The sequence below is a fragment of the Hydra viridissima genome, unplaced genomic scaffold, assembly GCF_058129835.1.
Source record: "Hydra viridissima isolate aposymbiotic clone 2 unplaced genomic scaffold, HvirCarnegie_v1 scaffold_3, whole genome shotgun sequence".
Classification (NCBI taxonomy): Eukaryota; Metazoa; Cnidaria; class Hydrozoa; order Anthoathecata; family Hydridae; genus Hydra; species Hydra viridissima.
The window spans coordinates 4,025,454-4,097,243 of NW_028324302.1; the positions used below are offsets into that span (position 1 = coordinate 4,025,454).

General features: G+C 30.8%; 7 protein-coding genes across 9 annotated transcripts in view; 1 reads left to right on the plus strand and 6 right to left on the minus strand.

Moving 5' to 3' along the window:
* Positions 1–1,383: 1,383 nt before the first annotated feature.
* On the minus strand, positions 1,384–7,127 carry LOC145180560 (uncharacterized). The gene is made up of 8 exons (XM_090083612.1): positions 6,621–7,127; positions 6,488–6,539; positions 6,294–6,392; positions 6,147–6,189; positions 5,501–5,589; positions 2,373–2,437; positions 2,172–2,285; positions 1,384–2,037 (listed from the first exon to the last, which is right to left on the minus strand). The coding sequence occupies exons 1-8, from the start codon at positions 7,017–7,019 to the stop codon at positions 1,888–1,890; spliced, it is 1,011 nt and encodes a 336-aa protein (XP_089939738.1). The 5' UTR covers positions 7,020–7,127; the 3' UTR covers positions 1,384–1,887.
* A 687-nt stretch (positions 7,128–7,814) lies between these two features.
* On the minus strand, positions 7,815–17,648 carry LOC145202470 (ubiquitin-like domain-containing CTD phosphatase 1). 3 transcript variants are annotated; one of them, XM_090083614.1, is made up of 10 exons: positions 17,038–17,648; positions 16,837–16,928; positions 13,152–13,243; positions 12,828–12,943; positions 10,429–10,527; positions 10,305–10,342; positions 10,133–10,231; positions 9,854–9,967; positions 9,567–9,694; positions 7,815–8,035 (listed from the first exon to the last, which is right to left on the minus strand). In XM_090083614.1, exons 1-10 carry the CDS (start codon positions 17,183–17,185, stop codon positions 8,020–8,022), a joined length of 942 nt encoding a protein of 313 aa, XP_089939740.1. In that variant the 5' UTR covers positions 17,186–17,648; the 3' UTR covers positions 7,815–8,019. The 3 variants fall into 3 exon arrangements, with proteins under 3 accessions (XP_089939740.1, XP_089939739.1, XP_089939741.1); XM_090083613.1 differs by lacking the exon at positions 7,815–8,035 and having other exon boundaries at positions 9,420–9,694; XM_090083615.1 differs by lacking the exons at positions 7,815–8,035; positions 9,567–9,694; positions 9,854–9,967 and having other exon boundaries at positions 10,449–10,527.
* A 7,397-nt stretch (positions 17,649–25,045) lies between these two features.
* On the plus strand, positions 25,046–26,443 carry LOC149890649 (uncharacterized). Its single transcript, XM_090081943.1, has one exon. The coding sequence runs from the start codon at positions 25,046–25,048 to the stop codon at positions 26,441–26,443; it is 1,398 nt and encodes a 465-aa protein (XP_089938069.1).
* Positions 26,444–30,848: 4,405 nt separating this feature from the next.
* On the minus strand, positions 30,849–35,185 carry LOC145180375 (gelsolin-like protein 2). The gene is made up of 8 exons (XM_080055255.2): positions 34,909–35,185; positions 34,215–34,304; positions 32,656–32,745; positions 32,360–32,525; positions 32,023–32,213; positions 31,741–31,908; positions 31,408–31,573; positions 30,849–31,307 (listed from the first exon to the last, which is right to left on the minus strand). The coding sequence occupies exons 1-8, from the start codon at positions 34,978–34,980 to the stop codon at positions 31,174–31,176; spliced, it is 1,077 nt and encodes a 358-aa protein (XP_079911381.2). The 5' UTR covers positions 34,981–35,185; the 3' UTR covers positions 30,849–31,173.
* Positions 35,186–56,531: 21,346 nt separating this feature from the next.
* Positions 56,532–62,462, minus strand: LOC145200322 (uncharacterized protein KIAA2013 homolog). The gene is made up of 4 exons (XM_080074478.2): positions 61,790–62,462; positions 61,421–61,614; positions 60,822–61,316; positions 56,532–57,621 (listed from the first exon to the last, which is right to left on the minus strand). The coding sequence occupies exons 1-4, from the start codon at positions 62,106–62,108 to the stop codon at positions 56,779–56,781; spliced, it is 1,851 nt and encodes a 616-aa protein (XP_079930604.2). The 5' UTR covers positions 62,109–62,462; the 3' UTR covers positions 56,532–56,778.
* Positions 62,463–62,555: 93 nt separating this feature from the next.
* Positions 62,556–67,327, minus strand: LOC145200338 (replication termination factor 2-like). Its single transcript, XM_090081797.1, has 4 exons — positions 67,202–67,327; positions 66,875–67,055; positions 63,482–63,666; positions 62,556–63,315 (listed from the first exon to the last, which is right to left on the minus strand). The coding sequence occupies exons 2-4, from the start codon at positions 67,045–67,047 to the stop codon at positions 62,780–62,782; spliced, it is 894 nt and encodes a 297-aa protein (XP_089937923.1). The 5' UTR covers positions 67,048–67,055; positions 67,202–67,327; the 3' UTR covers positions 62,556–62,779.
* Positions 67,328–71,627: 4,300 nt separating this feature from the next.
* Positions 71,628–71,790, minus strand: part of LOC149890650 (uncharacterized) — a 1,809-nt gene continuing 1,646 nt past the window's right edge. Inside the window, exon 2 of the mRNA XM_090082466.1 lies at positions 71,628–71,790. This exon is cut by the window's right edge and continues 1,331 nt beyond it. The gene's annotated coding sequence lies outside the window, so the exon portion shown is untranslated.

Genomic DNA, 71,790 nt, shown 5'->3' on the forward strand with positions numbered 1-71,790 from the left:
CGAGGGAAAAAAGATTGTAGATAAAGATTTTTTAAATGAGTTTTAAAACCGATACTTGAGTTTAGTTTTAAGAACACCTCAATCAAAGTCTTATGAAAACAGTTCATTTTAACCAGCGTTTTAACCATTTATAAAATGGATCGTTTTTTTACTATACTAACATAGCTGAATCAAAAACTTAATTTTCCAACATCAAGGAAATACAATTTTGATGAAACTGATGAAATACAATTTTGATGAAATTGATGTATTATGCATTCACAAAAACCATAAGGTATTGCCTGTAAAAGGAGAACGACAAGTCGGAAAATTAGCATCCGAGAAGACCGAGAGAAAGAGGCAGAAATCAAATATTAATGTTTTACAAAATTCATTCCTTTATTCTTTGTTGCTGCTACACGGAATTGCAATACTGTAGGTGCCCCTATCATCAAGCATCGTAAGTGTCATTCATTCTGAGTGACTAGATGAGTAGAGACATTTTTTTTTGTGGTTTGAGCATTTCCAAACACTTTCAAGCATCTTAATGTAATCCTGCTCTATTGATTTTGGATGGGATGTATCACATAAAGAGTTATCAGTAATTAAATTGCTAGAAAGCATTACATTCATATGCTAGGTTGTCCTCCCTACACTACCCATAAATTGTAATTAGTAAACAGATTATTTGTGAAACCCTTGAAGGCTGCTTTTAGTGAAGCATCAGTTAAATAAATGCCGATGAATCCTGGAGCCAAAATAACTGATTAAGATATTGCAGACCTAGTGTTCAGTGCATTTTAAAAAAGCTGCATAAAATTGCAAAAGCGAATTTAAATGCACTGGCATATTTCTATTAGATCGAAATAATGTTCTGTATATTCTTGATTTTTAAATTCCTGCAACCTTGAATCTGAATATAATCCCAAAATCCTAAGGGATTAGGACACAAAGATTGTGCTGAGATTAACCCTAACTAGATGATGATAATTGGGATATCTGTGTGGCATAATATAAGTTAAATCATGAATGAATTATAGAGGCCATTGGTTAAAAAGCAAATTGAAATCATGTGTAAAAGCTGTTTCCAGGGTTACCCCTCAGTTTTGAAAGTTGTTGATTTTATTTCTTCGTTTTTTATTCAATAAATAAGAGTTTCAATTTGATTAAAATGTTTTGCCATTTTATTCTTCATTTATATTTAAGTAATAGTTAATAGACCTTATTCAAAATTTAAAAAATATTATTCATAAGTATCCGGAGCTAGCCGCCTCCCTTCCCCCTCCCTTAAACTTTAAATTTTAAGAAAGTGAAAAATAATCAAATGGACCTTCTTTAAAATTTCTTAATGAATACGTATGAATACGCAGACTCGTGTTAAATCAAGTTATTAAATTAAAACTGTTAAAGAAAAAAATTTATTATGTTTTAAGTGAAACATTTTTTTGCTTTATAGACGCAACACATCTTTACAATGCAACTTTAAACTTTCTCAACCATTAATAAAAGGTCTTCACATTTAACACAACAGAGAGTAAAACTCGTATAAAAGTAACATAATAACAACAAAATATGCGCATTAAAGAAATCTCCAATAGAAAAAGTTTGTTTTAAAGGATTGAAAGACTTTTTCGCTTTTTATTATTGCCGTTACAAAGCTTACTTAAAAAATCGGTTTTTCTATGTGCAATAATCAAGACCTTTTTTAAAGGCTTGATTTTAAGAATGCGATTTAAACGGGTGAAGATTTAAAAATGCGCAAGTTCTCTTTACGTCCTCTAAAAAGTGTTCCTATTGAAGAGTACAATCCAGTTCATTCTATGCATATGGTGTACTAGAACATAACAACTCTAGAGTTTAATCAAGCAAAACCTTAGTATTTTGCAATACGTCTGTCAACCTCACCAATTACTTCAATGGCAAATAAGTCCAATCGATTTCTTGTTTCCCTTTTTCTTTAAGATACTGATTTGCCTTTGAGAAATGTTGGCATCCAAAGAATCCACGATGAGCAGAGAGGGGAGAAGGATGCATACCGTTCAATACTAAGTGCGAAGACTAAAACAAAAAATACTTAATTTTTTTTTTTTTTTTTTTGCAGATCACACAATTAAATTTGTTCCTTCTTGCGAAAGCATTGTTCAAATAAGCCTAACTATTTGATTTGGTCATCTTTTCATTTAAAAACTTACCTTATTAATGAAGCTTCCTTTTTTCTGCGCATAACTTCCCCATAATAAAAACACTATTCCTTTAAGATTTTCATTGATCCAATGAATTGTAGCATCCGTAAACTTCTCCCAACCCTATACAAAAAGTTTATTCAATTTTGCACTCTTTCTTCAAAATCTAAGCTTGCTACTTCACAACTAGCGCATTACCATTAATATTACCTTATCTTTATGTGAATTAGCAACACCCTTTTGCACAGTCAGCACTGCATTTAACAGAAGTACACCTAAACCAACCAAGTTTCATACGGCTTATTTAGATATAAAGTAATTCGTACATTTAAAAGGAGCACAGCAGTATTTATTACTAGAGCTATGGAATAATTTAAGCGACTCTTGCATTTGCAAACAAATAACATTAAAGTAGAAAGAGAAGGGTTCCAGTTGAGAACAGAAACAGAAGCTGTTTAATCGCTTTTTTGCGGCAGTGATTCGCATTCACTGTAGCAAAAAACACGGTATTTTCTTCGACATCTTTTAAACTATATACATACATAATACATACATACATACATACATACATACATACATACATACATACATACATACATACATACATACATACATACATACATACATACATTCATACATACATACATACACACACACATACATACATACATACACATACATACATACATACATACATACATACATACATACATACATACATACATACATACATACATACATACATACATACATACATACATACATACATACATACATACATACATACATACAGTATCGGACAAAACATGGTGGACAAATTTAAATTTAGAACAAAAGTTGATCAAAAACTAAAAAGAACTGGTAAAACAATTGAACATATTATATTTTATGTAGTTTATTATGTTATTAACAAAACTTAAAACTTTTGAATTATACTAAAAATCACTAAAAAAGTTTTAAAACACATTTTCCATAACAAATTACATTTTTCTTTGAACAAAACAAGATTGGCATTCAAAAAATCGACTGAAAATTCAAAAGATATTCAAAAATTAACTTATTATTTTTCAAAAAACTTTAAAAATCAACTTAAAAGTTGGTAGGACCTCATTTACTTTTATTTACTGCTTTCATTCTTCGAGGCATAGACTCAATTAATGAGTCAACAATTCTCATATCAATCTCTCGCCAGGCCTTCTCAATTTGTTCAAACAATTCCTCGCTGGTCTCCACATTTGCACGCTCAATCTTATTGTCAATTATTTCCCACAAATTTTCTGAGGGATTCAAGTCAGGGCTTTGTGCAGGTCACTCTATTATGCTGATATTCTTGTCCTTGAACCATTGTTTTACAATTTTTGACGTATGTTTGGGATCATTGTCCTGTTTAGAAATTCATTTTAGGGGCATCACCCATTCAGCATGTGGTAACATAACATCTTCCATTATATCTTTGTAAACAAAACGGTCCATAATTCCATTAATTTTGTGAATTAGACCAGTTCCTAGTGCTGAGAAACATCCCTAGACCATAGCAGACGTTCCATGCTTAACACTCTTCTTGGTATATTTAGTATTGAATCTGGTGTTCTTTTGTCTCCAAACTCGCTTCTTGCCGTCGCTTCCAAAAAGGTTATATTTTGATTCATCACTAAAAAGTATGTTTTTCCAATGGTCTACAGTCCAACTTTGGTGTGCTTTGGCAAACGCAAGTCTTAGCGTTCTATTTTTAAAAGAAGTTAGTGGTTTCTTGGCAGGCATTCGAGAAAACAATTTTGCTTCGTTAGCTCTTCGTCGCACAGTGCGAATAGAGATTTGTAGTTCAAGTTTTTTGGTTAATTTTGTGGATGACAAAAATGGATCTTTTTTAAGCTCTTTAACAAAGATCTAGTTTTTGTGATGTTTTTCTTGGACGTCCGCCCCGATGGTTTGTTTTATAGCAGTCACGAGATCCAAATGATTTGACAGTTTTGCTTACAGTTGATTTAGCTATATTATATTTTCTACAAATTTCAGCTTGACGTTTTCCGCTTTAAAAATCTTTAATAATATTTTCACGTAAAACACTTCCTAATTTGTCGTAAGCCATTTTAAGTTGCAATTTACGCCATATATCACGAGTTAAATCTATTATTAGTTTAATTGAAAAAATAATTGGCCAGACGTTCCAAAATCTATTTTATTATTTTAGAGTAATGTTATTGTAAAAGTGAAAACAAAAGAATACGGTAAATTGAATAAAGACAATCAAAAAAAGCTTCGTTTTGATTTGTCTACCTTGTTTTGTCCAAGGGAAAGTTTATTGAGAAAAATGTGTTATAAATTTTTTTTGTGATTCTTAGTATGATTCAAACGTTTTAAATTTTGTGAAGAACATAATAAACTATTTAAAAATTACTATGTACAATTAATTTACTAATTCTTTTTAGTTTTTGATCAACTTTAGTTCTAAATTTGATTTTGTCCACCATGTTTTGTCCGATACTGTACATATGGGGATTAGAGCATCCCGCCATCGAAAATTGCGTAAATGCGTAAATTCCGATGTGAGAAATAGTTTATAAAGGTGACTCCGATGTGATTTAATCTTTTTATTTTCCGATATTTTCCGATGGTTTGTGGTGGCTTGCAAAATTTTGCTGTAATTTTGCGAAAACTTCGTAATTATAGATAAATACATGGGAAATACCACAATATTACGAGTTTACACTTTAAATACGATTTATTGTGAAATTACGCGAAAATGTCGCACGATAATGCGTAAATCTTGAAATATATCGGAGAGTGCGTGAAATTCTCCTCATCGGCCTCGGATTACATCGCACCTCCGATGTGATACCATTCCTCACCATCGCATCACTTCGGAGTCACGTTTATAAACTATTTCTCACATCGGAATTTACGCATTAAAGCAATTTCCGATGGCGGGATGCTCTAATGGGGATTGTGGTTAATGTTGGTTGACTAGGTTTAAAAACCGCTTTCCTATATTAGTGCTAATATTTTTCCTGAAAGTAGAATTAAACCAGATGATTTTTCGTTTGCGACTTTTGATATTACGGTATGTGAGTTAGGATTGTATTTAAGATTTTGGTTATAACCAGATTTTTTTGCTTTTTGATTCTTTCCATTTGAGGACCGCTGGTGTTTTTAAATACAGCTTAACCGTCGTCTCGATATAATCTCGATAATCCAAAATCAACTTTGTTATAATGTTGCGATTGTTAGAAAAGTAGGAAAATACCAACAAGTTCACAAACCTGTTATTAGATAGTCAATAAATGAGAGTACAACTTTATATTAATGCATTAAATTTGTAATAACAAGTTTATAGGTACCTTGTTTAGCCCAACCAAGAAGAAAACCGTGATCTGGAGCTTTAAATCCAGGTATATCGGTCGATAGCTCTTTATACATGTTCACTAAACTTAATTAAAAAGAGACAAATGTTAATGCATAACAATATTTTGCATTTATCAACATATCATAAAACGTATAATTGGCCATTTGATATTTACTATAAAACCTAGAACAAATGTCATAAGACTTATGACGATTGCTTTAGTTATTTATCAAATTTAATATAGTTGTTGAAACTTTAGGAAAATTTTAATTTTGAACCAGATGGCAAAGAATGGCTAAATATTGTTCAAACAAAAATCCAAACGCAAGCAAGATGAGCTAAAGACAAACATCATAATAAGATGAGCAAATATTCTTAACTGCAGAAATTACTCAAAAATAATATTCACTCATATTTAATTATATGTTTAGAACACTAAAATATTATAACAATTAATCTAATTTCCTAATTCAATTATTTATTTTTTAATTCAAGACTTTTTTAAGTTAAGAACATATGCTATTATTATTATTAGCTAGAGAAGGTTTTAACGTTATGTTTATATTATATTTATAACTTTAAAATAACTATTATAGCTGAACATTTAAAGAGATATAGATAAATGCAAAATTAACAACTACCTAGGTGGTGGTGGAACTCCTGGCTTGACACTGAAACATAACCCTAAAAAATATAAGTATAAATATAGATATAGTTAAAAGTGTTTGTTTAATTTTTGAGTGTAAAAAGAGTTTTTAAAAACAAAAGCAATTTTTAGAGTTAAATACCATGAGCTTGCCCATGCCCATGATATGGATCTTGTCCTAATATGACAACTTTTGTCTCATGAATGTCAAAATATTTAGTCCAACTGAAAACTTCATTTTCTAAACCAAATAATGTTTTTGTTATTTATAAGATATAAATTATGAAGATAAATAAACAGCTGAAACAATTGTAAAATAAAATATTGAATTTAAACCTGGGGGGTATATAACATTTGCTTTCCTTTGCGCAACAATAAACTGCTGTAGCTAAAAGACAAGTATAATTTCCTTTAGTGAAAAAATTAAAACTTTCATCTTTTCAAAAGTTCCTGTAAAATGAAAACATACATTTTTAAAATAAGCCTTTTCAAACTCAGATCTAAGTGCATTTTTCCAGCTTTCTCCTATTTCATTTCCTTGAAAAAGCTTGAGTTTTAACTTTTCTTCTGCTTCCTTTCTCCGAGATTCCATTCTTTCTTTTTGTTCAGGTGATAGAGAAGTCTTTAATTGAAGTAACTGTTCGGGTGTATAAGAATCTTTAATAGAAAGAGATTCTTCATTTGGCTGTTTGTTGTTTTCTTCCAGCTTTGGTTTTTTGTTCTCTTTCAGATTATCAGAATGAAACCCTGATTGAGGTAAACCTCGCTTAGCATTAATGAAGAAACTTGTTATTGAGGGTTGCTTACTATAGAGAGCTTTTTTCGTAGCCATGTTGCAAAGGTTGTGTAATAAAGTTGGATAAAGCATTAACTAATCAAAATTACAGACTCAAAACTACAGAACTAAATTACAGACTAAACAAATACAGAAGTGAATACTATAAAATAATACAGAGGATATTTGTTAAGACTTATATTGCAAGTAATAATCAGCAGAAGTTAAAAACTGACAGCAACACAACAAGAAAAACCCAGATTGTTCTATTGTTGTTGATCTTCAGATAAATTCTATTACTCCATGCGAGTGTCCCTTTTCATCCTTTCAAAGATCAATAACTGATCTCTAGAAGATAGCTTAAACTTTCCCAAACCTTTTTAGCATCAATAAATACAAGGTAATAATAACAATAATAATAATAACAATAACAATAATAATAAATATTAATAATTATAACAATAATAATGATGATGATGATGATGATGATGATGATGATGATGATGATGATGATGATGATGATGATGATAATAATAATAATAATAATAATAATAATAATAACAATAATAACAAGAATTATTTACAAACCAATTTTTTAGTAACCATAAATTGGAAAATAATTTGTATAATTCTTACTATGAGTTTACCATAATGCTTCTAATATTATAATAACAATTTTACCAATAAACTAGTTTTGATGAAAGTGAAAAAGGAGAAGTCTTACTTTATTTAGATAAAAATTAATTATTCTCTGATAAAATATGCTCCTTTTTTTAGAAACTATTATATTATTAATTGGAAATCCAATAAAAATAAAACTTGTGAGAATGTAAGGATAGAATTTAAAATCCGAAGAAATTAAAATTCATACAAAACTTTGAATATGGAGTAAAATTTTAAACTAAGTCATCATTCTGAAGTTAAAAACAAAATATTTTGTTTTAACAAAAAAAATATTTTCTTATAAATACATAATGAAAGTAAAATAACATGTTTATATGTACACAGTTAAGCTTGGCGCTGTTCTCAAAATCAGTTTATTCTTCAAGATACCTGAAATACTAGTTACAAGCTGGGGTTTCAAGATACCAGTTTATTCTTCAAGATACCTATAACATAGAATAAGATAACAAAACTTTGCCAGAACTCTTTTTTAAAATAATTTTTTGTAATAATTTCACTTAAGTAAAACATTTGTGTTATGATAGAAGAGTACACTGAGAAGAAGAAAATAAACAGAAGTTTAACATTTTGGAGGACTTTTATAATTGTACTGAAAACTGAATATGTGTATTTAAACATACCTCATGTAATTTTAGAAACAAAGGTATTTATTTTATACTATTAGTTATTATATATTAAGTGAATTTTAAATCAGTTACATGTAGTAATGCATTTATCTTAAGTATTTAAGATCATATTATTCATTTAAAACTTTTTGATAATATCAATAAATTATTTTAAGAATGCTATCCTTGTTATTTTAAGAATGTTTTGTTTTGTTAAGAGTCCAGCAATGACAACATTTTATAAGTCATGACAAGTAGTTTTAATGACCATTTAAGAAAACAGGCCAGCAAAAACAAAAGTCCTTCCCCATGACAAATTTATAGTAATATTTTTGAGGTGCTAAATTGAGCCAAACTCATTTTGATTGAATAAAAGAAAAAACAACAAACTTATTTCTAAACTGTCTCTAATCAGCGGGAGAATAGTTTTTCTCCCCCATTTCATTCAATATTATTACAATCATTTCACAAAATATGAGAAACGTCATTTCACAAAATATGAGAAACCCGTTTGTTATCCTGTACTCCTAATTTCAATTTAATGTACAAGACATAATTTTTTAATCATATTAGTAATACTTCTTCTCAGCATATGGCTTAAATAACTTCTTCAACACAAAATGATACATACATGGTAGTTAAAAATGGATTGAATTTTGGAAATCAGAACTATAAAACTAATTATTAACACTTATAAAGTTTTATTAGGAAACTTGTTGTTGACTAGTGTAATCAATATACCACAACTAGTAATGCTGATTGACCAGAAATTAAAAGTATCAATGTATAAATTTTCATAAAATTAAGCTCATTGAATAATTCAACAAAAGTTTGCAACAGTTTTTAACTAATAGAAAAGTAATCAGAAAAATGGACCCAGGCCTGACAACTCTACAGTTTTAAAACTGAACTTTAAATATGTTACACGGACAACATGTAACAATAAATATTTTAAACAAAAGAAATGAATTGATTGATTTAATGAGAAATATAATACTATGTCATATTCTCAGATTATATTGTCGCAAGACCACACTGAACTCAGTCAAATCTCATTAATAGCCATTACCACCTAAGCTCCCTCCCCCTTCCCAAATTTAATATTTATTAAACTTTTTAACAACTTTAACTATTACAATACTTTGCAATTGAAAAATTGAAAGTGACTGTTGCAAATTGAAATTTTTGATGAAATCATCAAAACGTAATGAATAATTCTCATTCCCCTTGTGATGACAATAAAAAGTCACTTACTACTTGCATTCATCAATTTCTATAATGAATACAGTTATGATAGACAACAGCCATTGCTAGACTCTAATTTTATTTCATTTGATAAAGAAAAAGAAACCTTTCCCATTTGCTATGCCTCAATGAGGTAAAATCATCTACATTGATGATTTTGAGAAGATATTTTGAGAGGTTTAAAAGTTCACAATCCACATCTCTGTTCTGATGAGCATTTCGAAAAGGGCGAATCTAAACAATATTTTAAAAGTGGCGATGTAATAACTTTACCTGAGACATAATTTGATAAAATGTTATACATAAGTTATATATAACATTTATCAAATATTGATGTATATTTTTAACAATTTTAGTTTGGCAACAAATATCATTCTAAAAAATCATGCATACTTTTAAGCCAGAGGATGGATTCATAAGAAAGTTTCTCCGCAGATCATCAAACATTATTGTATTTTTTGAAGAATATTGTGGATACTTGCCCCAAATAACTCCAAGAGGTTTTGTCTAAGAAAAAAACAACATAATTAAAAAGTAAATAAAACAATATGATAGATAAAAAATATCAGCAAAGATGCAGGAAAAAAAAGGAGCAGGGCTTCACAACTTTTAAACATAGGAACCAACCATATGCTTTTTATTTATATAAGCATTACAAAATGTTTTTTGTACCTCAATTACCCCATATCTTTCTGTATAAACAGTTATCATTGCACCACTATCCATTAGAAACATCAGTTTGTAGTTTTCATTATTTATCACTCTTAACTCCTATAAAAAAATTTGTTAAAGAGCTGAGCCATATTGAGCTTTTTTTTTTGTCTTTATTATTAGTTTTTACTACCTCCATCTTTGCTTTGATCCATTTCATGCCAGTTGCAGCTAAAATAAAAAGTACAAGCATGGTTACACTCAATGGCAACAATTTCACACATAAAATATCATCAAGATAAGCATAAGAAACGTACACCATATCACTATGTCATACCATGGATAAACAGCTGCTAAAAATTCATGCAAATATGGACGCATTAATTGGAAACCATTTTCAGCTGATGAACGATGATCTATTTGTATGAAATTTATAAACAAATTAAAGGCAAACAGAAACATAGCAAAAGGTAAAAGTAATAAGTGCAATCTGATTTAATCTTAACAATGTTCTAACTAACAAAAGAAAAAAAGAGAAATATTTGAAAAGAAAATTTTACGCTGTTGTATTAGGTAGTTTGAGGATAAATAGATAAATGTTCATTATAACAATTAACTGATGTAGAAGAAACTTAAATAATTACTTCGAGATAAAGGTATTTAAAGCTTTTTGAAAAAAATTTTTTGTTTTATATTTTTTAAAAAAAAACAATTCTTACTCTTATAGTTTTATACTGTTTACAAAAGTTGTTGTACTTTTTTTACATTTACTTAAGTAGAATTATGTTTCAGAACAGTCCAAAAGTGTTCCTTAGAAGCTAGACATCTTTTTGAGAATTCAACTCCTCCCAAACTTTAGGTTTAAATTGAGGGATTAGGCAGGTCAAAGTTGAAGTATGTTAGAGTCATTATAATACTGCATGGTAAATCCTCAACCAATAAGCTGATTTTCTGCAGTAAATCAGCTTACTAGCTGAGGCAAGTGGGTAGGCGAGTATGTTATGGTTTTGCTTTTATCCAAGAATAACCCTGTATAGTGGTCTGAATTCAATGTGCAAAAATACTCATCAAACTATTACTTAGCTTCAACTGTGTTTAACAGTTTTTATTTGCATTTGAATATAATCTTTTCACTAGCCGAATGCCTCAGATAGGTCCATCTTTTACTACTAAAAATCTGAAAATTAGATTCTTCTCTCTACAAAAAGCACATAAACTTTTTTTAATAGCCATATATCTATTTTTGTGGACTACTGGAGTTTTTTTCTTTATGTTTTGTAGTCATATAAGTGGATAATACACTGCAATCATAAAAACCAATAAAGTACAGCATCTAACTGAAATCTCTTGTGGTTACTATTAACAGAGACAGTTTGGTGCTTGCTCTATTTGGTAGATAAGACCATCAATTTTCCTTTTGTAATGATGTTATATGAGATCTTCCATTGTGGGTTTTATCTGCTTTAGATCTAATTTGCTGGAATTGTCAAATTGCATAGGCTACTACTGTAGATTTATAAATATTTAATTTTACAAGAAATTACAGGTAAAGATAGATCTGTCAGAGAAATAGAAATTAACAATATTTACTTTTTAGCTTTCAGGGCCATATTTTTAAATATGTAAATGAAAATTTATACTTTCATTAAAACTGTTAAACTATATACAGTGGCTCACTAATGGATATTTTTTGAAACACACAAACTGCTCCAACCAGCACCATAGAAAAAAAATCAACTGGCTATTCTTCATTAGGAAAATATCATGGAAATTCTCCTTGCAAAAGGTCTGGGTAGTCCTTGTTGTATGGCTGGTTGCAGCATCCTACTGTAAGAGATATGGTTGATAGCCTTATATCGCATACATGCAATGGTTTTGGGAGTTGATATTTACTCAATTGTCATTAAAAATGACTTTCTTTAGATTGAATTTAATGTGCTGAGCCTTCAGGAGTTTTTTCAGAGTTTTTTTTGAGGATTATCTGGTGTATAAAACTTATTCTTCTAACATTTGAAGCTGACATATGCAGATCATCTTTAACAATGCAGTGAATTGTAGTTTGTGACAAATTAATATCACAAGCTAGTTTCTGCTAGAAACAAGCTGATTTTAATGATTTCAACCATTTTTTTCCATAGTCAGCCTTCTTTCTGATTCTTTCTTCTTTTCTTGTTGATTGCCTTCTTTCTAGCTTTTCTGTATGACAATTGAAGGATGATCTCCTTGTTGAAACAAATCAATAATTGCAAAATGACGATCTCTTTCATTCATCGTTGTGTCTGAGGAGAGAGAATAGAGAATATGTGGCTGCAATTAATCTCTTTATTCATGGCAGATATTCTAATCATTAAATGAATACAATTGCACATATCCAGTACCTATAAATAGCATATTAAGCTGTTGTAAATTTTACTAAATTCCCCTATAAATAAATTGGTACTTTTGCAACTACCACTACTAGGAGTGTTGTTAGGTAAATTAAGTAGTGTGGCATATGTACATAGCCTGTAGATTTTCAAAGCAAAAACAACAATACTGTCTTTTATATTCAAATTATTATTAATAATATAGTAATAACTTAATATTTTAGCAACTATTGTTCTTTTTCACCAAACAAGAGTGTTTTTCAATTATTGTATCATGATAACAAAATATCGAAAGACTTTTGCATGGAAATATACAGATTAAAAAAAGTTACTAAAAAGTAGAGAATTACCAAATATTGTGTAATCAACATCTAAAACAAGCAATCGTTTTCCAGGTCTTGGAGGATTTATTTCATTAATTTTGTATGTATCAATACGCTTTTGTATTTTTTCAAGGTGTTCTGCTCTAAATTAAATGAAATAAAAATTAAATCTTTTATTACTGTATGTAAAAAAAACTATTTAAAATGATAAGGTATCTTTTTACCATATATATCTAAAAATTTTAAAAATACTGTTAAATTTCTTCATAATGAATGCAATTGCTTAAATGTTAACATAAAAAAATTTATGTTGATGGTTTTGAAATGATTTTTAAACCATTAAATTCAAACCTATTTTGTATAAGGACTTCTTCTTCTTCAATGTCAAAATCATCAATCACATTGGTTTCAGTTACTTCTTTTGGGGGAGATATTACATCTGACTAAAAAGTACAAATTAACACATCAAAGCAAAACGTATGAAACCTTTTTACTTAACAGGACTAATGTTGAAGAATTTGATAGAAATTCTTTCCATATATAATTGATGTATGTGGTTGGAGAAAGTTATTTCACATTTGTGCCATTACAAATGAATCTCATTAGAACATTAGAACTAATGACTTCCAACTTGAGAATCACTCAGGGTCTGGTTATCCAACTGAAGTTGATTCTGAAGCAGTGCACAAACTGGTGGAGAAGGACCCAAGACTCAGTAGCTGATACACAGCCTCCACACTGCAATGTTTTCACATGTCAGTGCTGCTCTAAAACTGACATGAGCTTGAAGATCTACATGCTCTTACTCTCAAAAAAGTTTTTGCTTTGAATAGGTCAAAAAAAATATTCAAATAAATTGAAATAAAAAATGAAATAAAGTTAGTCTAGCAATGGCTGTTGTCTATCATAACTGTATTCATTAAGATTGATGAATGCAAGTAATATAAAGTTTTTGCAAAAGCTTTGACTGATTAGATCACTTAATCACAGGCAATGAGAAGTTAATTAATGTAAACCACAGATAAAAGCATCAGTATGTTGATGCAGTAGAGCAGACAAAACAGGGAACAGCCAGGCAGCTTTTACAAGGATGGGATCTATTCCTAGCCTTATAAATGGAGAGTTGTTGTTGATAATAATAGTGATTACATTGTAGGTTAACTGTGTTTATTCCGAGGATTGGAATGATTTGAACTATTTTCATAAAAATGTGAAAGAACTTTCTTTCCAACCTAATATATAGAATTGCATATGAAAGTTTGACTTCTATGAAAATCTCAAGTATTGATGATACACTGTATTCTTCAGTCACTATTGTTCATGTTTTTGAATATTTTTCTGTTCTGAGACCACTCTATAAGTAATTAGAAATGATTATTAACTTCCTAGTGTTTCTTCTCTGCAAAAAATGACATCAAAAACTGAATTATTTAAGCTAAATTGTTAAACAATGATGAATTTATTTTACGTCTTTTGAAAACTTACTGATCAAGAGCAATAGTCTGTTTTAAAGGTAGATGAGCAGTCTGTTAAAGTTTTATTAACTTACTATGGCGGAGAACTTTTTGAAAAACTATTGATCAGCCAGACATATTACCAAGAACATTACTAGCTATTATGATTAAGTGTCTTTTTGGTGGCCCCACTTTTATAGTTTGCATGATTCCAGTATGTTATCTTGATTCAGACTTTCAGTATGAAGAAATTAATTTTATACTTAAATTAATTTCTAATCCAAATGGAAACTGTGTTGTAATTCAATATGACAATAACAAAGTTAATGATAAGTTTTTTCTCTCTTTAAAACTGTCAAAGAAAAGGCATGGTTAACTAAAAAGAAGATTTTTTTTACTTTATGATTATATTTACATGTTAGTATTTGGAAAAATATAAGAATTGGATTACTGAAAAAATTCAAGAGCTACAGTTTAAGGACAGTGGTGAAGATAATTTAATTGCAAGATAGAATGACCATAAGAAACTTAACTGTTTAGAAATTAAAAAACTTGTGTCTCTTTCATATTTAAATGCTGCTTCAAACTTCCCAAAACCTGTTGAGTAACAAAATATTTCTCTGTGTTTCAGAGTATTTTATGAAGAAACTCTTTCTGCATTATCAACACATAGAATATAAAAAAGTAATCTTAAAGGAATGTTGAATTTTTAAAAAGTTAACAGATGGACTGAAAATTATTAAAGTTTGCAAACTTGGTGATGACAAAAGACTGAGAGATCAATTGCACCGTTTCATTAAATCACCAGATGACCTTTATCTGCAACAATTACTTTCTCTGTCAAAAATGTTTGAAATTATGAGTTGTCATAATGGAAATAAAAAGATCAAAATGCTGACTGTTGAAACACCTAAAGCAATAGCATATACTTCAACTTAGTTGAGAAAGCTTAGTTGAATTAGCTAAGTATTTGCTAAGTTCATCACATGAACTTTGTTAAATTTATAAATTTAATGTTAATTCTTGTGACTCTTGCACTAGATTTGATTTTGTGAGTTTATTCAGATTTCTTATTTCTATTTTCAATCAATTGATGATTTTTTTTGTTTTTTTTTTTAAACATTGCTATTTCTTCTACAAAAATATATAAAATCTTGTCAAATATTTTTTTAACTAACTACCCAAAACTCAACACTCCATGCTCTTCCAAGGAACCTGCTCAAAAGATTTGAAAATGCACTATGCATATATGAAAGGCCAGATTTGAGCATTCATCGACTTGTAATTTAACTTCACAATTATATAATAATAGCACCATAAGAACTTAACAATTTGACTGAGGTTTTAATCTGGGAAACTTGACAACTTATTTGACCCACAAAGGAAATACTTTCTTAACCTTTGCACTTCTAAGGTCATGATGTTTCACTATGTACTCACTAAACTAACATCAATAAAAATATAAAAATTAGAGGGTATGTGTTTAAAAAAAAAAGAAATTAAATATATAAATATATTGATTTAATTTGATTCAAATTTTATGGACAACCTTGCCAGTTCATTAAATTCATTTTATTTACTTCTTACCAAGCTTTGACTTTGCAAGCTGTGTGTTAAGGCTTATCTTGTTAAAACTGCCACTATTTGTTTTGATCAAATTTTCTGTAGTGTTTTTTTTTTATATACACTGGATAAAAGTTTTATATACACTTGATAAAAAGAGGCTCTCTGACCTAAGTTTGGCACTACTTACTTAATGTACTGTTTACTGAATACCGCTTCACCTGGAATTTACAATACTTTACTTAATTGTAACGCCTGCAACCAGATATCTCTGAACCTTGCAAATAATATTATTTTAACATATTAGTTATAAACTGTAAATTAATACTACAAGAATTTTTAAATTATTTACTACACAAATTTGAAAAATCTTGATGTCACATAAACAGGAGTTTACATTTTTCCAACGTTATTTTTTTAAAACAGACGGTAAGTACCTAACATTTGTAAAAGATTTTTATATTAAATGTAACTTAGAATTAAATGTAAGAATACCAAAAATGTTTTCTGAGTAACAAGGTATGTTTATACATTTAAAGTTACTTAACAATTTTAATTTTGTTTTTGTAAACTAACTCAAAAATGTGTAGGTTAATTCAAAAGCACCATTGAATGACTAATCCTTGACAAATTTATCTGAAACTACTAAAATTGCAATTTAAAGTAATTTGTCAAAAATATCTAATCTTCTAGCTGCTGAAGAGCATAGATCAATGTTAAAATCTAATAATCTCAAAAATTTTAAAGAATAAGGTTATTAAAGGTAAAAGAAACTTAACTACAACACTGTGTAAATGGTTTAATGTATTTAATTACAGAACAGTCATTTTTTAAGTTTTTTCCCAGCGTGCAAGATCATGTACAAAATTGAACAAACTTAAATGAACAAAGTAAGTCAAAATGGTCTATTCCGTGAAGAAAATGCTGTTTTTGAGTTGAATCTATTGTATAAAACTTGTCATGATTGTTAAAAATTCTATAAACATTATTTTAATTTATATTTTTAAAAATTTGTTTACTAAAATGTCTTCTTGAGTTCCCATCATCATGATCTTCATTCCAGGCTTCAATGATAGAAAACATAATTTTATCTCATCAGTAATTGGCTTACCTGTAATTTTAAGGGAATAAAAATACTTTACTATTAACTTTTTTTCTAAAGAACATGTTTATGAAAAAAAATTCTGGAAAGGCTTTAAAAATAGAATAGCATTACATACCTTTAAAATTTAAACCAAAAAGTTTCTGACGATTGGGATTGACTTTTGTTTTTTCATGGATTACTTTTTTGAGCTGAAGTATCGTCATCTGTTCTGAAATGTCTTCGAGTATATACTCTTTGCCATTCCATTTAACTACTAGATTCATGGATTATTCCTTAAATCATAAGCTAGTTAATTAGCTGTCTGTTCAAAATATTGGTAACTATTTACTTTGGTATATATAGTCTATTTTTAGAGTAGTAAATTTAATTCAAACAACATTTAAACATTAAAACTGCCCAAGATTTTAATGCTTTAATGTTGTTTGAATAAAATTAACTCTGAAAGGCTAAAAGTCTATTTTACAAATTTAAAAAAGTTTTTTAATAGACAAAAGGTACAGGCATTCGTGTTTTCTCTCATAGGTAAGTTCTCACAAAAAAATTAACTTGTGAATTAGACCCAATAAATTCTGACTCGACTATACAGAATATACCAATATAATACCGACTATACCGATATGATGATATACCAATATAATACCGACTATACCAACTGATACGTTAAAGGGATTTTAAAAAATCAACTTTTTTTTAGATCTATTTTACAACATTTTGACGCTTTTAAATCTTTAAAAATAGCAAGGTTTAAAGATTTTAAATTTAATGCGCTTAAATGTGACAATTTTACAGAAAGAGAACACTTTGGGTGTCACCTTCAGGGAGGGTAAAAGCACCCCAAAGTGACATCCCCTGTAAAAAGAAAACTATTGTTTAAAATCGAAAAAATTTTGGACGTGTTCAAAGCCCAATTTTTTTTTTTTATAGTTTTATATTTAGTATATAATATAGGTAGGGTAATTCTTTTTTTAAGTCATTCTGACATTTTTCTTGCAAGCAGTTATCAACCACTGTTACATTCTTCTTCGCTTAGTTTTTTTTTGTGTGCTTGTAATATGAGGGGAGGAAATGATATTACAAACAGAATTTTTATATGAAAGAGCACAATATTTTTAAAAGACTTGCAACTACCCTTTGACAACTGTCGTACCTTTAACGTTTATATGCGGTTGTGAGCATTCAAGCCTTTACGAAAGGTAAGATTCAACTTATTGCATTTATTGATAAATGAATTATATTGTTATTTGTGTATCAGATAATATTATTAACAGAATCAAGACAAATTGTCTTGGAGTTATAGAAAATCATATTTTATATATGGTTAATGATTGAGATAATTGAAACAGATTCAAAAATGGCGTCGGTTGGTAATATGAAAAAGACTGTTCCATATTACAACCCCTACTTTTTAAGATGTTTCAATGCCAAGACAGAAATTAGTACTGAAAAAAGTCTTGTTCAGAAATGGCAGCAAAAAGAAAAGTTAAATGCAATATTAATAGTAAGAGAAAAAAAACTACTTTTTTAAGAAAAGTGACGAAAATGGGAGGGTTTAGTTTGACAATTTCAAGAATTAATACAAACATCAGTTATCAATTAGATTTGTCACGTGAAAAAATAGCATGTGATTACATTACATGCCAGAGCCATCGGGTTCAACAATGAGGGCGCTGTTAGCTTCGACAATCTAGAAACAGAATACGCGAAGCATCTTATAGCAAGCATATAGAAATTAAAACAAAACCGAATGCTCCCAGATATTAGCATCAATCCCATATAAAAGGCAGTTGTTGTTTATATGTATCCGAAAACTAAAAATTTGTATTATTAGCAAAAAAGAAGCAGTTTTTATTTTCTTTCAAAACTAAAAAAACATTTGGCAGTAAGAAAAAGAAATATTTAAACGAAGAAAACGGTTTGGAAAAAACAGGTCAAAATAGCAACAAAAACAGTACTAAAAACAGCCCTAGTTCTAAAAAGAACAAAGAGCAGCGTTGGGAACGCTTCATGTGCAATGAAAATATTGAGGAGGATAGGAATTAATCTTTAATTTGTTGAGGATTGGTGCATGTTGCATGCTCATTAGGGTACGTCACTTAAAAAAAAAGTGAGCAAAGAAACTTCTAGCATCAATATTATAGTGCCAATATGTATAATAAATAAAAATTCGAAAAAAAAATTTGAAAAAATTTTTTTTTATCTACCGGGGAACTGGTTCTTTTGTCACCGTAAAATCGTAAATTATCCTTATATCAGAACGTAAAGTTTTCGAATTAAAAAAAATTATATCTCAGTGAACATCTGTGAACTTTTCATTTTATTTGTGTATAACACATGAAAAAAACTAGGGAAATGATTGGCATCGAAAAACCAAGTTTAAACTAGGGCCGACGAGCTGGGAGCCCGGGAGGTTACCAGATCTTTTTTTTATTTTTTAGAAATTTCAAGTAATATTAAGTAATAATAAAAAAATTAGAAAGAAAAAAAAAATTCTCTACCTACCAGGGAATTTGTTTATTTTTAAGATGTTAGATATGAAAAAGAAAAAAATAAAGTTAAAAAACATTAATATTAACCATTTGTTTGGCATAGTGACATATTCTTATTAAAACATATTTACTGTATATATAATCAAGTTCAAGTGTCTGTTAAAAAAATGTTTCTTAGATCTTTTTTAGAGTGCAGCTTAGGCATTAATAGTCTATGAGCCAACCTAACTCTGACAAATCCATCTCTTCTCTCAAATCCACAAACAGATGCAGATGCATCTGTCACCTCTTTTACCGCTCTTTCGCAAGATTGTGTGTGTAGGGGAAAGTAGGGTGCTTCAAAAGATATCTCTAAGAAATTGTCAAGATCTTTTGTAGGTATTTGACATGCAAATACAGGTTCTGGTTTATCTTCTTTGTCCCAGTTGATCAGTTCTTGTATGGATATAGCTCCCAGATTGAGTTGGACCTTCTTCCTTATCCAGAATCGAGTGTCTTTATACTCCGAACTTTTCCGTAACTCTTTGATGGTTTTAATGGCAAACCTCCTAGATTCTTTATCTGAGCTTGCTATAAGGGAAAGAATCAAAGATTCAGAATGAGCAAGATAAGCTCCATTTTTTATGTAAGTAGTAACAATTTCTTTTATCTCATCCTCCTGTTTTCTTAGCAGCCTTAATAGTGTTACTATATGTTCCAGGGCCTCAACAATACTGTGTTTCACTTTGATTTTATACCACATGTGAAAGTACACTTGAACTACCCATTTTAAAATTAAGTGAAATCTTCTTAGCACATCATCAGTAAAGCCATGGTTACTCATATGGAGAAAAATATTCGCTTCGCCAATAGTAAGCCATCTGCTATGAGAAAAATTGCCACACTTAGCCATTTTAAGATTTGGGTCCATCTTGCCTGTAGTCAAACATGTAATCAGTTTATAGCAGAGAGCTAATTCTGTTAACATTGAACTTAGAATTTTTTCAGGGATCTGGATTAATGGTTTCAACTGCGCAATAGGTTTAAATGTATCAAGTCTTTCCATACTGTTTACTTTTAAAAGAGCTTTTCCAATTGGTCCAGTGAAACCAACATTTGAATTGCTGGGTCCATCCAGAGTGACAATAATGTGCCTCAAAGGAAGCTCATTGCAATGTAGCATACAAATAGACCAGAAACACTTTCTACCTAACAATTGTTTAAGATTTATCAACAAACCTCCATCTTTCCCTGAACCAGTTACAGCGTTTGTTGAATCTCCTCCTATTACTTCTAGAGATTTATGTACTCCCCGAGGAACCATCCAGTTAAATATTCCAATAGCTGCTTGTTTATCAGGCTTATTAGGAGGTATTGCCTTCATGGTTGTTTAGCAGGCTAAACAACCCTGTAACAAAACGATTTCATCAAAGGGTTGTAAAAGAAGAACACATTACTGTTACTTCTGAACCTGACGGTCACTATATTACACATTTTACACCCCCTGTATTTATAACACTATTTAATCTAAATATTACTTCAAACTAAGTAGGTTTCGTTAAATATCTTAGAAACTTATAAGTTATTGCGGGGTAAGTTTTTTATTGGCGTAGCTTTGATACTACCTACTTTTAAGCCTTCTGTTTGGGGAAGTGAACTGGTGATAAGGACTAGTTTTTTTGTTTAGAATAAAATATTCAATTTTGAATGTAGATGTTGCATCATTAATCATCAATACAATTACCAAATATATTTGTTTTAAAACATTATGACTATGGAAATGGAAATAGGAAAAAAACTGTTTCAAAGACCTTTTTTATTTAGAACATACTGCAAAATATGAGTTTTAGAGGGGCTGGGATCGAGAGTTTAAATGATTTGAAACGAGTGTTTTATTATTGCACTTAATTAGAACTTTATACCTCCATCTGGTAAACATTTCTGGTTTTTAACTCGCTGATGGTTGCTTTGTGAGCCGGTGCGGTTTTTTCTTTGAAACTGGTTTAATTAGTTTTTTTATTAAATGAAGATTTTAAAGCATTTTTTGTTAAATGAAGATTTATAAGCATTTTTATACGAAAACGTGGTTAGAGGAAAAGGGGCTGATTAGTATCTAATAAGAAAAAAAACTAATTAAAAGCATAAAAAGGTTTTTTTTTTTAGATTAAAACAATCGTTACTGAAACTATAAAAAAAAACTTAAAATAGTTCACTCAAGTGTGCGTACGTCTGCCAACGTAGTTCACTGGTTTCATAACACATTCTACAGTTGTAAAATTCATTTATTGATATCATACACTTGTAACATATTTTAAGACTCTGATGATGAGCATTACTTTAAAAAGTAGGTGATAATGAAATTGTTGGATCACCCATTGTGTGGTGATCCAACAATTTCATTATCACCTCGAAAAGCTAACTCAGGTTCTGCAATAAACTTTATAGTACTTATTACACGCTGCAGTATTTGATTCCAGTACACACATATTTCAGATTCCTACTTTGCTAGCTCATGGTAAATTCCTCCAGACTTTTTGCCACGCTGTGCCAAAGTTATAATTGCTTCTAGATGGCCTTTAGATGATTCATGTTCACTGACACGCACTGAGGAATGTTTCCAATAGCAAAATCTAGAACTTGAAAAATTAGTATTGATACTTTTGGACTCAGTCAATTTGCAAATAAAGCAGTATACTTTTCCTGTGTGTGAGGAAAAGCACAACCAATTACGTTGACATGTTTGACTATTTGTTGTTTTTCGTAGGAACAAATTAGGGATACATTTCCGAAAAAAAGGTTGAGCAATCAGGTTTTTCCTGTTTCTGTGATATTGAATATTTCCTTAGGGTATCTTGATCACAACTTTGCAACAACGAGGTAGGTCCCTTCTCTGCCCAAAATGTTATCATATCCGTTAAAGCTAATTCTGGCCACAAACCAATATCATTCCCAAATCCAAGCATAGAGTCATGTTCATGTTCAATAGTTACAGCTTTTGCCATCATAGCTACTGTTGCTTCCTGCTGTTCATCTGCTTCTGCTATTGTTTGATTGTCACCAATGTCTTGCGATAGAAACTCCTCAACTGGTGGTAGTATAGCTGAAGTTTCAGGTAGTGACTTTGAAGAATCTAAATCTCCATCTCGTTTACTAAAAAAAGCACTAATTTTTCTTGATTTTGCAAAAACTTCCTGTGCTTTTTTCTCTTTTTCTTGAGCTGACTTACGCTTTGAAGATCCACTTTCATAATTACGAAAAGATTTATGTCTGTCAGACATTATTTTTCAAAAAAAAATTAAATTTTAGTGTTAAATGTTACTGCTATAATTTAATATGTAAATTATAAATATATATATATATAAATATATATTAGGGATATGACAATTTCATAACCCTATATGCCCTTTCTGACTCTATCCCTAAACCCTATATGACTTTCAAAGCCGAAGTCTTTTTTTGAGACTCTGTATCACTGTTTAAAATGTTGATGATCAGCTAATGCTAAAGCTGTTCCTAATGTATATTTGAAAATAAATGCTATCCAATAGAAGTTTGACCCAAATATTGAACTTTTTATATGGATAATAACTTATAAAAGCTATTAAATGCGTAATATTTACTAGTTTCTTTGAGCCACAGTACACATTTTACTTTATTCAAAGATTAGATCTTTTTTGACATTATATAACTTAAAAAGTAAACAAAAATTTTTGATAAAATAAGTTTAACATTTTAGGGGCGTGCAGAGCGTGAGTCACCCGAGCAAATTGCTCGGGGCCCCGGACCCTATGGGGGCACCCAACAGCGGCAATAACATTCCAGGTTTTTTTTTCCTTCTCTTTTTCCACATCAAGAGCTTTAACTTACATAAAAAATAAAAATAGCTCATTAAGTTTAATGAAAATTGCCTCAAAAATGAGCTTGAGATCTAATAATTTTTTTAAAAATAAATTTAGCGTTGCGTAATTTATAGAAGATCCCTGCAGAAGAGCTTTTGTTTAAATCTTATCTACATGCTTATCTTGAATTTAGCGGGAAAAGTTATCTTGTGTTCAAATCTTATTTTAAAAATGGCGTATTTGGATTAATTTTTTTACAGGCGATTTGCTTGATTGTACAATTTAATTTATCGATTAATAAAAATAAATTTAATTTTATTATTTTATTTTATCTAATTATATTATATTTAACTTAACTAATATAAATTTAATTAGTTTTTCTGATTAATTATATGCATAAATTTTGTATTAATTATTTAATCGTGTATATATATATAAGGTAAGTATGGGTATTAAGGCCCGGCGGGTAATAAGGCCCACTAATCCAAAGTTAGGGAAAAAATAAATTGTGAAACTTTTTTTCGACATTAAAATATTAGAGTTATCTGGTTTTATCACTGGCAGCAAAAAAAAAATCAGCATTTCTTTACCGCGCATTCGACAAAGGTGGGCCTTAATACCCATACTTACCTTATATATATATATATATATATATATATATATATATATATATATATATATATATATATATATATATATATATATATATATATATATTAGACGAAAGTATTTAAAAAAATAAAAATGAAACCCACGTTTCCATCTGGTGCATCAAAGTTAAAAATCAGTAAAGTAAAAAAAGCGGCTCTACAAAAAGGAAGGCAAACATTATTTGATGTTGGAATTACAACTACTCCTAAAACATCAGATGCCCTTTCCACTAGCTCAACGAAGCAAAAGTATGACGGTAGTATCCAATCTTCTGTTTCTGGTAATAGTGCTGGCAGTATAGAGAAATCAGCCACTTTTGAAGACTGTCAAATTAGTGGTAGTGATAATACTTCTACAAGGACCACTAGCAGTGATGGACCAGCATTGTTGCAGCCATTTGACATTCGTGAATTTGAAACAGAAAATTTCTCCCCTTCTCAGCTGGAAAAGTTTTTCATGGCTGGTCACATTCCTTTTCCACTGGATATGCCAAAAGATAATGGAAATCACATATTCACATGTCAGTTTTGAAAAGCAGAATGCCAAATGGGGAATCCTTCTCGCGGGATTGGCTTGTATTTAGCCCAGCAAAGACAGCATTGTTTTGTTTTCCATGCCGATTATTTTTACCTAGAAATCAACTTCCACACATGACTTCATCCCTTGCAATAATTGGAGGATGGGGATATGAAAAGAAGTGGAAGAATCTCATCTGTCGAATTCCTGAACATGAGCATTCGAAAACCCATAAACAATGCTACATTCAGTGGAGTGAATCGGAAGCTCGAATGAAAACTGATCAGTCAATTGAACATTTGATGAATCGCCAAATTCTCAATGAAGCTGACACCTGGAGAAAAATCTTGGAACGAATCTTAGATGTGATTCTGTTTCTCGGTGAACGTGGATTGCCTATTCGTGGAAAATCTGACCTAACCAATTAGATTCTCATAATGGAAATTTCTTAGGATTGCTGGAACTGATTTCGCATTATGACCCAATTCTTAAGGAACATGTGATAAAAGTTAAACAATCACAGGACAAGGGTCAACGTCTTCAGGCGCATTACTTGTCAAATCGTTCTCAGAATGAATTCATTGGCCTTTGTGCAGCTGAGGTTCGCAGGCAAATTATAGAAGAGTGCAAGTCTGCAAAGTATTTTTCAGTTATGGTTGATGCCACTCCTGATGTGAGCAATACTGAACAAAGTTCGTTTGTCATTCGATATGTACATGAAAAAGAACCTGGAAAATTTTTAATTGAAGAGCGGTTTTTGATCTTTGTAGATTGTGCCAAGAAGACTGGATCTGATATTGCGGAATTAATTCTGGAAACTTTGGAAACATTAAAAATTTGTTTTGAAGACTGCCGTGGCCAAGGCTATGACAATGGAGTCAACATGTCAGGAAAATATAAGGGTGTTCAAGCAATCCTACAAAAGAAGAACCCATTGTCTCTATTCTCACCCTGTGGTTGTCATTCATTGAATTTGTGTGTACAGAATGCTGCCTCAAGCTGTAGTGATGCTGAGACTTTCTTTGGAACTGTTCAAACCATATATACGATTTTTTCTGCTAGTCCGCAACGCTGGGAAATATTGCAAAAGAGACTTCACGGTGTGTCTTTGCATGGACAATCAGGAACACAATGGACTGAGAGACTTGACAGCATTCGCCCTTTCTATAATCACTTGAGCCAAATCATTGAATCTTTGAAAGAAGTTAAGAGCTTGAATCTCACGCCTAAAGCAAAAACTGAGATTAGAGGTGCCCTAAAATATATGAGCTCCTTCAAATGTGTTCTCATGTCTGGAATTTGGCTGAAAGTTCTCACATTGATTGACCGCTGCAACCAGGTCATTCAGGCAAGAAAGGCAACTATTGATATTGAGGTGGAAAATATTGAAGCATTGATTGGTCAACTCAAATCTGTTCGGGAGGAATGGCCTACAATTTTAGAAGAATCCAAGTTAGTTGCAGATGTTGCAAAAATCAGTTCTGAATTTCCAATCCACAGAAAAGTGAAACGCAAAAGTTTTTTTGGGGAGCAAATTAAAGGTGATGAACAAATTACGGAATTAACAGAAGCAGAATCAGGAGAGGAGGCAACATTTCGGAGAACGGTTTTTTATCACATTTTTGATTCTGTAATTGGTGGACTTACTGCACGTTTCACAGCAATTCAAGAAATCCTTTCTATATTCTCTTTTTTGTGGAAGTATCAAAAACTGTCTGAAGCAGAAATCAAGAGTTCTTGCTCACATTTTTCACAAAAATATTCTTGTGATGTAACCGAAAATGAACTGACTGAAGAATTGCTTCACATAAAACAAATTCATACTGCAAATTTTGGAAAGAAACCTCTTGCCCCATTTGACTTATTAAACAAAATTTCTGAAATGAAGCTTGGAGAACTCTTTAGAAATATAGTAATTGCATTGCGTATTTTTGCTTCAATTCCAGTGACAGTGGCTTCAAGTGAGCATTCATTCAGTAAATTTAAGCTCATCAAGATTTTTTGCGCTCAACTATGGGACAAGAACGAACAAGTGACCTCGCCATTTTGAGTATCGAGTGTCTATTAGCACAAAATCTTGATTTCCATGATGTGATTGAAAAGTTTGCTAAACAAAAGACAAGAAAGATAATATTGTAAGAAACAACAGCTGGACTATTTAATTATACTTATATTCCAGTAATATAAAAAAAAAATTTAAGCAGGCCTTTTTTTTTTTTTGGAGAAAAGAACTAAACTGAAGGATGCTCGGGGCCCCCAAATCCTGTGCACGGCCCTGTAACATTTAATATAAACAAAACCATTTACATTTAAAAAAGATTTTTCAAAAATTTAAACTAATTTTTTCTAAAATGACACAAATTTCAACTTAAACCACTATTTTTAATAAAATAGATTAACATTTGATACAAACAAAACCATTTACATTGAAACAAATAGACCATGCGAAAGCTTGTTGTTATTTGTTGTTTGTTGTTTGCTACCATTTTAATTTTTTCCCTACAATCCGCGCGATATGAATTTGGCTAATATACCTTAATATATATAAATAAAATATAAGTAATCTCTAAAATACAAAGTTTGCATAAGCTTTATATTAAATATAATAACTTATACATCTATTTTCATCGTTACCCTTATTTAAGGCATGTCATTGAATTTTTTTTTCATAATTTGTAGGGGCCTCCTCTCTGTGGGGGCCCCGGGCTAGTGCCCCGGTTGCCCCCCCTTTAATCCGGCCCTGCATACATACATACATACATACATACATACATACATACATACATACATACATACATACATACATACATACATACATACATACATACATACATACATACATACATACATACATACATACATACATACATACATACATACATACATACATACATACATACATACATACATACATACATACATACATACATACATACATACATTCATGCATTCATACATGCATCTAAGTTGTGCAATTTTATAAATGTTGTGTGATTTATTATGTTATTTATTTTTCAATTAGTATGACATGTTTTGTGAAATTTTCATTTTTCAGCAAATGTAATAATAATAAAAAATAAGACAAGTTTTGAAAGTAAGAGAAAAAGTTGCAAAATCCAAATGCTTTTCATCAATTATTTATCTTTTGTCAACCTTGAAGTTTTAGTTAGTGGTGGGTCTAAATAAAACCTATTAATTTTACTGGCCCTGCCATCAGGCTGATGACAGGGCTAGTAAAGTTTACTGGCCCTAACTGTTATTTGTTTTAGAAAGAAAATATTTTACTACCCCTTAAAAAGTCACACACAAAAAAAAAACTAAACAAAGATGAAGAATTTTGAACATTTAAATTCAAACCTAAGAACATAGCTAAACTGTTTGAGTGTTTTTATATAAAAGCTGAAATTTTAGGAGGCCTAAAACAAATCCATCATTCTCAAAAAAAGAAAAAGTATGAAGATTTTTATTGCCGGTTTCTTCACATTCGTATCGAAGAAAGATACTTTTACAGAAAATCTAGTAAACTGTACAGTTTTTTCCATAAGAAGAGTTTGGTTGGTGAACCAATAAAGACATTTCTGAGCAGTATTCTCAAAAAGCATGTAACATTTTGGAACCTATAGTTCAATAAGAACATATGAAGGGCTCAGTGGAAAAAGTACTCAAGTTTCAAAATTAATGTTTTGAGAAAATTTAGTTTGATCAGAGATATAACACTTCAAAACAAGGATTTAAAATGGCTGATTAAAGTAGATTTTCTCAAAACATTTACTTTGTGACTTAAGTACTTTTTTCACTAAGCCCTTCACTTTGATCAGCCATTTTAAATCCTTGTTTTGAAGTGTTATATCTCTGATCAAACTAAATTTTCTCAAAACATTAATTTTGTGACTTGAGTACTTTTTCCAGAGCCCTTCATATGCTTTAAATAGGTTAATATAAGCATTTATATTTAATAAAAAGAAAGTAATATTTTTGTTAAATATAAATGTTTATATTTACCTGTATATTTTTATCAATTATCGGCTGTTTCTAATAAAACAATGTCGGCCTTTGAAAAAGGTATACTTAACGTCAAATTCTTAATGCGATCAATCCCGCGAGGTGAAAACACGTCACACGCGTTTAAACAAAAATAACACGAATAAAAAACGAAATTTTCTCAGACTGGCCTTAAATCACCCGAGTAGGCGCTTTGCAGATCAAAATTTTTTTTAATCATGAGTTAGATTATTGAATTCTGTTTGGTTCGTTTCATTTTTTTTAAATTTTAGCTGTACTTCAGAATAAAAAAATATTGAAAAGAATCGTGAAACTAAAATGGTAAAAAGATCAAAAGCCTTCTACAAGATACTTTTTCTTTTATAAAACTAATTTGTTGATTAGTTTTTTGTGTAATCATTACGGAGTAAAACCTAATTTTCAGAGAGCGGTTCGTAAAAGAGAGCCCTAAGGTTTAATGAGTTAATAGGTATAATTTTCAAAGAGCGGTCCTCGATGCAATGACAATTAAATTGCAATAACAATCTAAAAATTAACTTTACCAAGGGGGCACTGATTTTAAACACATTGTGTTTGCAAATTATTTCGTTTTAAGTAATTCAACTAAAATATCAATCAATAGCAATCTACGAAAAAACTTGGATGATATGGATATACATAATTTATGCTATAACCATTATATTATCCATAGAAAAAATGGATGTTTTTTTTTAAGACCAATTGTTAGATAGATCAAAATTTAGCATAACAACGTTGTTTCAGAAACATGGTGCGTGATCACTTATATAAAATTGGTTAAATTTTAATCGGCAAAAGGGTTTAATTACAAAATTGTTATTTCGCAATGTTTATTTATTGATTTCAAAGATCTTTAATGATATAATAACATAGTTAACAACAAGTAATAACATAGTTAACAACATAAATAACAACATCAATAACAACATAAATAACAATATAAATAACAACATCAATAACAACGTAAAGCATAAAATATTAAAAACATCGACCTCATTTAAAATTCTCATTTCTTTAAAAACTGTTTGGAGTAAAATGATCTGCAAAGATGATTTTTTAACAAATTGAAAGTTAATTAAACGAATTGAAAGTTAAAGTTAGTTAAATGGAACCTTATTATCATTAAGATATAGTGAATTTTAGAAAAAATCCAACCATTTTACATTAGAAAATTTCGTTAAAAACTACTTTTAACACAGAAAAGCGCTTTAATTGGTCAACTACTAAAACGTCTACCCTTGGATATGCTAAGGGAGTCTTTTACAAACATGTCCTGATGGTTCAAGCTGTTATTAATCCTATTTAAAATACTCAGACCGTATTAAATGATGATGAAAGCAGAAATACTAAAGCTTAATTATGGGATTGCGGCTCAAGAATATTTTTACACTTAATAACAACGGTAATATGAGTGGATTCAATTAGTTGCGCATGTTACTACAAAGAGGTTTTCTTAAAAATACTGAAAAATGTTATAGGCCCAAATTCTTTATAGACTTTGCATTTATCTTTTACTTCAACGACGCTAACAAAAACTGTATAAAGCAATAACATAATGCGCAATGGACACGTAAATAAGTCACAAAATGAAAGTCAAATGTCATATTTACATTAAAGTTGAAACAAACTCGCGGCAAAGGTAGGGTTAAATACATAACATCTTGTGAATGGTGGTGATTCAATCGATTCCATTGTCTTTAATGGAAGAGTAAGACTCTCAAGAATGGTGAGAAGAATGATTTTAATTTGTCGTGCTTTGTTTCACAACCTTCCCAAGAGAAACTTGAGTTTGACAGCACTCAAAACGAAATCTGAAACGTTAGAGCAAAAAGTTGTTTGTATATTTTGTGAAAAAAATTCCAATGTTTGTTCTTAGGCAGCAACAACAGCTGAGAAATATTTTTTTTGGTAATTAACAATTTTCTTTGTTACTGTTTGTAACAAAGAAAATTGTTAATTACCAAAAATACAGTTACTAATTGGGTTAAAAGTATTAAAAAACAAAAAATATCCATATCTGATTGGCTGGTCTCAAACAATGAAAGCTTTTGTTTTTAAGAAAATTAAAGTTTCACAACTCGAGAAGTAACATCAACAATATTTTAACCTTCGTAGCATATTAATCTTTTAACTAATTTTTATATTTAGCATACTTTTTAAAGGAACTACAGAGTTGCCACTATTAGATTCTGTATTTATTCTTCACTTTTTTCTCGAAAGATTTTTTGATTTTAACAATTTACAGCTTTAGTGGAGGAAAGTGTACTAAAGTTTAAAGAAACTTTAAATTCATATTCTGTGGTAGAGAGAGATTCAAACAAAACTTTTTTGAAAACAGCAACAAACAATACTGTTATAGTTAATAGCAGGGGGGAAAATGAAGTAATAATATAGTTAATGGGGGGGGGGGGAATGTCAGTCAAAAACAAGTTTGATTAGTATAAAAGAATTCTATTGTTAACTACAGAGTAGCGATAAATATTTGAAGTAAATAAAAAATACAGTAAAAAAGGCACAGAAAAATAAAAATTTTAAAAATGTTCCAAAAATCAATGTGGAAAATATCATGCACAAAATTTCTTAAAATATATAAAATTTTGAATGATAGAAAAATTGGTAGCTCACAAAACATATATATAAAAAAGGGAAAAAAAGTTTACACTTAATAAATCTCCTTCATAAGGAAGAATAAAACAGAACAGAAATAAAAAAAAAAAAACAAAAACAAAAACAAAAAACATTAAAAACCTTTAAAAGGTTTTAAAAAATGCTGTCAAATTCGTCAGACTTTTGGCCTTCGCTTAAACAAGTAACTGATACAAAAGGATTAGGTTGATCTCTCAAAAACTCATGCACATATGACATCGCATTTTGTCTCTCATCAACAGAAGCACCTAAAACATAATATTGCCTCAAAGTAATAAGAAACAAAATCCTTACAAACACAAAACATTATGCAAAATGAATCATGTAAATGGTTATAGTTCAAATTACCTGCACCTATCCACACATAGCAAGCTTTTGGAATGCTGCAAATAAATACATCATTGCTGTCTAGTTTACTCTTGTCCAAGGTATTTGAAATAAGCTTCATTTCAAGTCTGCCAGAAGCATCAGAAACCCGGTACATTCCAATCTCATTCTCTGTATTATTTTCTCGCTATATGATTGACAAAGTAAAACAAAATCAAAAACTGAATTAGCATTTATTATCAAACTTTGTAAAAAGAAATAATTTAGGGAGGACTTAAAGTTGTTAAAATACTTTGTGAAATTTTTCTTCAGTCAACACACACACACAAAAAGATTTTGAAATATGACATTAACCTCTTTGCTTTTTCCAGAAGGTAACAACTTATAAATAGGATGACTTGGACTGATGCTTTTCTCATCCAATATATCAAGCCGTGGTTTTCCCATTCTTTCAGCTTTAAGCTGCTGAACATATTGAGTTGCTCTAAACTTCTCATCTTTGTTGGCTGTCTCACCGTTAAACTGCAGAAACAATGAAATATATATCATATCTCTCTTGGGATATTTGAAAAATAAAGTTTTCATGTATCACAGTATCTTCTTAACAGCATTATATTTAAAATAAAAATAATATACCTGATAAATACGAAGACCAGTGTCAATAAGGAAGACATCTTCACTATTAAGATTACCTCTCTTGCATGGAATTTCAGTAACACTGATTTTCTTACGTTCACCAACAATATGGAAAAGACGTGTTTTGTAACTTTCTGGAGTGACACGTTTAAATCCACTATCACATCCACCCTTCATAATTGTAAAAAAATCTAAAGAAGGATAAAAATTCATATAAGAAATTATTGCTTCAAAGAAACTTTAAAAAAGTATAGTGATATTAATTCTTAACTGATCTCTATACTAAACAATTGTGTGAGAAAAAAAAAAAAATTTCTTATTGACTGCTTATACTTACTAAAATAGGACTTAAATAGAGGAGACTCATGCCCCTGCACTTCACGATGTTGCACAGGTTTGTCATCAAGAAGTGTATCTAACTCCACCGTTTTATATGCTGCTGTTGCATATTCATCTTGTGTGGAATACTTTCCAATCCAAAAATGAACATCATACAAAAGTTCCTTAAAAATATTCAATATTACTAATTTAATACAAAACACCAGAACTTTTTTAAATTAAGTTCAAATTGTTAAATATCATCCAAGTGTTATCATTAACAAAAAAACATTTAAGTTAAGTTGAAATTTTTACCTCATTATCTTTTTCTTTGTAAGTATTAAGAATTACATATGAATCTCCAGAGAAAAACTTCCCATAGTCTTCACGAGGCCATTTCTCAACCTAACGAGAAATGTTAAAAGTATATTTTGTGTAACAAGATTGTTTTTTTGTTAAAATTATGAAACAAAGTAATTAAATGATATTTAAGTCAAAACCTGAAAAACAAAATTGTAAAGCATAATGATTTATTAGAATAGAAATATATATTTTAATATTGAAATTAGATATTATTAAAACACAATAGCTGAAACACAAAGAAAAGAATATAATATAAAAAAAATAAATAAAAAAAACAATTATTTATTCAAATATCAATATGAAGAAATAGAAAAAAAAGATCAGATATAATATGTCAATAATAGCACTGGTTTCTATTGTGACTTTTACATTCTAAGTTTTCATCAATACCCCCTGCACTTACTAGTCTAACAGCATTCAGTTTTTTTTTAAAGATATTTTGAGGCTTTTGCAATAATCAATACTCATTTCCCATTTTTATTAGTTACTTACTTCAAATGGTTATTACTTTCAACATGGAGCAAACATTGATGGCAGTGTTTGTTTTGTGCCAAAGTTTGTTTATCTTTTATAAATCCTTAATAATAAGTTTATTGCCAGGAAGTCAATTAGTTCAATGTTTTCTTTCAACATTTCCATACTACTTAAATCCATTTGCTGAAAAGAAACACATTCAAGCTATTGCTTTGAAAATGGCTGGTAAAGTAATAAGGGCATTATGAAACAGGTAAATGTTTTCAATCTATGGAAAAGGTGTCAAAAGATACAATCAACCTTATAAAATCCAATTCCAGGAAAAGAGCATTCAGTATATTCTAAGAGAACCATTCAGATTGTTAGGAAGAGTGTGTAGACAATTCCAAGAAGCATGAGCAAAATTACAAAATCTTGACATTTTTGATGGGTCATTAAGAAGTATTATGATCTAAGCCTTAAAGCCTACAAATTTAGATAACAGCTGCTCAATGTTTTGTTAAAAATAAATTTTATAATGAACTGATAATGGGTAAATATATGTGCGGCAACTTGTAAAGCAACCACTCACTGATAATTTTGAAGTTTAAAACTCTGGAGGGCGCTATTAGTTCGCTGGAACATTCTTTAAACCTTTTAAGAGCCCCTTGGGCAGATCATCAATGATAAAACTCAGTAATACTATAGTAAATATGTTGAAAGAAAATTGATTTACAGTTGCTAACAGTTGTCAAAAAAAAAAAATTAGCCACCCAAACAATTCCCTAATGGGCTTTTTATACTTTTTACATTTTAGCTTAATAATTGAAAGTACCAGCAGCTCTACAATGAATTGTTAAAAATCAGTAACTAATTATAAATCTTCTACAATAAAATACAGTATACATATGTTAATTGATATATCATGAAGTTATGATCAGAAAATTGATACAACTTTAAAAAATCAAAACACTATTAAAAGTTTGCATTACATACATAACAAGCTAAGATATTGTAAAATAAAATAAAACAAAGTACTTTACCTTTTAACTATTTACCTTAAATTTATTAATCCTAAAAATTTCTGTACCAGGTTTGGTGCCAACGTTTTTCCAAGCTGGTTCAGTTAAAGCAGCTTCTTTTTTAACCTATAAATATAAGGTATTAAAAAAATATTTAACTTTTAAAAAAATATTTAACATTTTAAGCTGATAGGTGCATAATTTTTATTTCAATATGGTAACAAAATTATGTAGTTAATTTGTGCAACTGATTTAGTTTTGTTACTCATAAACCCACATCTTTAAATTTTGCAATTAATTTTAGTTAGTAACAAAGGACAGTACACAGCACAGACAGCACATACAGGGCACATACAGCAGTGCCATTTTCAGTAGTAAACTACACAGTCCCAGAAAAATAGTAAATAAAGAACCCTGAGAACAAAAACTATATTTTCAAGCCTCTGGCTTTGTGTTCTACAAGCAAATCAGCACAAAACCTGTTTATCTAAAATATATAGTTACTGAGAAGACAAAAAATGAACTTTTTTTATATTCATGAATAAACTATTTTAAGTTTGTATATATGCAGTAAGAAAGACTGGCCGAGTTACATGATTGTTTATTGTTGAAACTGCAAATTTCTAGGAATGCAACGTGATAATCATAACAAAAGGAATATTTGCTTAACAGTCGGATAATTTTTAACACAGTTTGAACAATCTTTTGTCTAAAGAAAACATATTCATACTTTTCTGTCTTCTGAACTTCCGAACTTTTCCAAATTACTATCCTTCCAGTCATACTGAGTTGGCTTTTGCATTTTGCCGATTCTTAAATCAAATCACAGTTGATGAAAGTCTCCACCCTTAATAAAGCGTTCAGGCACAGATAATTAAGAAGCTTTCTGTTTTTTTAATGAAGGACTGGTTTCGATGATGTTGACAATTAAACTGTAAAATAAGGTAACTGAAACTTTAAGAACAGGCGACATATAAAAACCTTTGATGAAAAATATTAAATTTAGGACGAAATATCGGGAATAGAACGGCTAAAGGCGAGATGGTGATAATGGACCAAAAATTTTCCAAGATTTAGTTATATGTTATTTGTTTTGAAATCTTTACTTGAAATCTTTGACAACTCGGATTTCATTAGGGAGTGTTGAGCTTTTAAAATGATTCGAATTAAACAAAAGACAATACTAGTCGTCGATTTAATTCTCGTCTTAAGTCGCTTTACACAGCTTTAAAAACAATATCCGCCGTTATTTAATTTCAACATTATTGACATATTTGTCTCTTTAGTTAATAAAATGTCTTTTTGCTTGAGTTTTTTTTTTTTTTTATTTTCAAAAGCTTCTTGCTTTAAACTTTTCTAAGCACTCAAAAAAGATGATTTTTGCTATAAAGGCAGAACATCAAAAAACGTTGAAAATAATTTTAATAATCACAATTTATTATAAACCGTTTAACAATTTCAATATCGTGAGAAACTGTAAATAAAAGCCTGCTTTTTGTTTGTTTGTTGTTGTTTTTTTTTAGAAAAACTATTGATAACTCTAGTAACTGGTATATGTTATTAACTATACGTTTAAGTTTCCCAAAATGCAACATATGATAAAGATACGCAGTAAATCCTGTTTGTATTTTTTTGTTTTAAAAGGATTAATCAATGATATATATTAACTAGATGTCTAACTTCACATAAATTCCGTAAGAAAATGTAAAGCAAATTTTTGAAGGTTATAAAGCCGGTAGCCGCATCAAAGAAGAAAAATTTCTGGCGATGTTAACTTTAAACATTGGACATGTTAGTATTGAAAGTATTTATTAAATGTAGGTTAAAAGTAACGTCAATTATTTATAAAATTACATTTATAAAATTTATATACATTTATAAAATTATCAAATACATTTACATTTATAAATTTATAAAATTACATTTACATTTATAAAATTATCCAATACTAAAGCATTTCACAAAATCATTCCAATTTGACTAAATTTTAAAAACATTTTCTAATTTAACTGACACAAATATTTTTTTGTTTTGTTTTATTTTTGCTATTCGTTTTTCCGTAATATCTGTTAACCAATCAGATGCAAGTGGCAAAACAAGTTACTATCCAAACCGATGCTGGTGGCAAAACAAGTTACTATCCAAAACAAGTTACTATCCAATCATATGCTGGCGGCAAAAAAAAATTTGCTTCATTTTTTTTCGGAAGTTATACATCTAGTTAATATATATCATTGGGATTAATTTAATGCTCAACATTAGGTTTTTTGTAAGCACTTATTTTCTTTGCTAAGAAAACAAAAATAATTGCAGGACCAGAAATGTAGTTCAAATGCAATACACAAAAATAGTATCAATTGCTAAACTCCTGGTGTTAAATTCTTTTACGTTTTAACAAAATTCTTAGTAACACTTCAAATTCCTAGTAACACTTCAAATTCCTAGTAACACTTCAAATTCCTAGTAACATTTCAAATTCTTAGTAAAACTTCAAATTTCGTAAAAACGATCTTAATTCGAAAACGTTTTTTTGATTAAAAAAATACGAAAAATCTTTTTGCACTTATTCAAGAGTATCATAAATTTTAAATTTCGCACATCTTTGATTTTTTTAACTAAGACAAAAATTTTTAACAATTTTTTGCATCGATTTACTATATTTTTTGGTGAAGTATGGGAAAGTTTGCGTAAATATGTTTTATAATATCAACCACTAATATGAGCTTGATTGAATTGTCCCGAAGTGAATTGCCTACAACAACCTTTTTGGGAAAAAATATTTTGTTCTACGATTTGATTGTTATGCATAAAAAAAAGATTTTTTAACTTAAAAAAAAACCATGAAAAAAGTAAAAGATAGATACTAAAAAAAACACATGCATTATGAAATAAAACATTCCCTTACAATTAAAAAAAAAGTGTATGTATATACTAACTCTAATTGAGGTGATAAGGAAAAATTAGAAAATGTTACGTACTCAACAATTATCATTGGATGAATCGTTGTCATATTCACAATTCGAATGAATCGGATCCTAAGTAATCTTCATTATCACAAAGAATTTTACTTCCAACCGGATGTAATGATATTTAACTCAGAACTTACAATTTCTCGGTTCTCATACTTCTCTGTGTGAGCTGATGACAGGATCGAATGTAACCATGCTAATGCCAATCGATGCTAAAAATTCTTGATGATGGGAAAATCTCAAAAGCAATTTTTGAAGGACTGACAAACTATTGTCAGTTTAGCCAAATGATTATTGAAGATAATCATTTAATTAAACTGATCAATTTGATTATTGGAGCTTATATAGATGTGCACTAATACCATGTCTCGTGCTGTGCAACAAGTTATATAAAAGGGATTTCGAGTTTGAAACAAACTGATCGAACTAGTGTTGTTTAAAAACCAGTAAAAAAGTTTTTACATTCCTCCTAATAACACATTACAAAACATTTCTGATATCAAAATAATGCAAATTATTTCTGAATGTATATGTATATGTGTGTGTTATATATATATATATATATATATATATATATATATATATATATATATATATATATATATATATATATGCAGACGCAGATCCAAGAATTTGTAACTGTGTGGCCAAATTTTGTTTTCACGTCTGAAATTTCAATAAAAGACTGATATTTTAATATTTTTTCAGAGCATTTATTGATTAAATAAAACGTCGTTAACGTATAAAAAGAACCGTTGCACAGTGAAGCGAAATGGTCAAAAAGCGGCCAAAACTCAAAATTTTGTAAAGTAGTAAACGTTTTTATTAAATTGTTGTACCAATTCAATAACAAACTTAAAAAGTGGGTAATTAAAAACTTTTCAAGTTGTAGACCTCTCCCCTTACTCCCTCTTCCTTTCCCCTCCTCCCTTGAATTTTCAATGCAATTTTTTTTAATTTTTAGATTCTAAAAATTATTCTAAAAACATTTTCTAAGTGAAAAAAATATTTACTTTATTTATTAAGCATTAATATGTAATCCCTAATTATATATACTGATAAGTGAATTTTTACATGAAAAAGTTTAAATTTGAAAAGATAACATTTATTAAGAAAAAAAACAAACTATTCATCTCCTCTGAGGAGGTCCTATACATCAGGATCAAGGTTAGGACCAGAAAATGTCTTGGGGTTCCTGAAAGCAATCGAAGAGATGACAGGGTCGCTTCTTATTAGTAAATAATGGAATTGGTTCTACATCACATTAGTTCTAGATATTTTGCATGTGCGATTGAGTCTTGCATTTCGTATGGCCTTATTTTGTGCTTCCTGAGCCTCCTCCGAATACACTCCAATGGGAAGATCCAAATGCTCAGCAATTAAAAATCCATGTTCCAGAACCTTATGAAGTGTAGGTGGCATAATGTACCAAGGATAGGTTTCCACTATCAGCTCTGAAGTTTTATAATAGTATGCTTTAAAAGCATCCAAGTTCAGGTGGAATTCTTAGTCTTAAAATGATGTCAAAACTAACTCCTGTTATTTCAGAGAAAGATTCTGCTGCTAGAAATGCCCTCTTTGCAGTGTTTCCTGTATTAGTATTTCCAAATCCCTGCTTAGGAGTATCAAACACTAAGCTTAACACCTCTTTAAACTTTCTTTTGATTTCTTTTTTTCGAGATTTTACAGATAATTTATCTTCTGGAGATCGGGACTGGTATATTTTAATGTCCATTTTATATCCCAAGTGTAAAATGAATTCAAAAATTCGTATCCAACAGTGTAGTATGGATAATATATATAAGGAAAAGGCGGTTCTGGCGCATTAACCCATTCCCATACTTAAGGATGCATAAAAAATGGTGAACACTTCATATCATGTTCTTGGACAAAACCAATACTTAAGAGTCGTCTTTAAAAATCAAGAAGAAGTATAAAAATAATCATGTTATTTCTATACCAGTTCTTCAAGATGCCTGTTCTTCTTTATTGCCTTGTTTTGTAATGTCCGATAGCCAAGGTGTGAATTCCGTCTTCTAAGATGAATCTTTTGTCGTCGTTAGCGCTGAGTGCGACTTTGTTGATCTCTTCGGTGTAGACATCGTGATGACGTGATCGGAAGACGTTCATGGTGGTGAGTTTTTCTTGTTTAGTCATTAAGCAGTCGTAGTAGTCTTGATGAGTGATGTGATTTTTAACAATGCACTTCTTAACACCTTTGCATTTTTTATGTTCTTGATCATCTATTTCTTCAGGGATGTAGTAAGAGTAGAGTTTGGGTCGAAGACCGACAAACTGCGTGATTTGCTTTCCACCGGTTTCATCTTTGAACTTGCCAATGATCTTTTTATTTTCACCTACTTTGAATCCAGCGTTTTGAATGGCGGGATGATCTTTAGGAAAGTCGCTCGTGTCAAATTTTTCAAGTACGTCATCAGCAATGTCTTGATAAAAATCATCTGTTTTGATTTCGTAAATGAGCGAGTCAGTGTCAGTCATGAGTAGTTTTGCACGATCGTCGTATTTAGGCTTCATGTAGTCGTAATGATGTTCAAACATGAGAGTTTTGCTTATGTCCAGGACGCTCATTCCCAAGTAAACGGGTTTGTCGTAAGTGACTTGTGTTTTCTTCATATGAATTGCGATGAGTTTTTCATCAAAAATGGTGTACCGATCATATCGAGGGCTTTTGGATAATTTTAAGGCTTCTTTTTTAGTGGTGACCAGTTTAATATCGACATGCTTTAGAATATTTTCCATGGTTTTTCCAAACATGGAGTTGTTCATGAGTTTAAAGAATTCTTTTTCAAAGTCGTTTTTAGCGACTTTTCTTTTATTGGTGTTGAGATCAATGTATTTTTTCATGAAGGGTTCTTCTTCAAAGGCGATACCACGATGAATTTTGGTGATGACTAAACCCAATCGTTCATAGAGTTTTAGGTTTTCATGGTGAATGATATATTTTTCTTTGTTGTTTAAATTAGGAACGAGCTTGTCGACTTTATTAATTTTTAATCTTTCAGGAGCCAAAGGGTAGTCATTATGTAAATCGTGTAGACTTTCAGGATAGGTTAAATCGACTTCGAGAATACAAGGCAAGGATTTCCAATTTAAAAGTTCATCCTCAGCCATCCATCTAAATCCTCTAACAGGAAGAGGTTTGCACATGGCCCACCCATAAAGGTTATTAGCGTCTAAGTACTGAATGAATTTCAATGGTTGTGAAGGATCGTACGAGTCTCCCATGTATTTGTTATTAGCGTTTCCAAGTCGGTTTGAGATCATGCATATTCCGCCGCGTATCCCTCTTTGAACCATGAGAAGCATATCAATATCGGTTAGAAGCTCTAACTGAATTCCAATTAGTTTTAACATTGCATCCCAAGCCAAACCGGTTGAGGTGTAATACCAAAGAGGGTCTAGACCGTAACTTTCTATGCAAGTGTCTCTGAAATTTTCAAAGACATCAGCTAAAATGAGCACGTCTGAGATGTTGTACAGGTCGTGGTAATCTTTAAACGTTTCACATCCAAATACCTTCCAAACGTTTTGAGCATGTGCATAGTCTTCATCGCTGATGTGTTTATCGTCTAGTTTAGAGTAAAAGGCTTCTTTGGGTGGCAATTGCGTTTCAGAGAATTTTTTAATGGAGTCCACCCATTCGTAAGGGTAAATGCCTTTTCTTAATAGCAAATCTCGTTTTGCTCCGCTGTGGAATGAATTTAAGTTTTTGCACATGATGTCTCCTTTTTTAGATCTTCTATGAGCGCAATCTTCACAATTGTCTTTACATTTGCATTTTTTACCTTTCTTAACCGTACAGTCCTTTTTGCATGTTTTTGGATCTAATTTTGAGCACTCCTCACACAAATCTTTAACAAGGTTGTCAGTTAAATCTTTTAAAGGGCTTGACATGAACCTGTAGCTGTCAACGAACCGTAAATCTCTATACACTATTTTTGGTTTACCTTTCTTATCAATAGAATCTCTCACTTTGATGCTTTTTGTGAAGCTGATATATTTTTCTTCATTGTTGGGTATACAAGTGATCTTTCCTTTTTTTCCACCTAATCTCTTGATGAACAAATGGCTGTCATAGCCAGACAAGTTATGAAAGACAACGGGAATAAATTTTGGAATTTTATAATCCAAGTTGCATTTCTTATGAGCAGCACCACGGTACTTTCCAGTCAAATGGCAGTGATCCCATACTTTATCACCGTTAAGATCTTTTTTGCAAATTCATAATCTTTCTCATCCTCATTAGTCTCTATTCTCTTATTTTTCCATTGTTCTTGCCGTGAATAACTATCGTCACAAATCTTTATAAAGTTAGCTTCAAGCATGGTAACAAATTTTTGAGCCACGTCGTCATCATCACTTTCTGCTGTATACGTTTCAAGCTTTCCCTTGTAAATGGTTTCGTCGTAGCATTTGATATAATAGACGATGGAGCTTGGAACATGCTTTTGACATTTTTTGGTATATGACTCTTTATTATTATACTCAGTGTTGTCATTGATAGGTTTGATGAAACTTTCAAAGTCGGCATAGACGCAGTACGGAACTCTCATACTATTGTTGTAGTTTTTAAACTCAAGGATATTTTTCCCTTCTTTTGGAAGATCGATTCTCATAGGCGCGTTATCTTAGCAGTATTTTCGATGAATTTGGAGCTTTTCTTCTTGGTCATAGCCGTGCATGCAGCTTCTGCAAAAATATCTTTTATGTTGATGTTTTGATGCTGAAGAACGAGCAAACCGACTGAAATTTTTAATGAGGCAATAATGGCTGTTTTCTTCGTTTGAAATATACAACAAATCAACACAGTGCTTTCGATCATGAAATTTGGATATTTGCATAGGTTGAGGTTTATTCATTTCGTAGTGAAAGACGTTCACGCTGATGTCAGGATTATTTTTCTCAAACTTTTCGACTTGAGTCACCTTTAAAGGAAACTCCATTCCTTCCCAATTCAACTCTTCTGATTTTAAAATAAGATCATTGTCAATTCTTTCATTGTCTCTATTTTTAAGATTCAGCGCCCTGGTGACAGACCATTTAAAGCATTGGTTGTCCTTGTTTACCATGTTGATAATCGCCTTTTTGTCTTTTAGCTCTTTAGACAGCTCCATGTAGGAAGAACCCTTGAAAGGTTCATAATCAATAAATCTGATATCCATTCTTAAAATCTTTGACAAGACGCAATTGGATCCCATCTTGTTGTAATTAGCACTACTTTCCAAGATTTTTTCTTCCATTTCAGTCATGAGCGCTCTCACATCATCACCCTCCAATAATCTTTTCGTATTGGATGAAAAGTGAGCCATCTGAGTAGTTTCCTCACCAGTCAAGATGCTTACGCGAGTCATTTCACAGACTAAAGAAATTCTTACCCTTGTGTTTCTTTCTCCTTCCATGGTTTGAATAGCAGACTCCCTTACCAAGTTTAAAAAAGAAACAATGTCTTGATAATGAGAAGACGGCTCGTATGAAAACAGTCTAGCAGCACGTTCTGCAGAATGTTCAGTTAACTTGAATTTTATTTTATAAGGTTTTGACGTGATAGGTTTATACACTGTTTTTAATACAAGTGATTTGATAGACTTTATCTTTTCATCGATTTGTTCCACTGATTCGCTTACTTGATTCTTGACTACTTCAGGAACGTAGGGTTCTATCCAATCTTTAATATCATTAAACTTAGTTGTAACATAGGACGCCACACTTTTTGCAACTGCCGTCAGACTTGAAAATAAACCAGGTCTTGGTGCTGGAACCGGTCTAGGTGTAATAACGTTTGTTGAATCGATAACCGGTGTGTTAAGAATAGAGGGTTCATCTCTTGTTACCTGATTTTGCAAGAGAGCAGAAGGTTCGAATGAAATCAAGTCGCTAGACCTTGGTCTTTGAGCAGGCACAGGTCTTGAGGCAGGCACAGGTCTTTCAGAACCAACAACAAACCTTACTTTTGTCGGTTTTACAGAAACTTTTACAGCTGGTTGAACAAACCTAACCACGGTAGGTCTTTCATTAACAGGCAACGGTCTTGCCTCAGTCGTTCGTCTACGAGGAGCAGGTCCATAACCAATGACAGGTCTTGTTGTTTTAATAGCCTCAACAAGCTCTTCCCTAGTCATTCTGGTATAGTCTTTTATAGCTCTTTCTTTAGCATCTCTTCTTAATGATGCCATTGATACTTTTCGATCTTTAACAGTTTTACTTTCCATTTTTATTACGGAAAGATTTTTCTTTATGTCACTTTCAATTTTTCGCTCTTTGGCAGTAGTTTTTGCTTTTTGCTTTTTAGCATCAGTTTTATCACCCATTTTATTAAGGGAAAGAAAATTTTTTTCGATGCATTCAAGTTTTCGCTCTTTAGCAATTAATTCCGGTTTTGAAGAATAGATACTCATTTTTATTATACTAAGATTTTTCTTTAAGTCAATTCAATTTTTTTAAATCTTGGCACACTTTCAGCATATTTTCTTCTTCGAAAAATTTTTACCGTTTTTTAATTCCCCGCGAAAAGAATTAAAAAATTATTTAGAAAGACGTGAATACATATTTTTAATCTCTCTAATATGTTCAGTGATTTTACGACAATTATTACGTCCGCTAGCATTTAGTTTCCAATTTGTTCCGATCAGGAATTTATTACGCAGATAAATGTCTTCTTTTATATTTCTGATCACTTCTTCAAAAGGTGCTACTTCAACCATTTCTTTGAAAATGATTCGATGTTCCTTTGGAAGTTTTCTTACGTTTTTTAGAAATTTAAGCAAACTTTTTGATTTAGCCGTATCAGAAGTTGACTCAAAGCTATCATCAAGGGCATTTAAAAGATCATCCTTTTGCATGCTTTCCATCTTTTTATTTATGCCAAGAATTTTATTTAAGTCAATTTTTTAACATGTTAAAAGTTAAAAAATCAATTTTCTGCTTTTTACGTTTTTCAAGCTTTTCAGAATTTAAAAATTCAATCTTGATTCCATTATCAACCTTTCCATCTCGACGCTCTAAATATCTCCATCCACGTCCAGTCCCTGCCATCGCTTTGTAAAGAGACTTGTATTCAGTCACCTCACCCGTTTCAATGTTGGTTATTCTCACAGTGATGGGCTTTTTCTTAACTAAACTAAGCCATTCCCATTTTGGATCAACAGGTTTTTTTTCTTTTGGAGGAGGCTTTACTTTTTTTTCTTTTGCTCTTTCTAAAATCTCATCTTTACTGATCAAATTATTTTCAACCGCAAGCATCATCAACGTTATTAAATCATCTGCTGTTTTACTAACACCGTTTTCATCCAACAAATTTTTCAAATACGATGTTGTATATCTCATTTTATTATACCAAGATTTTTTTTAAGTCAATTCAATTTTTCCTGAAAAGACATCTTAATAAACTTAATAAACAGCAGTCATGTTGGTTCCATCTGAAACAAATTTAAGCAGTTTGTCAGAGATCACCACTGCAAAAATAACGGTATTTGCAATAGTTGAAGTTCGAAATTTAAGGTTTACCACTAATTCAGCTGTTTCCGACGCCACTCTTTCTTTTTGCTTGCTGATATCCACAAAGAACAACGGATATAATTTTATATATTCAAGCAAGCTTAACCCAGATTGACAAACAAGTTCATTTGTGCCGTAATATTTTTCATCAAAAGAGAACGCATCTGAATAAGCCATAACCACTCTCTTTTCTCCAAAATTCAAGTCGTAATTGTAATTTGGATACTTTATTCCATTAACAGTCACGTAAAAATTGCTAACATCACAATGGTCGAATAGTGACGGATTAACTGTTTGACTGGAATTTCTGTTTGTCTGAAGTCCGAACAAGATAAATCTTGGAATGCTTTTGTCAGTGACTCTTCCAAGCGACCAGGTAAATTCTGTTTGACCGGCTGGAATAAGCTGTCTTTCACATTTGTTTGATTTATAAGCCACTTGAATGGGAATTTTTTGAGCCATTAAATTCATGAATTCAGTCTTTTTCGAAATATCTAATTCAACGCGAGGCATATAAAGTCTGAATTTTTTAAGGTTGATCATTCCTGCACTAACGCTCTCCGCTCTATAAATCGCATCATCACATTCTTTCTTTGTAAAGGTGATGGTATGCCTAAACCCATAAACAACTTTGTCATAGGTTTCGCAAAATCCAAAAATGTGCTTCAACGGAATTTTAAACGAAAAAGCTCCAACGGATGTAGTGTCTGCAAACAAGTGGTCTCGTCTAACATTGAATCCTGAATTTCCAACAAGATTTGACGTATCCATATACCACATCTGTTTTAATCCATCAGCAAACTGAAATCCATAAGGATATTTCATCAATCCAAGTATGGTGGTGGCTGGACCTGGATACATCACTCGTTCCACTTGCTCTCCAGACAAGTCATAAGTCACATCATTAAACAAATACAACAAAGCGTTGTTCACCAGTGCAATGTTGTCTTTAGCATCGTAAAAGGTTCCATCGCTCTTTTTCAACACTCCTTCAATAAGAATGTAAGCCTCTGATGGTACTGTTTGAATCGATTGACAGTCCATCTCAAAAGTAATCGTGCCTGAAGAATATAAATCGAGATTGGTTGGAAGATACTCAAAAAAATCAACTTTTTCAATACCAATATCATACTCTGGGTTCTCAGTAACTCTTAATCGCTCAGTACTTATCATTTTTTATATAATAAAAAATTATTTAATTCATTTAAATGTCTCTCATTGCAAGACATTGCAAGTTTATAACAAGTCATCGCAACAGAATGTTATCTTCATACTATTTTCATGCCCTGCCCTATTTTCACCAGGTCTTGAATTCGAATCGCGTTCTTTTTAGACATTTTCTTACTTTGAATAGATGAACCAATCTTTAATTTCTCAATGGTCTTTTTACCTTTGTCAATAGCCACATCTCTAGCAGTGGAAATGGCTGAAAGGGCTAACTCTGTCCCAGCAGATTTTGCAGCTGTAATCGCTTCTTGTCCAATTTTGCTTGTTGCAGCATTTTTAAGCAAATTCACTGTTGCTTTTGTTACACTTGACGCAGCTGCTCTTTTTATGAAATTTTTAATCATGTCCACAATACCACCTCCACCAACAACGTTCTTTTTCACATATCTTCTTTTGTTCACAATGAGCATTTTTTAAATAAAAACAATTTTTTAAATAATTTTATCAATAGTCCTCATTAACGATTTATATTCCTCTTTATTAATCTCTCCTTGTCTCAACAGCTCATCGCAAATAGCAGCAGCCACATTTCTTGACTCTTTATTCCCAGCATGCCATGCAGCAATACTCAATTCAAGCTTTTCCACCAACGCATTAGGATCGCCTGGAAGAATAATGACATCACGACCTTTTTTACCTTTTTCAATACGCATCATTTTTTCCCAAATAGGAGCAATAAGTTGTTGATACTTTGGTCTTCTTGATGATTTCGGTTTATTCGGTTGCGAATCAGATCTTATAGCATCACTGTCCATTAAAATTTTTTCATAATTTTGCAAATCTTCATCGGTATAGCTCTTTGGTATTGTTAATTCAGTCATCAGTTCCCAAAGACCTTTTGTTCCATTATACTTTTCTTCACCGACAATGATATCATTTCCATCTATTTCAACCTCCATTTTTCCAATGTACATTTTATCTCCAACTTTGTTCACTTCGAAAGGTCTTTTCTTTTTTTGATCGACTGACAGGCTTTTAATCATCTTTTCATTGCTTTCAATCAGAGGCTTGTAAAGCTTGCTCACATCAGCTTGAAAATTCGTATCTGAAATGTTGTTATTCACGCTGTTCTGATAAATCCTCTTTCGTCTGTCATTAATTTCTTTCACAATTTCATCCCTTTTATTCAGGTCTTGTATTTTAAAGAAAAACATCTTTTTAAAATACGTGGAAAAAAACATAAATTGGTTTTACGACTACGTTGATCCTTTCTTAAAATACGTGGAAAAAAACATAAATTGGTTTTACGACTACGTTGATCCTTTCTTAAAAAGGTTATTGAACGTTTGAATCGCATCTTCTCTTCCTTTTTGAATCAAGTTTTCTTTAGTAACTTCATCTATTCCCTTTTTTGTTTTAGTTCTTATTTCCTCTGTTAAGGATTTAAACTTTTGAAGCTCGTTTAAAATCAATTCATACTCTGAATCGCTTATTTTTCCGTCTATCAACGCTTTGGAAATGTGTTCGCTGATCGTGTTTAATTTAGACTCGGCCAACACTTTGATCTTTTCATGTTTTTCCGCTTTCAATGTCAGTTTTTTGTTAACCTGTCCTCCTACAATGGATAAAAACCCCATTCCAATAGCTACACCTTCACACGCAATTGCTGCAGGACTAGCAATAATGGTTGACAAAAGCCCAATTCCAGTCACACCTAAAGCAATGCATAAGGCTTGCATCGTATTATCCACATTAGAAATGATTCTGAAAGCGCGATGGTACTTTTTGCTTAGATGAACTCGCTTTGCTTTTTCACTCTCTATCTCTTTCTGAATCTCGCTTATTTTCTGAAGCCTATAAACATGCCCTCCTTCATCTGCAGGAGCGGATGGAAGAACTGGATAAAGTTTATCATTCAATATTTCCATTTTTTATTAATAAAAAATTATTTTAAATCAATGTAATTAATCTTACAAAGTTTTTCTCCTTTTTTAACAATCACGTCCTGTTTGCTGTTACTATTCACGTCCATAATAACATCATCTACAGACTCTGAAATAATAACTTCGTTTTTTCTATAATTCAATTGATCAGTAATTTTATTCATTAATGCTATCACTGCAACACCTTTCTCCAAATTCAACCCAATGGATAAAGCTACCATTGTATGTGAGAGAGCAGCAAATTTAATGTCTTTCTGAGCAAAAATCTCATATTGTTCGTTAACGTTGAAATAAGGCGGATGATCTAACGTTTTCGTAGACACAATAATGTTGTTCGGTCTTCTTTCCTCCAACTCTCTAACCCTCTCTTCCAAAATTTTTAATTGCAAATCCAAACTGTGGACTTCTGCTGAGGTAACATTTCTAAAAAACTTGTGAGGAGCATGCATTTTACATATTAAAAATAAATTTTTAAATCATTTTTGCAAACTTAACAATTCATTATTATCTACCCATGAATTAAACGAGTCTGGATATCCCAACCATTTGACTAGTGATCTACTCTTGGTTTTGCGAATGATTTTTTCAATTCTGAATATGTCTTGATGCGTCTTTTGCATCTCCTGCTCGTAAAAGGTGCCTTGAATTTCTTCACCGTTAGCGTCAGAGATTTTATACGTGGGCGGATTCGTATACTGAACTTTTGACACTGTAAAAACCTCCTCAGTCCATCTCGGCGTATAGCCCTTTTCAAAATGAGACTTCTTTTTTACGATCCTCACTTTGTCGCCCATTGAAAATTTTGGTTCTGCTCTTTCTGTTTGAGTCTTTCCATTCAGGTTCATCCAAACCCTATATTTATTCTTTTTATCGCTGGCTTCAACTGGAGTCATTTTAATGGAAGAGTGTTTGGTGTGGTTGTAGTTATCAACCATTTTGTCTAAAACATCAATGTAATTATTAGTGTTGTTAGCTGAAAAGTATTTAAACATTTTCTCTTTCATTGTTCTATTCCATCGTTCAACAACAGAACTTTTTTCTTCATTTTCAGTGGAGTATAATTGCACACCTAGAGCTTGTACATGCTTGTTGTAAAACTCTTTTCCTTTATCCACCCACATTTTGACGCACTTTCTTTCTTCGAAAATCTTTTTCAACGCTTCTGTCACTTCAAGACCCGTTTTGCTTTTTAACGGAACAATCCATCCATACTTTGAAAACACGTCGATCACCATGAGCAAATATTTTACGCCGTTGTTGAATTTTGAAAACGCTTGCATGTCCACCAAATCAGCAGCCCATATCTCATCAATGTCGTTCACAATCACCCTTCTTCTTTTAAAATGGTGAATAACTGGTTTATGAAGCTCCTCTGCAAGCTGATTCGTCCATTTCAAATCACTCACACCCAATCCAAATTTAGCTTTAGCCTTAATCACCGGCGTAATTAGCTTTCTTTCGTTAATCTCTCTTTGAGTGGGATTAGGAATCGAATTCATTTCTTCAAGCATCATTTGATCAGCCAAATTTCTGCTTTTAACGTCGTTTAAATACTTGTAAGCTAAATCGTGGTGATATGCCGCATTGTCTACTCTATCCACCGGTTTGCTCCAATCTTGATACATGTCTGTGGAAGTGAGTCGCTTATCCAAATTGGTTCCCGGTCCTGCAAAGTTCATTCCTGGAATGTGCATTTCTCCTGGAAACTTTGCCCATGGAAGTTTGATTTTGTTAGAGAGTTTGTTGATCGATTCCACCAAGTCTCCTCCACTAAGCGCATGCGTAGAAACAAATTTGCATTTTGTTATCCCACAAGAGTTGCAAGTTCCTTTAAACATATTTCTGTTGTTTTTTGTGATCTCCTTTTTCAAGTGAATGGTTTCAGTCTCTCTTCTACACTTAACGCAGTACATTTTAACATATATAAAAACTTTTTTAACATAAAAAATATGGAAGTGATGAAACTGTCGTGTAAAATTGGGAAAACCAAAAGAAACAACAGCAAGCTTTTACCGAGAAGCATTCGAGGAATCATCGTTGGAAAGTCTGGATATGGTAAAACAACGCTGCTCTTAAATTTACTTTTAAGATCTGGGTGGTTAGATTACAACCGATTGTATGTCTTTGGTAAATCACTATTTCAACCCGAATACAAAATACTCAAAAGGTCTTTCGAAAATAAACTTCCTAAAAAGGATATTGTTGATTTGCTAACGGATGATGTACAAGACGAAATGGAAAAATTGAATTTAAACCCTGAAGATGTTATTAACGATCTTTCAAAAAAATATTCCGACAATTATGATATGGAATGTCAATTTTTCGAAACAGCAGACGATGTGCCTGAACCAGAAGATCTTGATTCATCTAAAAAAAATTTAATGATCTTTGACGATTTGCAATTGACCAATCAAAACAAATGTGAAAAATACTATATCCGAGGAAGACATTCTAACGTCGACTGCTTTTATCTCGCTCAAAACTATTTCGAGATTCCAAGACATACCATCAGAGAAAATGCTAACTTTATTTGTCTCTTTAAACAAGACCAAAAAAGCGTTAATCACATTTATCAAGATCACGTTTCCTGCGATATGAAAATAGAAGAGTTTAAAGCCTTTTGCAATCATTGCTGGAATGAACCTCACGGATTTGCCGTCATTGATCTCTCTTCTAAAAAGAACGAGGGAAAGTATCGAAGTGGGTTTGATGATTTTTTATTTTTCTAAAAACAATTTAAAAAATAATTATTATTTAAAAAATGTCAGGTATAATCATCGATGTAGATGGAAAATCAAGTGTTATCACCACTGATTTTTTGGATAAAATCGTTTTTAACGAAGGAAAAAGTTATGAAATGGCTTTTCTCGGTCTTGAAACTTACAACAGCATTCCAAATGTAAGCAGTAAAAACAATTCTTTCAAATACAGCATGAACAATGGAGCTAATTGGGAGAACATTATCATTCCATCAGGAAGCTATGACATTAAAGACATCAATGAGTATTTGCAAAGGTCTATTTTAAACACAATAAAAACAGCTCAACGTGGATGTTATATTATTGCAAATAAAATTAATTACTCTCCAAACAACCTTCAAATTGGAATCAATCTTAATACTTTAAAATCAACCATTAAACTTGGTTTGAATTATTTGATTGACTTTAACTTGGAGAACAGCATCTCTTCAGTTTTAGGGTTTACTAAAAGAAAATAAAATTCCAATTCCGAATGCGAGTCGGATAATATCGTTAGAATTTCAAGCATTAACACCATCAGAATCGTTAACAACGTTATCGGATCATCCTATATTAATGGAACCCAATTAAATTGTATTTACTCCTTTTATCCAAATGTTAATCCAGGTTTTAAAATCATCGAGAGACCAATGCATTTGATTTATCTTCCTGTTAAACTGTTTGAAATTTCAACAATGGTTACTCGTATCATTGATCAGAATGGAGATTTGGTTGATTTTCGTTGAGAGGATATTACAATACGATATCATATTCGAGAAGTGAAATAAATAATTTTTTAATACATAAAAATGAGCAATTATCAAAACATCAAAATTAACATCTCGCAGAGTCAATCTGATAAAATTAAAAAAGCCATGCATGATAAAACCGATACTAGCATTAAGCTTTCTCATCAAGACTTGAACGGTAAACATGTTCTCGCTATCACTAATTCGCAATTGAACAAAATTAGAAAAGCGTATGAAGCTGGTAAAGGAGTCACTCTTAAATTGAGCAAAAGACAAATTGCATACAACTCGAAAATAGAAGGAGGTTTCATCGGAGCTCTTTTACCGTTACTAGGTATGATAGGCAGCACTCTTGCCACAAAGGTTGTTCCTGCTCTCGCCACTGGATTGTTAGCAGGTGTAGGCTCTTCTGCTGGCTCTGCTATGGTTGATAAAATTGCTGGGCGAGGTCTTTTTTACATGAGCAAAAATGGAAAAGGAATGAAGATAAAAACTTTAGGTGGAGAAGGATTGTTTATCACCCCATGGACTAAAAATGTTCACGGTGATGGACTCTTCATTAAAACTGGAAAAGGTTATCAATCTGTTGGAGCTGGTTTATTACTCGGACCTAACTCACCCTTTAATAGTATACCCTTTTTAGGTGCTATTCTATGAAAATCGCTTGTTAAAAAATTCGGATAAACTTTTTAAGAAATTAAAAAAATGATCGATTTTCAATGGATTGACGTAGAAGGAATTGTTTTACCTAATGAAGCTTTAACTAACTTTCAATTGATAAAGGCTGCTAAACAGTTAAAATTAAAAAACTTTCAAGGCGTGTTTGTCAGGGATGAGTTACCAAAAAAGCCAAGAAAAAAAGAATGTGGTATTGTGAATACAGGAGATTCAAGCACTGGTGGGTTTCATTGGGTGTGCTGGTATAAAGACGGTGACAGAAAATATAGTTTTGACTCTTATGCTCAGCCTCCTCTTGTTGAGCTCATTGATTATTTAAAAAGCCCGGTTTATTATAACAGCGAGAGAGTTCAGTTTGGTGATACGTCTTATTGTGGCCACTTGTGTCTTTACGTCTTGAAAAAATTACAGGAAGGGGATGACTTTCAAGAAGTTATCAATACCTTGTGGTGACTGCTTAATGACTAAACAAGAAAAACTCACCACCATGAACGTCTTCCGATCACGTCATCACGATGTCTACACCGAAGAGATCAACAAAGTCGCACTCAGCGCTAACGACGACAAAAGATTCATCTTAGAAGACGGAATTCACACCTTGGCTATCGGACATTACAAAACAAGGCAATAAAGAAGAACAGGCATCTTGAAGAACTGGTATAGAAATAACATGATTATTTTTATACTTCTTCTTGATTTTTAAAGACGACTCTTAAGTATTGGTTTTGTCATGATATGAAGTGTTCACCATTTTTTATGCATCCTTAAGTATGGGAAGGGTCAATGCGCCAGAACCGCCTTTTCCCTATATATGATAATCCTAAAGCTATAGCTTGCTTATTGCAAACTCTTTCTCTAACTACATCCAGCTTGTTCATTTCACTAGGCTTGGCAGAACAAACGTTGCAAGATTGAGTTGAGTTTGTATCTGTTATAGCATTCACTGCCTTGCCGTCCTACATGATCATCTCAATTTTTGTTTTTGTTTTTGTTTTCTGGTTAGAGAAAGGGATTTCAAGTTCAAAATCTTGAAGACTTTCTATTTGGTTCCTAACATATAATTTTTCAGCTCTTGTTGACTCTTTTGTTTCTTTCTGGTATTGCAGGTGAAGAGGTCTGCAAAAGTGGGGGCTTGAAGGCATTGGGTTTGACCATACAGTTATGGCCCCTATTTCCAGTTTCAACGGAACAATTGCAGTTTGGAACAAGTATTTTTGGTTTTCAACTCCTGTTGAAAGATCTGTGTCATCAAACCTTTGATTGTATACACTTTGAGATGAGGCTCCATTCATTCTAGCTTTCATATAGAATTTTCCAGTTGTTACCGATCCATCTAGACACTCTGTATTAGATGTTTATAATTCTTGATAAAGTGTGGTTTACCATTGACTGAACATAACATTTGGCAGATGTTTCTAAAATTTCCAAATTTTCTGGATAACATTTGGATTTTGCATCAAATATTACTTTGACTGAAGGGTATATCTCTGCATTCTGTTTCAGTGAAGAGTTTCTAATAACTTGATATTGTGAATCACTGAGATCGCAAACTATCTTTAGTGCAAGGGCCTCTTCTGCTTTCATCATTGTTGGATTCGTTTTTGTATTTTCAATGATTTTCCTGGCTAGAGCTGGATTTTTAACAGAATGTCTAATAACTTTTGAAAAGTTTGTCTTTCCTGGGCTTGATTTAGTCCTTAATGCAGCAGCACAGGCAAGTTCTTCGGTACAATGGTCACCAACCAAACTAAAAAAATATTTTATATTTTTAGAAAAATGTACTCATTTAAATAAAGTTAGCAACCAAAAACGTAGCATATAGATTTTAATATACCTGGATACCTTTCTCCTTTTAGTTCTCTCCGAACCATCAGTCCATAGTGTAGCTGGTCTTCCTGGTCTTATTGTGGGAGGAACAGTTCAAACGCCAGCCATTCTATCTCGCGTTTCTCAATTCGAGAGAAGGTTCTTCCGTGCTTTTCATATTTGATCATTCATATTAATCTTCACTTCTTCCTCAACCACAGAGCACAAGTTGGGATTATTAATTCCAACTTCCTTGATTTTATACAAAACATCAATCCTCCTCATGTGTAGTTTTTCACATAAACACAATAATGTTATGATAAAATTTTTCTTTTTTTAACTCAACGAGAACTTGTCTCTAATCATGATTTATATTAAGCTACATACCGCCAAAGTTACTATTAAAACCCACATAAACATGCTTAAACATAAACAAATTAGCAATTACACACAAAACCGTACAAGCACATTAACAACAATTATCCACTTTAATTATAAACCACTACACGTTATGTAACATTTAACATAATAAAATCACATCATGCTAACAACATCTGTATTCAAGATTCAAGAAATACGGATGAAACACTTTTCCAGGCATAATGTGAACTCCCAAATTTTTTATTTTAATACTGTTGTCAAATGAGGATGTGTTACAAAATATTACGGTTATTGGAGCTTGGGAACATGAAGTATTTTAAACATAATTGTTTTCAAAACTTAAAATAAAATTTAATTTTATCAATAGAATTCAAATTTCATAAAAAATCTTTTGGCGTTCAGAAGTAATGACTACGTACAGTTTACAACCCCCTCGTTGTGGGGGAAAAATATTTTACACAGATTTTTATTTTTTATACTTATGCCCATAAATCCATTTCGGGCAATTTGGGGCAGCTGATTTTTTTTTTAAGTTATCCATGAAAACATCCCCTAGGATAAAAAAAGTCATTTCAGGGTGGAACTCTGCGGAACATTTGAGATTTATTATTTTCAAAAACAGTATTTATCGGAAAATTTATATTTTCACCTAATATTTTAATTATTTTAATTATTCATTTGGCAAAAGCTATATTCATTATTTTGAGCTTTTTACTTTTGAAAAAGATAAAAAGATAAATTTTTTTTTTTTTTTCATAATGCTTAAATAAAGTTTTATGAAAAAAAAAAAAAAATCATCTAAATGAGTAAAAAAAATAAAAATAAGAGAAGTATAAATAGTTCGCGAATTTTAGCAAACTTTTTTTACCTTCTACTAGATAGGAAAAAATGCTTCTCTGACTAGGATAGTAGACATGAGAGAACCAAAATATATATTTTTCTTATCATTTGATATTTTTTCTAATAAGTTGTAAAAAAATAAATAATGAAAGTGGTTTATTAAAAAAATTCCACTTAATGCCACTTTTTTGAGCTTTTCACTTCCTAGTGCGATAGCTCGGCTTCAATTTTTTAATAAGGCCACATATGACTACGCCATATCCAATATTTTATATATCTATGGCCAAAACTGATATTCATTCGTGAAAATGAATCGTCAGTACGATTTATTTTTACGAATAAATACCATATAGACATTCAAAGTAAAGAAAAAAGGCTAAAAATATTAGTTTAAATTTCATTTGTTAAAGGCTCGGAGGACATCCATTAAATTTCCTGTATGTAAATACTTATGTGTCTCATAGACCTCCTGAAGATGCTTGGTATTCATAAGTGTAATTAAGTTACAAAAATCAGTTAAAAAAAAAAAAAGATTTCAATATGCTACACAACAATTTGTCAACTTCTACAAATACTCGTTTTTTAAGATATCTAAACGTCTGTATTCCAGTACGGAATTTTTCTGCGAACATGAAATATTTTGTATGAGAAACTACTCTAATCAATCTTAAGCCTGACTAATTTTTGTAGGAATAAAAAAAAAAGTTTTGATTGGACCATTACAACTTCTACATTAACAAATTAAGAAATTTAAACTACAGATTTTGTTGTCAAAATAAACATCTTTCTGGAACACACACACACACGCAAAATATCGAAAGCTCCAAGAGCAGTGGTTTTCTGTCAAAGAAGAAATGTGCTGACTAAAGATCGGTGCGTAGTGGCATACACGAAAACCTTTTATGCACTTACTGTCATATAGAAAATGCCAGATTTTAACGAGAGGCTTACAGTAACAAAATTTAACCAGAAGATTATTTTGCTTCAAATCCATTAACATAATGAGTTGATTGGCGGATACTAGGTAATAACGAAATTAAAGAGGTTGCAGTCTTTATATTTCGCGTCAATTCAAAAGATTAAAGACACACCGAAAAAAAAAAAATCTCAGAATATTGCTGTAAGAGTAAAGTAACTGATCAGACTTAAAGTTTGATGTAGTTTTTCTCTTTATGACAATAACAAAAATGAAAACAGTTTTCTTTTAAAAGTTTAACCTTAATTTTTAGAGCTTCTTATGGTTTTATCAATGGTCTTTAAAAGTTTAAGAAATAATTTAGATGAAAATTTATAAATAATAGATAATAACTTGTAAAAGTTCAAAGTATTAGTTTGGTCTTTGAAAACTTAATACATCAGATTATAGAATCTTTTGGTTCTGCCAATTTAAAACTTTAATATTAACTCGTAAAGATTCTTAGAATTCTGCCATTATCTTTAGAAAGTGACAACAATAGTGAAGACTTTTAGTTATGGTCCTGTAAATGAGGAATAATGGTCCTGTAAATGAGGAATAGTGGTCCTCTAAATGAGGAATTACTTCAAAACTTAAAACGAATAAAAAAGCTAACACGAAGGTTTTTTTTAATCAAAAATAAGTTTAAGACTAGTAATTTTTTACATTCTCAATACTCTTCTACGAATTTTTTCGTTTCTTTATTAAAATTTCAAAAAATAATAGAAAAAAAAATCCGCTAAAAGTTCTTTGTCATCTATATCTGTAATACCTATTTATTGAATGAAAAATAACAGAGACATTGAAAATCACATTCATTTTTCCAGCGGCAACAAAAACCAAAGACAAAACTACAAAACTAACTTATAAAAAGGCCTCTTCTCCTGGGGTCGACTCTCTTTTTTCGAAACTCGTTGTAAATCATTTTTATCACAATCACGTGAAATGCAACAATAAGTACAACAATGGAGACCCAAAACTTTGGTGACAGCTTTAAATGGTGATCCTCTAAATCAACTTGATGAGACGCTTTTGCGTTTTCTAATGCCATCAGCATGAATGGTGTATTTCCTAGTTTCTGTAAATGCGTTTTATTTGTAGAAATGTAAAGAAGAGGTGTAACAGGATCAGTAGTAAATACTGGAAGACTTAAACTTGTGCTCCCTACTACCACAACATTCCTGCATGCAGTTGAGCATATGTAAATAGGAGGGTTGTGTTGGCCATCGCAGTTTACTAGTAGATACTGATCGGGAGTTACTTTATTTACAGTCAACTTTAAGTCTAGGGAATCGCGTGAGTTGAACAAGCCTAAAGGCAAATTTCTAACTGAAATGTTTGAACGCAAGTTTAAAGGGTTAAAACTAAGCTGCAGATGATACGGTTGATACTGTAACCCAATGAAACTAAGAGCCATCGCTTCTCTATAGGAAACAAAGCTAGTCATATCATTGGAAACACAACCTGAAGTTTTAAATAAATTCTCCCAAGTTTTTCTTGTTTGATAGAGACTATACAGATCAGTCGGCATTACCCACAAAGCAGCATTTCTAATAGTAGGAGGACCACTGAAACAATCGTCCTTTAATATAGTAGCCGAGAGATTGTACAGAGAGGTGCTGTAAATGTAATACTCGGTGAGGTTCACATGCAGAGATGTAGGCGAGTCTGGGTCACTGTCTGAAGCTATGCTAACACCAACCTTAATCAAGCAACAATTATTTTCTATAAATTTTATCTAAACAAAAATGCATGATCACGATGGTAACCACCCTTACTTTTGTCAAAATATTTTGAACCATAAATCTTAAAAAATAAAATTTTATTGCCAAAATACTCCATACAAAATACAAAATACTAAAAATAAGTAAACTTGTTAAAAACTTACAATACGGAATATTTTTAAAACGATTATGAAATTTTCATAAAAATCATTATTTTCTAATAGTGACTGAATTAAGTAATTATGTAAATATTTACATTATAACATCATTCAGATATCAGAAAATGATGATTTTTAAAAATTTAAAAAATTTTTAAAATAAAGTAAATTACACATGATTACACAGGCCAACGCACATTCTTGTGCAGACAATATGCTTTTAAGCAAATTTGGAGTGCTGAATCAATAAATGAATCTGTTTTTCTTGATTAGCACTTGTTTACTATCGAGTGTCCTTCAACCCACAAGTGAAGGTCTTCACTTGTGGGTTGAAGGACACTCGATAGTAAAACTTAGGAGGTTTTATAAGTGGTTGTTTTCTAAAACATTTAGTTGCATTCTGAATGAATATAAACTACTTTTTAAAATATTAGTCTTTATTAGGCTATGAAGTTTCCTGCTTTAAGTTCATTAAGTTAGTGGAGAAATACAATAACATTTAAATAAAAAAAAATTGTACATACTAAAAAAATTCCAAAGCCTCCCTATTCCTTGTCACTCATTCAGACAGAATTTTCAGAAATTCTAAGTCATTTTGAAGATTGACAGAGAAAGTGATTTCACCAGGACATTATGATAATCAAACATATCAACAAAAATGGGGTGTTAATAGTGGCTGATTACTATTTAAACATAAATCAAAACAATTTACACTTGAACAAACCACAGAGATGCACAACTTTACCATGCAATTTTTCTTTCAATCATGGTATCAAAATAAAAGAATTCTAAACATAAACACTAAAGATAATTGTTTTAACTCAGATGCATTTTTCAAATTCCATCAAAATGATTTTTTTTTTACTGGCTTGTATTATCACAGATTATCACAGATTATCACAGATTATCATAAATTATCACACATTATCATAAACTAAGTTATAGAGAAAAAAAAGTTTTCAAATTTCGACATGTTTTGGTTTCGATTCCATTTTCACTCAAATTTCGGTTTCGGTTACAGTTTTACTGAACCGAAAATTTGTTACTTTCAGTTTCAGCTGAAATTTCAGTCAATTACTATAATTTAAAAGGTTTTGGATAAGCATTAATACTTTTTGTAAAATAGACATTCTAAGATAAAATAGCAATAATTTAATTTGCTTTATAAGTTTACTATGGTAACAAAACATTTTTTTACTATAAATTGACCCATCAAAAACAGTTGTATGTGTTGTTCAAAATATAATTCAACAACTTACTCAAAACCCGAACTGAACATTTTTGCAGTAGAAAAGTATTAATATTGTTTTGATTGTGTTTAAATGTGGTCTTGGACCTCACTTCTGGATTTTTTGACATTTTTTAAGCCATCTTCTTTCTTTCATAATCAATGTAGAATCAATATTCAACTAATCAAAAAAATACTTACAGATAGCTTCAGGTAATATATGATAATATACAATAATAGTTACCTTCATTCTTTTGAAGTTTATTACATACTGCAATAACTTATATTATGCTATTAGGAAAACTATACTATTTTTAGAAAATAGAATTTGTGATAAGTTTATTTCCTGTTTGAAGACAAATTTTTCTGCATTTGAAATTTGGTTAGAAGTTATTTCATTATTTCATCAGAATGTGTCAGTAACTAATAAAAATTTACATTTAAGAAAATTAATACCATTAACTAATATTGAATTAATTGCTATATTAAATATCCAAAGTAAAAAAATGAGTGCTTGATGCAAAAGAATGGTAAATTATGTTTTTAAAATAATATATATTTACAATCTGATAGTGCTACATAATATACATCTGATAGAATGCTGTTCTTTAATTCTACATTTTCAAAAAAATGTAGCAAAAAAAAAATTTACAAAACCTTTACTTCTCTATTGGGTGGGCGTTGTTATTATTATGGAAAATAGCTTAATTTCACGTAATTATGTTAGTATCGTTATGCACAATTAAAACACAGAACAATAACTTTGTAATATATTCAATTTAAAAGACCTTTTTTAAAAAATTATTTTTTTTGGCTAGCATCTGTAGTTTTGACAAACAACAAGAAAAACTACCTCTTTTTATTGAAGTCATTCAATTTTTTAAAAGATTTTTATTTTATTTCACATTTGAAAAACATTTATTATAATCCTATTAATAATAAAAAAGATAATTTAATCAGATATCATAAAATAAATTGCATTTAAGATGCTGAAAACTGTAAAAATTGCTGTTGCAGCTGAAAACTGCAAAAATTGCTGCTGCAACTGAAAACTGTAAAAATTGCTGCTGCTGCAGCTGAAAACTGTAAAAATGAGGTCCAAGTCTATATTCAAACAAAATAGTAAAACTTTCCTGCAACAAAAATTTTTTCTTTTTTAACTGTAAAGTTTTATATCCTCAAATATATCTAAAAAAATGCAACTATTTTAAATATAACACAATAACATACACAAAAGCACAGACTGTACTAAAAAAACTATAAATATTTTCTTTATGTAAAATAGTACGAAAACTTTTTGTTTTAGTAAACACAAAACAATAGTGTGAACCTATAAAACAAACAAAAAATGACTATTTTTCTTGTAGCAAATTTTAAGAAACTTTTAAAAACCTGAAATGTGGAAACATGTTATTTTAGAATGTCCATTTTACAAAAAGTATTGATGATTAGATGAAACAAATTAACTTTAGTTTTTAGGTATAATTTGGAATTATATATATATGAACATGAAAAAAATACAAAAAAAAAAAAAAATCAATTAATTGAATTAAAATGGAATGACCCTGTATACATCCAGGGTTTTAGTCCTCAGTATAATTTATAGCAGATCATTAAGCATAATTGTTTATTTTCCCTCTCCTACAAGTATAACAATCAGTAAAAGAGAAAAACAAATATCAAACTCTTAAAAATGTGATATTTAGAATTGGAAATTTTGTAAAAACTGGTAAGACACCATATATTTACTTATAACTATGGGTTACACCATGATAAATATATATAAACTAACCTTCCAAACCTCACTCCAGCCTTTTAAGTGCTGTTCTAGAAGAGTCTCAACTTTCATGTTAAGAACTGAAGTTAACAGGTCCAAAGCTTCTTTTTGTAAAGGGTTAACAGCAGTATCAAGAGGAACAGACTTTCGATTTCTGCTTCTCTTCATTAAAGGAACAATTAAAAACTTTGTAATGGATAGCACATCTACTTTGTTTTTACTTTGTTGAGGAATACGCAAAAGTGTTTGAAAATTAGACAGCACAGTTGTGAAATTCACCAGCTCATATTCAGACTCTTTAACCCCATGAACAGATAATACTTTCACACCATCAAGTATTGAATCAATTTTTGTTGCTAGTTGTGTTTCAGAATCAGATTTGGTTGAAAGAGAAAGCTCAGCATGTATAGGTACTTTCCCACTATTAATAACTTCAATACTTTGTATGAATAAACTCTTATGTAAACGATGAGCATAAAAAGTTTCTTCAATCACCACACAACTACGATTCTAAAAAAAGATGAACGCAATTTAATTTAATTATCTGATTGTTGATCCTCTCCTTCTCCCCTTCTATTGATTTTCCCATTAAAAGAGGAAGCTTGATTACATACCACTTTAAAACCTGTAAGGCGATGAACAGTGCCTTCAACAATGTTTAGTACTAAAACTTGTTCTTTTTGTAAAGTGGACTCAGTTATTTTAATATCAACAATAGGAACAAAGGGAATATCTACAAAACTACTTTGCTGGAGCAAAAAAAATTTTGCAGAACTGCCTTCTGATGAGAAGCCAAGAAAACCATTACCTTAAAAGTAAGTGAGTCATACAGTAGCAGTTTATCAAGTTTATCAAGTGCTTATCAAGTTTTGAAATTGTTAAATGCTAACCATTTAAATTTGAAAAAAAAGTCCATAAAAAATTTAAATTTAACATGAAATCAAACCTTTAAAACCAATTTTTTTTCAACTTAAGTCACTAACCTGAAAAAGGGAAAAACTTATTTTCTATTGGTGAGCCAGGATACTCTTTCAAAATGGCATCACTCTGTTGCATTAAATTTCTCCATTTCTCTAATGAATTTTCTAAGCAAGTCTTTGGATTTAGTGTACGATCTTGCAATTGTGTTGTATGAAAATGTCTGTGAGCAGGAAGAAGATATGACGTTGACAAATATAATAAGAAACATAGACTAACCAATGCTATGGTGACTGTTTTACGACTTCGTATATTCTTTATTATTCCAGTTGTTGAGTTTGTCACACATGAATAAGTTTGAACAATAAATAAGACTAAATTCATAGTTGTTTAGGTAGATTCATAGTAATCTAGTAAAGTACTTCTAAAATGCATTTCTATTTGTCTTTCTCTTCATTGGACAAATTATTTTCTAATCAAAATAAATTTTATCAAGATTATAAAATTATTAAAAACTAGCATTTATATTTGAAAGTTTTTAAACATTATTACAACTACAAAAACTTTAGAAGCCAAGAAAATTTTTTTTGCAACTTAAAAAAAATAATTTATTCTTTATTATTTAACAAAGTAAATTTTATGTAAATTTTATGTGATAAATTTTATGTAACTGGTATATTAAAAGAATCTAACCATTTACAACTTTCAGAATATTTTTATTTTATAAGCTCTTTTTTTGTTAAAGTTCAGCATTAATTTTTTTTGGGTGGAAACAAAAATTCAATAAAAAATTTGGCTTTAAAAACCTTCAAACATTAAAAGAACAAGTAGTTTAACAGAAGTAAAAGAAGATTTTAATATTTTGTGAAGAAAATACAACAACATGATATTTTGGGAAAAAAGATTTTATTTATTGAAACTGAGAACAATCTTCCTTTCATTTGGATGCTGCAAAAATATTTATAAGTAATATGTGGCTCCTTTAAACATGCTATTTATCGAAGTAATCATTTAAATAGGAAGTCTCCCTTGTAAAATATATGTATATCAGAGGACTACAAATGGTAAGGATTGTAGGTAACCCAATGTGAAATTTTGTCTTTGTCCCTATGCTTGCTTTCCTCACTGGAGGAAAATAAGCTCTTATAAACTTTGGTCTTCTTTGCATCTAAAATTTCTTCTGATTTTTTAATGATTTTTTGTTTACTATCTTGATGCTTACTATTGGTTGTTATGCTGTCAACCTTTTTTCTTTTAACTGATTGATTAATATCAGATGAAGTAGAATTTGTTTTTTGTATAGGAGCAGCAGGGACTTTAAATGTGACAAGATCCATTTTCCTCTTAACTTCTCTGCTGTCTTTTTTTTCTTTCTTTAAAGCTTTTGTAAGCTCCCTTCTTTTAATCATATTTGTTTCATTTGTCAAAATGTCTGTACCCTCTGGATTTATAACCACAATGTCATCTTTTGTGAAAATCATTCCACAATTGTGGCAAGATAAAGAATCAATTTCCTTTAAGGCACGTTCAGATAAAACACACCCACATGTCCACAAAACACAAAATTTGTATTTTCCATTCATTTCAATTCCTGAAGTAAAAATGTATAAATCTTTTAATGCCTATTTAGATGAAGTTTAACTAAACTACCTTTTTAAAACAAAATAAATAAAAATCAGTAAATTTCTTGATTCAAAACTGCACCTGACTTTCATTACTTTCTCTTTAAAACAAAGAAAATTAGTAAAACACATTACCCACAACAGGACAAACATATTCTGAAGATTGTGTCTCATGATATTGATCAGCCAGCTCTAACATTGATTTCTTATACCCAACATTTCTAGTTAATTTCAGTTCTTTTAGATCTTTCAGGTTTCGAATGTGAGATGCATTATCACTGAGTGATCGATCCAGTAAAAACTCAAGAACAGACTCCTTGCTGTTTGAACATAAAATATCTTATCTATATTTATTGAAAAAATTAAACTCAAATAACAAATACAAAATGCATACCATTCAAGCTAATTTATGTGTATATACTTAGGTCGTTAGAAAAGTTCGTAGAACTCCCCTCAAAAAAAAAAAAAAGAAGAGCTTTTTTTAATTTTGTTTTATCAAATGTTCAAAATAATGTCCATCGTTATCTATACAAAGTTGCATCCTTTCAAGCCATTTGTCAAACGTTTCTTTATACTCTTCTTTGGGTATACTTTGAAGTAGCTTCGTTATGCGAGTTTTTTGACTTTCGACGTCAGTATCGTCATCAAGTTTTTTTTTTATCAAGTCGAATAGCCAATAATTGGATGGAGCTAAGTCTGGTGAGTTATCATGGAGAAATTTAAAATTTTGAGTGCCTGTTTTAGGTCTTTGCTTATTTATTTCGCATATAAGAGGTTTCAAACAATTTTTTATATAATATTCACTAGTAATGGTGTCTCCCTTTTCAACATAACCCAAATGAACAACACCTGTTGTTTTGAAGAAGATGTAGAACATGTTTTTCGGCTGAAACCTGTCGCATCTTACTATAGTTCTTGGACTTTCACCTTCACCGACCCAACTAGCGTTAGCCGACTTGTGTCCAACTTGTCTCAAATAAAACCACGACTCATCCCCTGTAATAATATCACATAGTCTCCATGGACCGTTTCTGAAAAGAGCTAAATTTTCCTTACATGCCTCAACTCTATTCTTGCGATTTTGATCGGTTAACTCGTGGGGTATCCAACGTGATGTTAATTTTCTTTTTTTAAGTGCGTTGTGAATGATTTCGTTGATTGTAAAGCGATTAATCGATGTCAGGGCTTCAATTATATCATGTGTTGCATGAGGATTTTCTTCAATAATGGCTCGCACACGTTCAATATTCTCAGCTGTATACGTGGTTTGAGGGTGCCCTGAGCGAGGATCATCTTCGAGACTCTCTCTACCATCTTTAAATAAAGTAGCCCACTTGGCAACTGTACTATATTTTGGAGCTTGGTCACCATGAACTAAAACCAACTCATCGGTTATGGCTTGTGCTGAAACTCCAAGTAGAGCACGGGTTTTAATATAAGCTCGATATTCAAATTTATCCATTTTTAAATTTTTTCTTGAAAACGTATATAGTAAAATTTAAATAACTTTTTTAATAAACATTCAAAATACTTCAACAAGTACTTAAAATGTTCATAATTAAACGCAGTTTAAAAAGATATATAAATATTTAATTATTTCCTGTCTCATTGTATCTTTATAGATGAAGTTCTACGAACTTTCCTAACGATCTAAGTATATATATATATATATATATATATATATATATATATATATATATATATATATATATATATATATATATATATATATATACATATATATATATACATATACTATAGCGGCATAAAGTAAGTATACACCATTGAGTTTTGCATACATTTATTATTTTAAGCAATTAAAAACACTGTAAATTGTTGCAAACACAATTTTTATTTATCAGAATCATCAAAAACAACACTCTGTATCAAGAACATGCAGTTTGATCAATATTTAGTATGGTAACCTCGCGCTTTAATAACATGTTTCATACGGTTTGGCATTGACTCAAACAGGCGAGTAATTGTAACATCATCAATATTGTTCCATGCATCTTGCAAAATTAACCAAAGACTATCCAAGTTAGATGGCCTCTTTCCTTCAATGTTCTTTGCCATAACGCTCCACAAATTTTCAATCGGATTCATGTCCGGGCTCTGAGCAGGCCAATCAAGTACTGCCACCTGATTACGCCGAAGAAAATCTGTGACAGTCTTGGCCTTGTGGCTTTCTGAAGAACATGGGGTTACTCTGGCAACTCGAACTGTACGTCAGCGCCTTCTGAAAGCAGGTCTTCGTGGATGTGTGGCTGCAAAGAAGCCACTGCTTTCAGCTACAAACATTTGTCGACGATTGGCATTTGCCAAAGCACACAAAGACTTGACAGTAGATGATTGGAAACATGTCCTGTTCAGTGATGAAAGTTCTTTTGAGTTGTTCCTTAGTTCCAAACGAGTAATTGTGCGAAGAAGAGTTGGTGAAAAATTCAGTAAAAACTGTATTGCGCCAACTGTCAAGCATGGAGGAAAGAGTTTAATGATTTGGGGGTGTATGTCTGGCTATGGGCTTGGGCACCTTTATCGATGTACTGGAAGTATGAACCAACACCAGTACATTGATGTACTACAAAACACAATGTTTCCTTCTGCTAGTGCACTGTTTGGGCAACTTAACTCGTTCTTCTTTCAGCATGACAATGCACCATGCCACAAGGCCAAGACTGTCACAGATTTTCTTCGGCGTAATCAGGTGGCAGTACTTGATTGGCCTGCTCAGAGCCCGGACATGAATCCGATTGAAAATTTGTGGAGCGTTATGGCAAAGAACATTGAAGGAAAGAGGCCATCTAACTTGGATAGTCTTTGGTTAATTTTGCAAGATGCATGGAACAATATTGATGATGTTACAATTACTCGCCTGTTTGAGTCAATGCCAAACCGTATGAAACATGTTATTAAAGCGCAAGTTACCATACTAAATATTGATCAAACTGCATGTTCTTGATACAGAGTGTTGTTTTTGATGATTCTGATAAATAAAAATTGTGTTTGCAACAATTTACAGTGTTTTTAATTGCTTAAAATAATAAATGTATGCAAAACTCAATGGTGTATACTTACTTTATGCCGCTATAGTATATATATATATATATATATATATATATATATATATATATATATATATATATATATATATATATATATATATATATATATATATATATATATATATAACTAAAATAAATAAAATACCTAATTTCTTAAAACAAACAGTGTATAAAAAGCTTCAATCTTTTCTGTAAAAAGTGTTAAAATGACACTTTCACAAGCAATATGATCTCAAATGTTAAGAAAGATAACATAAAAAAAAGCAATGATTTTCTAAGTAACATATATATCAGATTTGAACTTAAAAAACTCTGAATAATTTTTTTTGACAACTTAAAAATAAGTTTTGAGTACAATAGTTTAAATGAATATAGCAGCTTTCACCATGTCATGTCAATCAAAGGTTATGTCATAATAGAATTACTGTATTTATATTTTGTTAACAGATCAACTAAACTTTACCTATAAAGCTTCCCAAGTTCACAACACATAATAGGAGGTGATAAGCTTTGTTGACTTATAGAGCATGATGACCACTTTGCGTTTCTATCCATGTCTTTATCTTTTTGAGCTGGTTTTTTTGCTGTTTTTATAAGCTCATGGCGTTTAGGAATTGTTCCTCCATCACAACCCATATCTACAACTGTAAGTTTTAAATTTTACTTCTGTATGTTTTATAGACTTTATAAGTGGAAAAAGAGTTTATATTCAAATGATACAGAAAGAAAGTTATCTTTAAGGAAGTAAGTAAACTTTTGACTTGATTACATATATTACATACTATCTAACCTTAAATCGATTCTAATATTGGTTGTGGTACTGTTTCTTTCTGTGTGGGTACGATGTATAATTGATTAAATAACAAACAAGAAGCAATTGTAAGTTGACAAAAAAAACACATGATTTTCAAGCCTGAGTACTAGATTGCAACGCGTTAAGTCATTTATTTAGGACAGTGGTGCGCAAACTATTTTTTGATATTGTGGTTATAGTCTGACAGCGAATGCCTTATGGACTATCCACTCTTCTCCGGATAAAACTTACTGGCATGTCAATCCTGAGTTTGTCTCCCCTTAGAAGAGCAGACGGAAAAAAAGAAAAGTATCAGTTTAGTGCAATCACGTCAGCCTAGATCGACTACAGCACTTGATCTTAGCCATTAGGCAAACTATGTTGTTGTACAACCCTCCATATAATATAAAATTTTTTTCACAACCCTTTGGTAAACGTTGGACATTTTTTCAACCATCAACGTAGTTAAAGTGAAATAAAACACATAATTTTCATTAACATCTTAACAAGTTTAAGAACGGTTTTATTTATGCACATGTAGCGACGTACTTATAGCTAAAGTTTAACATTTAAACACTTATTTACTGGAAAAAAATTATGTGAAGTAGGAGGTCTCTAACTCAATATATGACTCAAAGCATAAAAAGCTTTGCTTTGTGAAATATTTATGTGAAGTATGAGCTTTGTCTCAGAACTCATGATTGTTTTTTACATTTGGATTTATGTCAGAAGTTGCAAGCCGTAAGTCGTCCTCTGGGTCTAATTGAGATAACATTAAAGCCGTACTTTTTGCACTTGTATCTTACCTTTAATAGTTATTAATTATTTCAAATAACAATATCTATCAAGATAAGTTTGAAATAAAAGTTGATATAAATCAAAGTGATATCTTTTTCAACACAAAAAAAGTATTATGTTGATTTTCTTTGGCCTTGTATTTTTTATTCTCAAATGGATTTCTTTGAATTTGGTGACCCCAAAAAATTTATAAGCGACCCCCAGTTTGCACACAAATAATTTAGGAAATTCAAAAAAACTAAGCATTAGTGTAAACAGCACAAGACGCTCTTCTGGAAACTAAATTGTTTTTATTATATCTTTCTTTTTTTCGACTCTGAAACAACAAATAAAGGCTATTCGGAAGATTTATACTAAATTTTCCATTTATCTAGTAAAATTGATGCAAAAGAGTTGCATCTTCCAAAAATGCACTTGTGGCATATTAAATATGTTGTTTTGTTCTTTTTTTTTTTTTTTTTTTTTTTTTATCCTTGCATCGATTGTTGTTTATTCTTAATTGTCTTACTTTTTTTGTTTGCTTAATACGAATTTGCAACAAAACTATTTTATACTTTTATAAGATTTATTTATAATCATATGTTTTAGCATGTTTTTTTGAAGTAGGATTTATAGAAAACCAATTTTTCATTTAGGGGAGAACCTTAATGAATGGGACGATTATTGAATGGGACAAACTCAGATTCTTATACAAGCATCGATGTAAGGATATTCAAATTCCTGTAACAAAGAGTGATAGAAACAAGAACTCAACTGACCGATTCATCCATCCTATTGCTCTATGACCGTAATGACAATGGATGTTATTGTGTTTTCGAATGTAAAAAGTAATTTTTAAAAGCGTTTTTTTTTTCTGATTTTGCAGCAATTTTTGAAGTTCTGGAAAATAAAATTCCATGCTTAGGTAGATAGAACATTCAAGCTTAATTAATGGTGTTTTTGGTGTGACTAATCATTTTTGGATAAAGTGATGTGCATATTGAATGGGACAAAGTACTGCCTATTGAATGAATTTAATAAAAAATTATTTACAGCTCAGCAGAGGGATGTTGCAGTCCCTTACTTTTATCCCCATGGGTTATGGGTATTATTTACACACTTTTATACTGCAATATTTTACTTAAATAAAAATAACTAAATATAATATTGTAAAATGAGAAATTTCGTTTTGATTGAAATTTAATTAGAGTTAAAATGTTTAAAGTTAAAAATATTTTTTGTGTGGTCTTTATGTATGTATCTATATATTTAACTACATTTACAATTAATAAACTAATTTGAAAAATGATTGAATTAAATACGTCTATTTTTAATTCTTTTATGTTTGTCCCATTCAATGAGTCATACTTAATGAATGGGACAAATGTCATGCTCCAATAAAACTCTCTTTTTACCAATAGCTAAATGCAAATTTTTTTGTTTTGCTATATAATTGAGCAAGAGTCGGTGGTTATGAAACATATTTATATATATATATTAAACAATTTTATCTACGTTTAAAAAGCATTTTGCGAAAACTGTCCGACTCATTCAGGTTTTCCCCTAGATAAAATAAATAATTCCATGTATTCAACTGTTTTCTGTAATATTGATAAATGTTTAGCAAAATATTTTTTTGTGAGCACTGCACACATCTTTAGGAACTCTTTTTACTTATTATTACAACATAACATGCCAACAAGAAGTTGATCAATCTGGAAACCATCAATGTAGAAACAGTGTTAAGATGGAGTAATAGAATTAATTAGTGAAACCTAGTTGTGAAAAGTTTAGGCTAAGATTGATTTTTCGATGAAAAATAGACATCTGTTACCGGAAATACTGGAAGTTACTAGAAATATATTGTTTCTGGTTATTTGGCTAAGTATGATGGTACCATCAGGTGATCCTTGCTTACTAGCAATCACCAATGATGTCACCAATACAGCTCTAATTGGATAATTTGAAACCAATGCTTGTAAGTTTTAATATCTTGTCACAGCTGTACAGAAGTGACTTAAACCTTGATCAATGTTTCTAATATACTTTGTACATGATTGTTCAGTTTATTGTGAGAATAAGACTCTTGAGATTAATGATTAAGTACTTTTTTTTATTCTTTCCGTCTGTTTTCCAATCTTGCAAATCAAATTTTACCATGGAATTTTAAGTGTGTGGCTTTATACTCATAGAGTTTTTAGAGTGTGGCTTTATACTCATAGAGTTTTTAGAGTGTGGCTTTATCTTGATAGTTTCAATTAAACGCAGTTAATGAAACTTTTTGGCCAACTTGGACAAAATTTTGGCGCAATACCTAACAGTTGTCACAAACTCCTCTTGGAACTTTTTTTACTATTGAAATCCAAGTTCATTTTCATAAGTTTTGTGCTCTCTATCTTGTTCTCTATGTTCTCTATAAGTTTGTGTTCTGTTTCAATCTGGTAATCAAAAATATTGTTCCCGCTCACATTTTTTGCCAGTACAAAAAGTTCCCATTTACATTTTTCCAAGTGCAAACTGAAGGATAATTATTTGACAACAGATTTGTAAAAAAACTGGATAATTCAATTTTGAAGTTATAGAATCAATAAAAAGGGCGAGGAGGAGTTTGGGGTGAGGTGTGGGGGTGGGGTGAAGGAGGTTAAATGTTTAAATTTTACGATCATGTAATAATGTAATTTTAATTTAAGACAAGTTTCGAATAGTTGAAATAATTAAACTTCAAGTGAATGGTAATTTAGTATGGTAATTGTTTCATTTATACCATTCACTTAAAAAACTTAGCACAAAATGAACACAAAGTTATAATTAAACTCATGCTTTACTGGTGTTTTTCATCAAAATCTCAAAAATAGAATACTTTTCTCGGACAAAATTAAACAATTTTACAACGATTGTACATCTCCAGCTTTATTTTATAAAACATCTGAGCTAAAAATAAAAAAAATAAAAGAGGTTAATCACTCCTATGAGATTTAACTACTGGTCTTCAGTTTCAAATTATCTACCAGTTCACATACCAAAGAGGTCGAATCGAATTCCCCATCAAATCAAGAGCCAACCAAACTTAATTTAACAGCCGATAAATTTCCACTGTCTCGAGATTAAAATTTACAACCTGTTCAGTGAGAAAAAAGATAAAATAAAATCAAGCTTGAGGCTTTGATTAAAACTAGAAAGTAACTTGATTTACGGAGATTTGGTAGGTTTGATGAAGAGAAGAAAATGTGGACATCGAAACATCGAAGAAATAGAGCTTACGAAAAAAATTTACGTGAAGCTTAACCGAACATTAAATAAAATAAATCCAATATCTTTTCGACCGAATGATTTTCTAAAATAATGTGAGTTTATATTTAATTTATATTTAATGAGGAATGTAGTTTTATCAATAATTAACTTGTAAAATCAACTTGTAAAATATCCTTTGTAAAATTCGGTTCTTTCCTTTCGAAACATTTTTCATCTTATAACAACATACATCATCATTTAACATGAATTGAGATTTCAAAGATTTCTCAGAAATTTATCTTGTGAATCACGTGAGTAGCAAATCGCAGCATACGAACACAACTTTCTAATATGAAATACTGGTAATATTTTTAAAATGTTCTTTTTATCTTTGTGTTCATGATCAAGGATAACATTTAAGACAAATTTCTACTGTATTTAAATTTCACTGTACAGTATTCAATTCTGAACTCTTAAGTGAAGATATAAGGTTCATAAATTATACCAGTATAAAAATCAAAAATTTCCAATACGCAAAAAACACTTTAAAAGAATGAGAGCTTAAAGCAGTTTGTACG

Bases quoted from the DNA above. Each gene is read 5' to 3' on its own strand.
- LOC149890649 (XM_090081943.1), top strand. From the start codon at position 25,046: ATGGTTGATGCCACTCCTGATGTGAGCAATACTGAACAAAGTTCGTTT.
- LOC145180375 (XM_080055255.2), bottom strand. From the start codon at position 34,980: ATGCAAAAGCCAACTCAGTATGACTGGAAGGATAGTAATTTGGAAAAG. The intron at 31,909-32,022 runs GTATATTATTTT...TTGTTTCTGCAG, and splicing joins CTGGTCTTCGTATTTATCAG to TTTAACGGTGAGACAGCCAA. The intron at 31,574-31,740 runs GTTAATGTCATA...TCAATCATATAG, and splicing joins CTTCTGGAAAAAGCAAAGAG to CGAGAAAATAATACAGAGAA.
- LOC145200338 (XM_090081797.1), bottom strand. From the start codon at position 67,047: ATGGGTTGTGATGGAGGAACAATTCCTAAACGCCATGAGCTTATAAAA. The intron at 63,667-66,874 runs GTAAAGTTTAGT...ATGTTCAAACAG, and splicing joins GAACTTGGGAAGCTTTATAG to CAAGGAGTCTGTTCTTGAGT. The intron at 63,316-63,481 runs GTAATGTGTTTT...TTTTTACTTCAG, and splicing joins ATATGTTTGTCCTGTTGTGG to GAATTGAAATGAATGGAAAA.
- LOC145202470 (XM_090083613.1), bottom strand. From the start codon at position 17,185: ATGAATCTAGTAGTTAAATGGAATGGCAAAGAGTATATACTCGAAGAC. The intron at 13,244-16,836 runs GTAAACAAATTT...TGTACTTTTTAG, and splicing joins GAACTCAAGAAGACATTTTA to TCAGATGTAATATCTCCCCC. The intron at 9,695-9,853 runs GTATGCATGATT...AATATTGTTTAG, and splicing joins ATCCATCCTCTGGCTTAAAA to ATTCGCCCTTTTCGAAATGC.
- LOC145180560 (XM_090083612.1), bottom strand. From the start codon at position 7,019: ATGCTTTATCCAACTTTATTACACAACCTTTGCAACATGGCTACGAAA. The intron at 6,540-6,620 runs GTATGTTTTCAT...CTTGTCTTTTAG, and splicing joins AAAAGGCTTATTTTAAAAAT to CTACAGCAGTTTATTGTTGC. The intron at 2,286-2,372 runs GTAATATTAATG...CTTTTTGTATAG, and splicing joins CTAATTCACATAAAGATAAG to GGTTGGGAGAAGTTTACGGA.
- LOC145200322 (XM_080074478.2), bottom strand. From the start codon at position 62,108: ATGAATTTAGTCTTATTTATTGTTCAAACTTATTCATGTGTGACAAAC. The intron at 61,615-61,789 runs GTTAGTGACTTA...CTTACTTTTAAG, and splicing joins TAAGTTTTTCCCTTTTTCAG to GTAATGGTTTTCTTGGCTTC. The intron at 57,622-60,821 runs GTTAGTTTATAT...TGCTTGATTAAG, and splicing joins GCTGGAGTGAGGTTTGGAAG to GTTGGTGTTAGCATAGCTTC.